Here is a 72,089-nt window from a genome sequence, read left to right on the forward strand (position 1 = left end):
GTTACACAGCTGTGACCAAGCTGTGTCTGAAATGTCACCCTACATCCTATAAGTGCAGTTTTGGTCAGATTGGAGCTATAGTATGAGTGCAGTACCTTTGGTCAGAACAGAGCTATAAGTGCAGTACTTTTGGTCAGAACAGAGCTATAAGTTCAGTACTTTTGGTCAGAACAGAGCTATAAGTGCAGTACTTTTGGTCAGATCAGAGCTATAAGTTCAGTACTTTTGGTCAGAACAGAGCTATAAGTGCAGTACTTTTGGTCAGAACAGAGCTATAAGTGCAGTACTTTTGGTCAAAACAGAGCTATAAGGGCAGTACTTTTGGTCAGAACAGAGCCATAAGTGCAGTACTTTTGGTTAGAACAGAGCTATAAGTGCAGTACTTTTGGTCAGAACAGAGCTATAAGTGCAGTACTTTTGGTTAGAACAGAGCTATATGTGCAGTACTTTTGGTCAGATCAGAGCTATAAGTGCAGTACTTTTGGTGAGATCTTTGGTGAGATCAGAGCTACAAGTGAGACCAGAGCTAAAAGTGCTGTCAGATCAGAGAAACAGTTTAGTTATTCAACACTATTAAAACTTTTTTTAACATTAGATATGTGTTAAGTATGTTTTTAAGTATTCTGTGTCCATTAGTATGAATACATTCATCCGTTACCTGTGGTACATCATTTTAGTGGTCTCACAGTCAGGGTCAACAGGGTCCTCGTATCCAATCTCTTCACTCTGCTACATGTAGGCTCCATGCACAAGCCCTCCGTCTCGACAACTCAACATGTTATTGGTAATGTTATTATAGGCCTCCTACAATAGAAGAGAGAGGAGAGGATGACAACTCAACATCTATGGTCACAATATTGAAGGCCTCCTACAATGGAAAGGAGGGGATGACAACTCAACATCTATGGTCATGTTATTACAGGCCTCCTACAATGGAAAGGAGTGGGTGACAACTCAACATACATTGTCATGTTATTACAGGCCTCCCACAATGGAAAGGAGAGGGTAACAACTCAACATCCATTGTCATGTTATTACAGGCCTCCCACAATGGAAAGGAGTGGATGACAACTCAACATCGATGGTCATGTTATTACAGGCCTCCCACAATGGAAAGGAGTGGATGACAACTCAACATCCATTGTCATGTTATTATAGGCCTCCCACAATGGAAGAGAGAGGAGAGGATGACATCTCAACATCTATGGTGATGTTATTATAGGCCTCCTACAATGCAAAGGAGGGGATGACAACACAACATCCATCGTCATGTAATTAAAGGCCTCCTACATTGGAAGAGAGAGAAGAGGATGACAACTCAACATCTATGGTCATGTTATTATAGGCCTCCTACAATGGAAGAGAGAGGAGAGGATGACAATTCAACATATATAGTCATGTTATTATAGGCCTCCTACAATGGAAGAGAGAGGGGAGGATGACAACTCAACATCTATGGTCACATAATTATAGGCCTCCTACAATGGAAAGGAGGGGATGACAATTCAACATCTATGGTCATGTTATCATAGGCCTCCCACAATGGAAGAGAGAGGAGAGGATGACAACTCAACATCTATGGTCATGTTATTATAGGCCTCCTACAATGGAAGAGAGAGGGGAGGATAACAATTCAACATCTATGGTCACATAATTATAGGCCTCCTACAATGGAAAGGAGAGGATGACAACTCAACATGTATGGTAATGTTATTATAGGCCTCCTACATTGGAAGAGAGAGGAGAGGATGACAATTCAACATCTATGGTCATGTTATTATAGGCCTCCTACAATGGAAGAGAGAGGAGAGGATGACAACTCAACATCCATGGCAATATTATTATAGGCCTCCTACAATGGAAGAGAGAGGAGAGGATGACAACTCAACATCTATGGTCATGTTATTATAGGCCTCCTACATTGGAAGAGAGAGGAGAGGATGACAATTCAACATCTATGGTCATGTTATTATAGGCCTCCTACAATGGAAGAGAGAGGGGAGGATGACAACTCAACATCTATGGTCATGTTATTATAGGCCTCCTACATTGGAAGAGAGAGGAGAGGATGACAATTCAACATCTATGGTCATGTTATTATAGGCCTCCCACAATGGAAGAGAGAGGAGAGGATGACAACTCAACATCTATGGTCATGTTATTATAGGCCTCCTACAATGGAAAGAAGTGGATGACAACTCAACATCCAATGACATGTTATTATAGTCCTCCTACAATGGAAGAGAGAGGAGAGGATGACAACTCAACATCTATGGTCATGTTATTATAGGCCACCTACAATGGAAGAGAGAGGGGAGGATAACAATTCAACATCTATGGTCACATAATTATAGGCCTCCTACAATGGAAAGGAGAGGATGACAACTCAACATCTATGGTCATGTTATTATAGGCCTCCTACATTGGAAGAGAGAGGAGAGGATGACAACTCAACATCCATGGTAATGTTATTATAGGCCTCCTACAATGGAAGAGAGAGGAGAGGATGACAACTCAACATCTATGGTCATGTTATTATAGGCCTCCTACAATGGAAGAGAGAGGAGAGGATGACAACTCAACATCCAATGACATGTTATTATTGACCTCCAACAATGGAAGAGAGAGGAGAGGATGACAACTCAACATCCATGGTCATGTTATTACAGGCCTCCTACAATGGAATGGAGAGGAGAAGATGACAACTCAACATCCATGTTCATGTTATTATAGGTCTCCTACAATGGAAGAGAGAGGAGAAGATGACAACTCAACATCTATGGTTGTCACGTCCTGACCCTAGTAAGATGTCATTTTCTATAGTAGAGTAGGTCAGGGCGTGACAGGGGGTGTTTTGTGTTTTTCTATGTTTTGTATTTCTATGTTTATGTTCTAGGTTTCTATTTCTATGTTGTTTTTTTGGGGATTGATCTCCAATTGGATGCAGCTGGTCCTCGTTGTCTCTAATTGGAGATCATTTTTAAGTCGGGGTTTTTCTTCCTGGGTTTTTGTGGGTTATTATATTTTGAGTAGTGTTTGTTTCTCTCTGTCACGGTTTGTTGTTTTGTAATTTCAGTTATTTATGTTTTGCAAAGTTTCACGGATTTAATAAATTGTGGAACTACAACCATGCTGCACTTTGGTCCGCTCCTTTCGACAGCCGTGACAATGGTCATGTTATTATAGGCCTCCTACATTGGAAAGGAGGGGATGACAACTCAACATCTATGGTCACATTATTATAGGCCTCCCACAATGGAAAGGAGGGGATGTAGTATGCTTTAAATGCCAGCATGTCATACCCATTTTGACTTTTCATGTAGTAAAATTCGTTGCACACTATTGAGGAAGGGAATCATTTGTTTGACAACAGAAGGTTATCAAAGAAGGTAACGCACTGTACCAAAATTAACAAATGGCGGGAATCAATGCAATTCTGCATTAAATGTTGAAATTAGTTGCTTACTGCATTAGTTTTTAATAATACAGCATATAGTATGATTAGTACACAGTATGTAGTTTTAGTAAGTAGCAGGCAAGACTGACTTCGGCCAATAACTTTACATAGCCCTTTAACATGTTTACCTTGGCCAGGTCAACCTCTGCAGCATTCTGTTAATCTGTTTCTCCCCCCTCCTCAGTGAACTGACTGAGCAGCGGTTCCAGCTGACCTGTCTAAGCAAACACAATATGTTTACCTGTCTGTGGCACAGCGAATCACGCTGTCTCAGCAAACACAGGAGACAGGGCCTTCTCAACCATTAAATCTTGCTAAGTCTGGCACTGGAGATACTGTGTCACACAGCCAGAGAGGACAAGAAAGACTTTATCTGAGGTCCACTGAGACACTTTCCAACTGGTGCAACTCCTTTTTTAATTATTTTTATTTATTTCACCTTTATTTAACCAGGTAGGCTAGTTGAGAACAAGTTCTCATTTACAACTGCGACCTGGCCAAGATAAAGCATAGCAATTCGACACATACCACAACACAGAGTTACACATGGAATAAACAAAACATACAGTCAATAATACAGTAGAACAAAAGAAAACAAAGAGTCTATTTACAGTGAGTGCAAATGAGATAAGTTAAGGCAATAAATAGGCCATGGTGGCAAAGTAATTACAATATAGTTATTAAACACTGGAATGGTACATGTGCAGAAGATGAATGTGCAAGTAGAGATACTGGGGGGCAAAGGAGCAAGATAAAAAAATAAATACAGTATGGGGATGAGGTAGGTAGGTCAAGCACCCCTTATTTTCTAAATTCTGGGATCAACTCGAAAGTGTCAATCTTACCAATTTAATAGCGCAAACAATTGAACAAGTCAATTGAAACATACCGCAGGGTTTGGCAGTGTTTACAGAATGACTTGAGTATGATACAAATCCATATTGTGTCTGTCTAGGCTTATCTCCTACAGTATTTCCATTGGCTTGCATTGCTTACCTCTAAGTTTGGGACAACGGCTATTCAAATCCAGCATGTCAATGGTTCTGGAGGGGCAGAGAGAGAGAGAGTACAGCCTTTAGCCAGGAAAATATAAAGTATGAAGTGATATTTATGACAGTATTGAATACTACAAATCAGTCTATGCAAATCCCTGACTGTCACTCAGAAACTTATTCCAGTGTCACTTATTCCAGTGTCTGCCTGCCAGTGTGTGTGTAAACTCCCCTCCCCCTCTGAAGCATAGTCTACTGCAGCTGCTGATGTAACAAGCATGATTCAGAAATTAGGAAGAGAATGGATTCACTTTTTCAAAGCTAGTAAATGATACTATAGATATCACGTTTCACATTGGATTTATTAACTACAAAATAGGTAAAACGTGTTTTTTTATTTTAATTCTGGTGCTGCTCTGTACACACAAGCTTGTTAGTCAGCAAGCTAGCTCTGGTTTAGCTCTCAAACGCTTGGTGGCATTATGTGTGATGTAATGGAACTGAGAGTCATGATCAAGGCGCTATCTCTGGTCCAACGTTAGTTAAGCCAACTCTGAAATTCAAAAACATTCAAAGTTCCTTCATAGAAGCCACTCCTCCGTAAGTATAATTCTGTCAGCCTTATTTAGTGGGGTGGCAGGTAGCCTAGTGGTTAGAGTGTTGGCCCAATAACCAAAAGGTTGCTAGATCGAATCCCCGAGCGGACAAGGTAAAACTGTCATTCTGCCCCTGAACAAGGCAGTTAACACACTGTTCCTAGGCCATCATTGTAAATTAGAATTTGTTCTTAACTGACTTGCCTAGTTAAATTTCCAAAAATCACATGTCATAGCAACAAGAGACCCACTGCTCTCCTCACCTGCATAATTTCAGTAGCATCCTACACTTGTCTGTCTAATGCATGTTCAGAAGTTTGGGGTCACTTAGGAATGTCCTTGTTCTTGAAAGAAAAGCACATTTTCTAGCATCAAATTCATCAGAAACACAGTGTAGACATTGTTAATGTTGTAAATGACTATTGTAGCTGGAAACGGCGGATTTTTAATGGAATATCTACATAGGTGTACAGAGGCCCAGTAACAGCAACCATCACTCCTGTGTTCCATGGCACATTGTGTTAGCTAATCCAAGTTTATCATTTTAAAAGGCTAATTGATCATTAGAAAACCCTTTTGTAATTATGTTAGCACAGCTGAAAACTGTTGTGCTAATTAAAGAAGCAACAAAACTGGCCTTCTATAGACTAGTTAAGTAACTGGAGCATCAAGTGAACATGATTGGAGCATCCAAGTGAACATGATTATATTATGCTACAGTGTATGTTGTATATACCTGTAGAAGATCCAGCTATAGCCTTCTCTCTGATGCCTCCTTGCCCTCCTTCCCCTGCTGTGCCACCAGGAAGCTGAAGAAACACCTCTATTTCATCAGCACCTCAGAGAACTGGAGCTATAGAGAGAGAGGTAGAGAGTAATAACAAGAACTATAGCACTTTACGAGAGAGTCAAACCCCTCAGCTCAGTGGGTGCTACATGTGGTGGTGGATAAGATGAGTTTCCCCCTTAATAGGTAAAGCACTTTGATAATCTTTAAAAAGCTTTATATAAATCCAATCAACTATTATAAATTGATATTCTGATCCCTTCCTAACCCAACCTACCAGGAACTGAGGTCGGTCCAGTGCAGTCATCTTGATAGCAGAGAAGCCATCCATTGAGCTCCCACCAAGAGAGGTCAAATGTGCTTAGTGTGTAAGCCACAGTAATATCAATCCAAAATGTATTACAAATATAAACATTTCACTCAGTGCTCTTTCCATGACATAGATTGACCAGGTGAATTCATGTGAAAGCTATGATTCCTTATTGATGTCTCCTGTTAAAACCTCTTACATCTACACGTTCCGCTAGCGGAACGTCTGCTCCAATATCCAATGATGGGCGGGGCGCGAAATTCAAACTCCTCTAAATCCGAAAACGTACACTTTTCAAACATATGACTATTTTACAGCTATTTAAAGACAAGACTCTCCTTTATCTAACCAAACTGTCCGATTTCAAAAAGGCTTTACAGCGAAAGCAAAACATTAGATTATGTCAGCAGAGTACCCAGCCAGGAATAATCACACAGCCATTTTTCAAGCTAGCATATCATGTCACATAAACCCAAACCATATCTAAATGCAGCACTAACCTTTGATGATCTTCATCAGATGACACACCTAGGACATTGTGTTATACAATACATGCATGTCTGTTCAATCAAGTTCATATTTATATCAAAAACCAGCTTTTTACATTAGCATGTGACGTTCAGAACTAGCATTCCCACCGAACACTTCCGGTGATTTTACTAAATTACTCACGATAAACGTTCACAAAAAGCATAACAATTATTTTAAGAATTATAGATACAGAACTCCTCTATGCACTCGATATGTCCGATTTTAAAATAGCTTTTCGGATGAAGCACATTTTGCAATAATGTAAGTACATAGCCCGGCGTTACAGGGCTAGCTATTTAGACACCCTGCAAGTTTAGCCTTCACCAAAATCACATTTCCTATAAGAAAAATGTTCTTACCTTGCTTGTTCTTCATCAGAATACACTGCCAGGACTTCTACTTCAATAACAAATGTAGGTTTGGTCCCAAATAATCCATCGTTATATCCAAACAGCGACGTTTTGTTCGTGCGTTCTAGACACTATCCCAACGCTAAATCTCGGCCACGAGCATGACGCAAAATATGACAAAAAATTTCTAAATATTCCATTACCGTACTTCGAAGCATGTCAACCGCTGTTTAAAACCAATATTTATGCAATTTATCTCGTAGAGAAGCGATAATATTCCGACCGGGAATCTGCCTGTCTGTAAACTGAGGAAAAAACCGAAAGCCGGGGGCGGGGCGTGTCACGCGCCTAAGGCTTAGTCCATTGACTGACCACTCAGCTTTTGCTCTCGTGTGCTTCAGCCAGGGCTTTGAATTACATCATTCCTGTTTTTCCCGGGCTGTGAGACTCCATTGTTGACGTGAGAAGTGTCACGTAAGAGCAGAGATCCTTTGTAAACGATAGAGATAATCAAGAAGGGCAAGAAATGTTCAGACAGGGTACTTCCTGAACAGAAGCATCTCAGGTTTTTGCCTGCCATAGGAGTTCTGTTATACTCACAGACACCATTCAAACAGTTTCAGAAACTTTGGAGTGTTTTCTCTCCAAAGCTAATAATTATATGCATATTCCAGTTTCTGGGCAGGACTAATAATCAGATTAAATCGGGTACGTTTTTTATCCAGCCGTGAAATTACTGCCCCCTAGATGTAAGAGGTTAAATCCATTTCAATCAGAGTAGATGAATGGGAGGAGACAGGTTAAAGAAGGATTTTTAAGCCTAGACACAATTGAGACATGGATTGTGTATGTGTGCCATTCAGAGGGTGAATGGGCAAGAAAAACAGATTTAAGTGCCTTTGAACAAGGTATGGTAGTAGGTGCCAGGCGCACCGGTTTGAGTGTGTCAAGAACTGCAACGCTGCTGGGTTTTTCACGCTCAACCGTTTCCCGTGTGTATTAAGAATGGTCCACAACCCAGAGGACATCCAGCCAACTTAGGAAGTATTGGAGGCAACATGGGCCAGCATCTCTGTTTCAAGCTTTCGACACCTTGTAGAGACCATGCCCTGGCGAATTGAGGCGAAAGGGCGTACAAACCTATTCCCCCTCAGGAAACTGAAAAGATTTGGCTTGGGTCCTCAGATCCTCAAAAGGTTTTACAGCTGCACCATCGAGAGCATCCTGACGGGTTGCATCACTGCCTGGTATGGCAACTGCTCGGCCTCCGACTGCAAGGCACTACAGAGGGTATTGAATGCTTTCGCAAGCCACTGTATACACTACCAGTCAAAAGTTTTAGAACACCGACTCATTCAAGGGTTCTTCTTCATTTTTACTATTTTCTACATTGTAGAATAATAGCGAAGACATCAAAGCTATGAAATAACCCATATGGAATCATATAGTAACCAAAAGTGTTAAACAAATCAAAATAAATGTTATATTTGAGATTCTTCAAATAGCCACCCTTTGCCTTGATGACAGCTTTGCAAACTCTTGGCATTCTCTCAACCAGCTTCATGAGGCAGTCACCTGGAATGCATTTCAGTTACCAGGTGTGCCTTCTTAAAAGTTAATTTGTGGAATTTCTTTCCTTCTTAATGCATTTGAGCCAATCAGTTGTGTTGTGATAAGGTAGGGGGTACACAGAAGATAGCCCTATTTGGTAAAAGACCAAGTCCATGTTATGGCAAGAACAGCTCAAATAAACAAAGTGAAATTACATTCTATCATTCAAGTGTAGTCGCAAAACTCATCCGGCGCCATGATGAAACTGGCTGTCATGAGGACCGCCAAAGGAATGTAAGACCCAGAGTTACCTCTGCTGCAGAAGATATGTTCATTAGAGTTACCAGACTCAGAAATTGCAGCCCAAATAAATGCTTCACAGAGTTCAAGTAACAGACACATCTCAACATGAACTGTTGTTACGGATACAAGTGTGTATCCTGTGTTTTTTTTCTCTCCTTCTCCTCCTCACAGGTGACAATCATCACTCCCCAATCAGTCATCAACCAGTCCCCAATCAGAAGACACCTGCTCCCCTTTCCTCACCCAATCACAGCCCCTTTCCCTTGGTTTAAAAACCCAGTCAGTTGTTTTCTCCCCAGCTCATTATCACTCTGTGCTCATTCTCACTTTGAGATCAATCTTTGTGTTCATTCTCTCTCTCTCTCTCTCTCTCTCTCTCTCTCTCTCTCTCTCTCTCTCTCTCTCTCTCTCTCTCTCTCTCTCTCTCTCTCTCTCTCTCTCTCTCTCTCTCTCTCTCTCTCTCTCTCTCTCTCTCTCTGTGTGTCCATCTCTGTATTGATCTCTTTTGTTTTTGCAACTTCATGTCACATTTGTCCGGTAATCCTGTGAGTGTTGTTTGACTGTTTGTTTGTTTGGTGGGAAAAGGGGGTACCAAGACAAGTCGCCCATGGGCATACATTACCCGTAGGAATACTTTGTCTAAGTACCCTAGTTAGAACTGGGCGGACCACCCACTGTATTTTTGGTTAGTTAGCTAGCTGTTATTGAGGTAGGCTAGTCTAGCTTAGGGGTGTTTTTGGATTATTGTTTCTTTGCTTGGGTCCAGCTCAGCCCCTTTTCTCACACCCCATTACCGTGTGTTTATAAATAAACCATTAGAGTTTGACGGTAGATTGTAGTTGTCTGTGGTTATTGATTCTCACTGTTTCTTATCACTGTTATAATTTGCATGATTTATGTTACGGTCTCGTTGCCATCCCCCCTAGACTGCAGGGCCAAAGGGATTCGTAACAACTGTTCAGAGGAGAATGTGTGAATCGGGCCTTCATGGTCAAATTGCTGCAAAGAAACCACTACTAAAGGACACCAATAATAAGAAGAGAATTGCTTGGGCCAAGAAACACGAACAATGGACATTAGACCAGTAGAAATGTGTAATTTGGTCTGGAGTCCAAACTGGAGATTTTTGGTTCCAACCACCGTGTCTTTGTGAGATGCGGTGTGGGTGAACGGATAATCTCTGCATTTGTATTTCCCACCGTAAAGCATGGAGGAGGAGGTGTTATGGTGTGGGGGTGCTTTGCTGGTGACACTGTCTATAATTTATTTCGAATTCAAGGCACACTTCACCAGCATGGCTACCACAGCATTCTGCAGCGATACACCATCCCATCTGGTTTGGGCTTGGTGGGACTATCATTTGTTTTTCAACAGGACAATGACCCAACACACCTCCAGGCTGTGTAAGGGCTATTTTACCAAGAAGGAGAGTGATGGAGCGCTGCATCAGGTGACCTAGCCTCCACAATCCTCCGACCACAATTAAATTGAGATGGTTTGGGATGAGTCGGACCACGGAGTGAAGGAAAAGCAGCCAACAATTGCTCAGCATATGTGAGAACTCCTTCAAGACTGTTGGAGAAGTATTCCAGGTGAAGCTGGTTGAGAGAATGCCAAGAGTGTGCAAAGCTGTCATCAAGGCAAAGGTTGGATAATTTGAAGAATCTCAAATATAAAATGTATTTTGATTTGTTAAACACTTTTGGTTACTACATGATTCCATATGTGTTATTTCATAGTTTTGATGTCTTCACTATTATTCTACAATGTCGAAAATAGTAAAAATAAAGAAAAACCCTTGAATGAGTAGGTGTTCTAAAACTTTTGACTGGTAGTGTATACAGTGGCTTGCTAAAGTATTCACCACCCTTGGCATTTTTCCTATTTTGTTGCCTTACAACCTGGAATTAAAATCGATTTTGGGGGGGTTTGTATCATTTGATTTACACAACACAAAATATTTGTTCTAATGAAACAAACAAGAAATAAGACAAGAAAAAACTGAAAACTTGAACACAGCATAACTATTCACCCACAAAGTCAATACTTTGTAGAGCCACCTTTTGCAGCAATTACAGCTGCAAGTCTCTTGGGGTATGTCTCTATAAACTTGGCACATCTAGCCACTGTGATTTTTGCCCAATCTTCAAGGCAAAACTGCTCCAGCTCCTTCAAGTTGGATGTGTTCTGCTGGTGTACAGCAATCTTTTTTTAAGGGGTGGATCAGCTTAATATTGTGGAAAGATTTTTGCTTCCATCAATGTAATTTTATTTATTTATTTTTTATTTCAGCTTTATTTAACCATGTAGGCTAGTTGAGAACAAGTTCTCATTTACAACTGCGACCTGGCCAAGATAAAGCAAAGCAGTGTGACACAAACAACACAGAGTTACACATGGAATAAACAATAAACAAGCCAATAACACAATAAACAAGTCAATGACATTGTAGAAAAAAAAGTCTATATACAGTGTGTGCAAATGGCGTGAGGAGGTGGGCAATAAATAGGCCATAGTAGCGAAGAATTACAATGTAGCAGATTAACACTGGAGTGATAAATGAGCAGATGATGATGTGCAAGTAGAGATACTGGTGTGCAAAAGAGCAGAAAAGTATATAAAAACAGTATGGGGATGAGGTAGGTAGATTGGGTGGGCTATTTACAGATGGACTTTGTACAGCTGCAGCGATCGGTTAGCTGCTCAGATAGCTGATGTTTAAAGTTGGTGAGGGAAATATAAGTCTCCAGCTTCAGCGATTTTTGCAATTCGTTCCAGTCACTGGCAGCAGAGAACTGTAAGGAAAGGCGGCCAAATGAGGTGTTGGCTTTGGGGATGATCAGTGAGATATACCTGCAGGAATGTGTGCTACGGGTGGGTGTTGTTATCGTGACCAGTGAACTGAGATAAGGCGGAGCTTTACCTAGCATAGACTTATAGATGACCTTATAGATGAATTGTCTGCATCATTTCCAATCCCCCATATATTTTTAGGGTAAATATATATATCCATATACATACACGTATGCATACATATACAAATATATACATACACATACCTATATAGACATACATACTTTTTTAAGAATATACCTTTATTATTCCCCGCAAACCCTACCACCCTTCCCCCAACTGGAGTAAACTAATAAACACTTAGGCTACTACCTTCAGTTTATACATCTTATACACATTTTACAGACACAATCTGTTTTACAATAGTTATATTTTCTTTTTAGTCCTTCCTCTATTACTGATGTCCATCCAGTTTGATTTCTATTTGAAACTATGCTATTTCACATAATTTCTGAACCTATATACATTTTACAGACCCCGTATGTTTTACATTGGTTATCTTGTTATTAGTCCCACCCTTCAGCTCCATTCAACCCCTCCCATCTATCTCTCAACACCATCCATTTTGGATTTCTATTTGCCATATATTTTTCAACTGTGCTGTGATGCTTCACAAAAGGACTGAACCTTTCTATTCTCATAGCTTCAACAGATTGTAAATTAAAAATTAACATTTTTGCTAAAATAATAATTGTATTATTGATTGATTGACTATGGCTTTTCAAATCACTGTCACGTCCTGACCATAGTAAGATGTGATTTTCTATGGTAGAGTAGGTCAGGGCGTGACAGGGGGTGTTTTGTGTTTTTCTATGTTTTCTATCTCTATGTTTAAGTTCTAGTTTTTCTATTTCTATATTGTTTTTTTGGGGGTTGATCTCCAATTGGAGGCAGCTGGTCCTCGTTACCTCTGATTGGAGATCATATTTAAGAAGGGGTTTTTCTTCCTGGGTTTTGTGGGTGATTATCTTTTGAGTAGTGTTTATTTCTCTCTGCGTCACGGTTTGTTGTTTTTGTTATTCTAGTTATTTGTGTATCGCAACGTTTCACGGAATAAATAAATATGTGGAACTACAACCATGCTGCATTTTGGTCTGATCCTTTTGACAGCCGTGACAATCACCCAGTATTGCTATCTGCAGCGTTAGTTCTAGGCAAATGTTGCAATTCTTCAGCCATTCCTGGACCTGTGACCAAAAACGAGCTACATATGGACAATACCAAAATAAATGATTTAATGACTCTGCCTCCTCACAGCAGAATCTGCAGAGCTGAGAAGATTGTATCCCCCATATATATAACATTCTATTGGTTGCAATAATTTTGTATAGTAATTTAAATTGAAAAATGTGAAGTTTTGAATCCGATTCATAAACCATGTGCTATGGAATGAGTACAGCAAAAATCTCTTCCCAACTATTTTGCAATTTATATGGCAAAGCTGTCAGTTTTTTGGTCCTTAAATGAAATTGGTATGTTTTTATTTATCACACTTTTCTTTAACCATTTATGTTCTTTAATACAGGGCCGACATACAAGTTCTTTACTTTTTTCCCCTTCTACTTGCCTCTTCCATTTTTGTGGTAACGCTGCAATTAATTGGTTGTAATGTTGGGTAGAGCAGGCATTTCCATATGACTGTGTTAGCTGTATGTGTGACATAACTCCACCAGTCCTATTTACGATATCATTCACTAAAATTATACCTTTTTTAAACATTTCTTTGAAAAATACGTTTTTTTAATCAATTAGTATATTTGAGTTTAACCACAATATTTGCTCTATTATTTGTTCTGTCTTTTCAGGTGGATTAAACTGAAATTGCAACCAACTTTCTATTGCTTGTCTAAAAAATAACGATATTTTGGAGATTATTTCCTTTTCAAACAACCGAAAGTGAGCAGGTGTAATCTGAATAAAAGGAAAAAGGCCCTTCTTGAACATAGGATGAGACATTCTTACCAAATTACAAGAGAACCAGTTTGGATTTAAGTGTAACTTTTGTATGACTGATGCCTTTAGTGAGAGGTCTAATGCTTTAATATTTAATCATTTCTGCCGTTCGAATTCATATTTGTTAAATAAATAGGCCCTCTTAATTTTGTCTGGCTTGCCGTTCCAAATAAAATTTAATATTTTTTGTTCATATAATTTAAAAAGCAGGTCACTAGGTGTAGGCAAAACCATAAGCAAATAGGTAAACTGTGATATGACTAAAAAGTTAATCAGGGCAATTTTTCCACAAATAGACAGGTATTTTCCTTTCCATGGTAACAAGATCTTATCTATTTTTGCTAACTTTCTATAAAAATGTATTGGAATGAGATTTCTTTCTTTTGGAATTTGTATACTGAGTATGTACACATCTCCGTCAGACCATTTTATTGGTAAACTACACAATAATGTAAAAGTTGCATTTTTAGTGATCCAATACGTAATATAGCATAGTAATACACTTATCATAATTTGGTTTTAATCCAGAGAGGATAGCAAAAGTATCTAGATCCTCTATGAGTCAGTGAAGAGATTGTAATTGTGGTTTAAGAAGAAAACATGAATCATCAGCGTACAATGACACCTTCGTTTTTAAGCCACGGATTTCTTATTCCTTAATATTATTATTTGATCTAATAATAAATAGATATGCCGACAGTGGACAACCTTGTTTTACTCCTCTAGACAGTTAAAAAATTTCTGAGGTGTAGCCATTATTTACTATTTCACACTTAGGGTTCCTATACAGAATTTTAACACATTTTTTAAGAGATTCCCCAAAATTGAAATATTCTAGGCATTTATATATAAACTCTAGTCGTACTTTATCAAAAGCCTTTTCAAAATCAGCTATGAAAACCAGGCCTGGTGTCCCCGATATTTCATAGTCTTCTATTGTTTCCAGTACTTGTCTTATATTATCTCCAATGTATCGTCCATGTAAAAAACCTGTCTGATTAGGATGAATAATATCTGACAATACATTTTTAATTCTATGCGCCAAGAATTTTGCTAGGATTTTTGCATCACAACACAGAAGTGTAAGAGGGCACCACATTTTCAAATAGACTGGATCTTTATACACTGCTCAAAAAATGAAGGGAACACTAAAATAACACATCCTAGATCTGAATGAATGAAATAATCTTATTAAAAACGTTTTTCTTTACATAGTTGAATGTGCTGACAACAAAATCACACAAAAATAATGAATGGAAATCCAATTTATCAACCCATGGAGGTCTGGATTTGGAGTCACACTCAAAATTAAAGTGGAAAACCACACTACAGGCTGATCCAACTTTGATGTAATGCCCTTAAAACAAGTCAAAATGAGGCTCAGTAGTGTGTGTGGCCTCCACGTGCCTGTATGACCTCCCTACAACGCCTGGGCATGCTCCTGATGAGGTGGCGGATGGTCTCCTGAGGGATCTCCTCCCAGACCTGCCTTCCCTGTAGCTCAGTTGGTAGAGCATGGTGTTTGCAACACCAGGGTTGTGGGTTTGATTCCCACGGGGGGCCAGCACAGGAAAAAAAAAAAATGTATGAAATGTATGCATTCACTACTGTAAGTCGCTCTGGATAAGAGCGTCTGCCAAATGACTAAAATGTCAAATGTAATGTAAAGCATCCGCCAACTCCTGGACAGTCTGTGGTGCAAAGTGGCATTGGTGGATGGAGCGAGACATGATGTCCCAGATGTGCTCAATTGGATTCAGGTCTGGGGAACGGGCAGGCCAGTCCATAGCATCAATGCCTTCCTCTTGCAGGAACTGCTGACACACTCCAGCCACATGAGGTCTAGCATTGTCTTGCATTAGGAGGAACCCAGGGCCAACCGCACCAGCATATGGTCTCACAAGGGGTCTGAGGATCTCATCTCGGTACCTAATGGCAGTCAGGCTACCTCTGGCGAGCACATGGAGGGCTGTGCGGCCCCCCAAAGAAGTGCCACCCCACACCATGACTGACCCACCGCCAAACCGGTCATGCTGGAGGATGTTGCAGGCAGCAGAACATTCTCCCCGGCGTCTCCAGACTCTGTCACGTTTGTCACATGTGCTCAACGTGAACCTGCTTTCATCTGTGAAGAGCACAGGGCGCCAGTGGCGAATTTGCCAATCTTGGTCTTCTCTGGCAAATGCCAAACGTCCTGCACGGTGTTGGCCTGTAAGCACAACCCCCACCTGTGGACGTCGGGCCCTCATACCACCCTCATGGAGTCTGTTTCTGACTGTTTGAGCAGACACATGCACATTTGTGGCTTGCTGGAGGTCATTTTGCAGGGCTCTGGCAGTGCTCCTCCTGCTCCTCCTTGCACAAAGGCAGAGGTAGCGGTCCTGCTGCTGGGTTGTTGCCCTCCTACGGCCTCCTCCACGTCTCCTGATGTACTGGCCTGTCTCCTGGTAGCGCCTCCATGCTCTGGACACTACGCTGACAGACACAGCAAACCTTCTTGCCACAGCTCGCATTGATGTGCCATCCTGGATGAGCTGCACTACCTGAGCCACTTGTGTGGGTTGTAGACTCCGTCTCATGCTACCACTAGAGTGAAAGCACCACCAGCATTCAAAATTGACCAAAACATCAGCCAGGAAGCATAGGAACTGAGAAGTGGTCTGTGGTCACCACCTGCAGAACCACTCCTTTATTGGGGGTGTCTTGCTAATTGCCTATAATTTCCACCTGTTGTCTATTCCATTTGCACAACAGCATGTGAAATTTATTGTCAATCAGTGTTGCTTCCTAAGTGGACAGTTTGTTTTCACAGAAGTGTGATTGACTTGGAGTTACATTGTGTTGTTTAAGTGTTCCCTTTATTTTTTGAGCAGTGTATATACCATTTGGTTCTGTTTCAGAAATAATGATATCAGACCTTTTTGTTGCGTGTCTGATAATTTACCATTTATATTGGAGTGGTTAAAACATGCTAATGGTCCTCTGAGAATATCAATAAAAGTTGTGTATACTTCCACTGGTATGCCATCCAGCCAAGAAGTTCCTCCTCTGTAATTTGGCCTTCACATGAGTCTTTCTGTTCAGATGTTAATTTTACATTATTATTAGGAATAAAATCCATACAATTAGTTTCAGTTAGTGGAGATGGAGGAGACTGAAATGAAAACATATTCTTAAAGTACTTTACTTCCTCTTCCAAAATATCATTCGGTGAATCATGTGTGACTGCATCATTTGTAACACGTTTTAATACTATTTTTTGGTAGCATTTCTATATTTAAGATTGAAAAAGAATTTGGTGCATTTTTCCCCATATTCCATCCAGTTCGCTTTATTTTTAGAATATATTACACAGAATCTTTCTTGAATACGTTCCTCACATTTCTTTTTGTTTTTCCTCTAACTTATTCTGTGCCTCTATGGTATAGTTTTTATTGCTGTCTAACTGTACTATTAGTCTTTCAATTTCCTTTGTTAATAATGACTCTTTTGATTTATATTGCTTTTGTTTTATAGATGAGTACTGAATTGCATGGCCTCTAAAGGCACATTTAAAAGTGTCCCATACAATAAGGGGATCTGCTGTACCTATGTTATGTCTGAAAAAGTCAGTTATAAATTCTTCTGTCCTAGTTATAAACAATTTATAATCTAGTAGGCTTTGATTACATTTCCAATATCCTCGCCCATGTGGAAATTCTGTAAGGTAAATATATATGCCAATTATGTGATGATCTGACCGCATTCTGTCCCCTATCAACACTTCTTTAACTTTTGGTACCAGAGAGAATGGCATAAGAAAGTAGTCAAGACAACTAGCTTGATTAAGCCTCCACCATGTATATCTCACTAGTTCAGGGTATTTAAGTCTCCATATATCAACTAATTCCAATATATCCATGACATTCATGATTTCCTTAAGTGCCTGAGGGTGATAGTTTGTAGTGTGATTTCCTTTCCGGAACATAGAGGTATTTAAGACCGTATTAAAATCTCCCACCATAATAATAGAGTCTAGTGTTGCTTGTATAGTTGATAAATTCTTATATATATTTTCAAAGAAGCTTGGATCATCATTATTTGGACCGTATAGGTTAATAAGCCATATCTGTTTATTGTCCAATAACATATTTAAAATAATCCATCTACCTTGATGATCTGTTTGGACAATTTGCACATTTGGATCAAAATGACTGTTAATTAAAACCATCACCCATTTTGAATTTATTTGCCCATGGGAGAAATATATTTCACCCCCCCCCCCCCCTGCAAGTCCTTTTTCTACAAAACTTAATCTAAAATTGTTGAATGGGTTTCCTGTAAACAATAGGTATTATATTCCTTCTCTTTTAGCCAGGTAAATACTGATCGTCTTTTCTTATTATCTGCTAGGCCATTAGAATTGTAACTGGCTATACTTATTTCACCACTTACCATAATGAGACACAACTTTCAATTCCATTTATCAAAATATATGTTTGGAAACGTACCATTAAAAAGTAACATGATGATTGAGTGTCTATATAGCTGTACCATGATATTTGCATTGCTACTAAGTAAACCTAAAATTGGTCCCCACTATTTCACCCTCTAAAAGCCCTCCTCATCCCTAGTTGGGTGGTCATCCCAATGCCCGGCAGACCACCCCCGACCCCTCGTATCCCATAGCCCTGAAAAGACTGGGATCCATCCTTCGAAAAGAGCACACAGTGCCATTTACAGAACAGAAGTAGATCAACCTCCAAATGCATTTCCATCGCCCTCACCTCCATTTGTATTATATATAGCCATCAAAAAAAATATATATATATAAGACTCCTATTAATATTAATATTTGTAGTAATGTAGGCAATTTATGAAAAGGATTTTACCTCTCACCAGTCTCGCCATTATCAAAATTACATTATTACAAGCAATTATTATTTTAGCAAACAATTGTTGTGAATCATCATTTACTCCTTCGGAACAGTTGTGGGATACACACATACACCCACACACTCATACACACTCACCCCTTTCCCCCCACACAACCATAGGCTCACATTCTCAACAGTTGCACCATCCCTGAGCCCAACTCAAGAAAGGTCTTGATTTACAAATGCATTTACAGTTGCAGCTGTATGAGAAGGCCTGCAAGACCGTGCAAAAAAAATGGGCAGAAATGGAGAGATTTTATTAACCATTGTCACGTCCTAGATGATGGAGGTCAAATGTACACCTTTTCCCTGAAACACCCACAACACGGTCCCCCATATTGACCATATTCCCAAGCATCTCCATGCAGTCAGACTTTTGATTTTGTGCCACCAGGGCCACAATAATATACCCCCTCTCTGAATGTCTGCGTGTGACCCCCTCCCTATGCGTTACCGTAGCAAGTGTTGCCAGCACTGCCACTGCCTGGGTGGGGGCACCCCACCGGAATCCCCACCGGCTAGGTACAAGGTCATCAAATCAAATCAAATTTATTTATATAGCCCTTCTTACATCAGCTGATATCACAAAGTGCTGTACAGAAACCCAGCCTAAAACCCCAAACAGCAAGCAATGCAGGTGTAGAAGCACGGTGGCTAGGAAAAACTCCCTAGAAAGGCCAAGGCTATGAGGGGTGGCCAGTCCTTTTCTGGCTGTGCCGGGTGGAGATTATAACAGCACATGGCCTAGATGTTCAAATGTTCATAAAGGACCAGCATTGTCAAATAATAATAATCATAGTAGTTGTCGAGGGTGCAACAAGTCAGTAACACAAGAGTAAGTGTCAGTTGGCTTCTCATTAGCAGCTTTGAGAATTTCCTTGTATAGTATGCTCTCCCTTTAGGGGGCTTTGGCTTTGCAGGACCAACCCTGCCAAGCAGTCTTTTACCCAGGCTTTTAATCATTATTTTATCTATAAAGGAAGAAAATTTGGCAACGATTTAGCGTTCATACCTTTGCCCTCTCTGTCCGAAGTGGTGTACACTTTCGAGTTGGATTTTGTCGATAGCTTCGCGTGGAATCTGAAGTGCTGTAAGGAGGAACTCTCTAACTACAGATTAAGGAACTTCTTCTTTCTCTTGGATACCTGTAAGTACCAGATTCTCTCATGGATCTGGTCTGTATGTCAAGTAAGGCTTCTCTCAGAACAGTGTTCTCCTTTTTAAGTTAATTCACTTCGGTTTCAATCTTATTGACTGTCCCTTTTAGCTTGTGTTTTTCCTTCTCCAGTGTCGCAGCTTTTTCAATCACTCAACTCTTTTATATCCTTACTGACTAATTCAAGTATACCCAGTTTGTCATTTATTGATTTTAACAGATCGGTTTTGACCTTCACCATTCCCGGTGGTGAAAATATTAAATTGTCTGTGTCTGTAGAACAATCACGTTTTCGTTTAGAAATCGGTTCCCCTGTCTTACTCTCCGTCATGTTTGGGTGTTGCTTGTTTTTGTAATATTTGTCAATAAATGTCTTTAATCTTAAGATTTGTTTTGTGTTATTATCCAGATTGAAAGTTACCACCCACCAGATTGTGTAGTGCTAATATTTAGTCTAACTTGCCGATATTGAATGTTACGTTTTTATCTTGAGGTGCTCTACATAACTTTGTTTAGTCTGCCATTACCTGTCTCAGTCCCGCCTCCTGCCTTGTGTACAGCAATCTTTAAGTCATACCACAGATTCTCAATTGGATTGAGGTCTGGGCTTTAATTAGGCCATTCCAATACCTTTAAAATGTTTCCCCTTAAACCACCTGAGTGTTGCTTTAGCAGTATGCTTAGGGTTATTGTCCTGCTGGAAGGTAAACCTCCGTCCCAGTCTCAAATCTCTGGAAGACTGAAACAGGTTTCCCTCAAGAATTTCCTTGTATTTAGCGCCATCCATCATTCCTTCAATTCTGACCCGTTTCCCAGTTCCTGCCGGTGAAAAACATCCCGACAGCATGATGCTGCCACCACCATGCTTCACTGTGGGGATTGTATTCTCGGGGTGAGGCGAGGAGTTGGGTTTGCGCCAGACATAGCATTTTCCTTGATGACCAAAAAGCTTGATTTTAGTCTCATCTGACCAGAGTACCTTCTTCCATATGTTTGAGGAGTCTCCCACATGCCTTTCGGTGAACACCAAACATGTTTGCTTATTTTTTTCTTTAAGCAATGGATTTTTTCTGGCCACTCTTCCGTAAAGCCCAGCTCTGTGGAGTGTATGGCTTAAAATAGTCCTATGGACAGATACTCCAATCTCCACTGTGGAGCTTTGCAGCTCCTTCAGGGTTATCTTTGGTCTCTTTGTTGCCTCTCTGATTAATGCCCTTCTTGCCTGGTCCATGAGATTTGGTGGGCGGCCCTCTCTTGGCAGGTTTGTTGTGGTGCCATATTATTTCCATGTTTTAATAATTGATTTAATGGTGCTCCGTGGGATGTTCAAAGTTTGTGATATTTTTTTATAACCCAACCCTGATCTGTACTTCTCCACAACTTTGTCCCTGACCTGTTTGGAGAGCTCCTTGGTCTTCATGGTGCCGTTTGCTTGGTGGTGCCGTTTGCTTAGTGGTGTTGCAGACTCTGGGGCCATTCAGAACAGGTGTTTATATACTGGGATCATGTGACAGATCATGAGACACTTAAATAAAGTCCACCTGTGTGCAATCTAACTAATTCTGTAACTTCTGAAGGTAATTGGTTGCACCAGATCTTATTTAGGGGCTTCATAGCAAAGGGGGTGAATGCATATGCACGCACCACTTTTCTGTTTTACTTTTTATTTTTTATTTATTGAAACAAGTAATTTTTTTCATGTCCATTACTTGAAATCCAAATAAAAATCATTTTAAATTACAGGTTGTAATGCAACAAAATGGGAAAAACGCCAGGGGGATGAATAATTTTGCAAGGCACTGTAGTTAGTGGCTCAAATGTAAGCCTAACACCCCAACAGATGGACTTGCCTAAGCTTTCTTTCTCTGTAGCGGACACACGTGATCTGTCAACAAAAAAGGAGCGAAAAAGAAAGCTGAATGATCCACTCATTATGGATGTGAACAGTATTATAGTGTTCATTATGTTGGAGCTCGCCACAGTCCACACACACAAACATTGACATTAAATTCCTTGGTGAACATGAGCCTGGCACATCAAATCCCATTCCATTTGTTTAAATAAACACAATTCCATGAATTGTATTGCCCTTGAGGCACCAGCCGGTGGATATAGGACACATCTCCCCACAGGTGGGGCCCAGATAGACTGATTTAGCTGTCCCTGCCCATGTTTAAATTGGACCTTCACAAAGGGCACTCAGACACACTATACAGCTGGACCTATGTCCATACCATTACAGATCACAGAAATGAGGTCTGACTCATATCACATGTGATATGACTACTCAGGGGCCGGTAAGCTTGATGACTATTCAGCCTGGTCACACCAGATCTAATGCAGTATTCGACATTCATCCAGGTCCACAGAACGGCGGGAGATGCCTTCAATACCGGGCCACTAGGGGCAACGGTGAGCACTATTACCATCAAGTGGGCGTTGTGGATGGGGATGGGCATAAGCCATGAGCTCCGGCTCCGAAGATTGCGGGTTCAATCCCAGTGCTAGGCACTCTTTTCTTCTTTTTTATTATTCCCAAACCTTAACCAATCGGAATCAATGCCTAAACTTAACCGTCAAACTCTTTAGTTTATCTCCCCTTTGGACCATGGTCGAATATCGTGTTAGACTGTGTCAGTCCGTGAGATCTTGTTGGGGTATTTGGACATAAGAAAGTTTGGTAACAGGGGGTAGATGGTATGATGGCATGTCTGGACTGTAAGTGGAATACCTTCATCAGACATGAGATGGAAATGGAAATATCTAGGGGGTGGGTTGTTGGTTGGTTATTTGTGTGTAAATGTACAAGTTTGTTGTGAAATTTATTTTTTTCTTCTTCTCGGGGACAATTCTATTCTATTATTTTATATTCCATTCTATGGAAGACCAAGCATACCCTCTTGTCTGTCTCACTCACATGCTGCTGAGATGCTGCCTGGTGCAAGCGTCTTTGATAAGTCGCATGAGTACATGTCAAGCACAATTGTATCAGAAAGTGGTCTTGCGTCAAAGTGGACTAGCTAACTCTCCCTGGCTTATGCCTTGCAAGTCTGTTTTTTTACCAACACAAAGGTCTGACGGTCTTCTGATGGTAGACAAAGTCCAGAATAAGCCGAAAACTTAACAGAGCAGAAATGACTGGGTGTCCTGTCCTAATATTTTTTTCATGGTAGAGTTAGATTTTTCAAACAGGGCAGGGAGTGAGTAAAGGCCACACTGTCTTACACCTGTTTTTGCATATTAAACAAGATCTCAGGCAGCCATTGATCTGAGTCAACAGAGCTGATCGCCTGCTGATTCTGAGATGTACCTGACCAGAGTGACCTCTTTCAGAGAGAGACAGATACAGAGAAACACTCAGTCCTTTGGCATTATGTCCCTATCTCTCTCTCTCACACTGGATGCAATTCAGACCAATTTACTTATTTTTTAGGCATGTATCTCACAGTTATCCTCCAAAGAGGGGAAATGAAGGTGAGTTCAGAAGAAAAACTTAGCATAACTCAGTGTGACTACACTCCTCAGAGAGAACAGTGTGTAAGTTTTTCCTGGCCTGTCATACAGTTTTATATCAGAGCAGGGATCAGACTGTCTCTACTGACTCTCTGTCTTGTGCTGCTGCAGCTTGCCTCATGTGACAGAATTCCTGAAGAGTGAGAGTTCCGAGAGGATAGCCAATCAGACGAGGGCCTTGACCAAACCAACCAATGGGGTCTGGACAGAGTAGTGTTTACATCCTGAGAGGGATATCAAATTATAGCCTGTCCCTGGCTTCAAACAGGGGAAAATCATACTGTGGTCATTCACCCTGGCTAGATCTGAATTCCTTTCATTCAGAATAAGGAAATAACATTCGTTTGCGGAAACACTTTTGATGTGTGAAAAATAAAAACTGGTTTGCTTAACAAGATGTCTGTGTGCTCTCAGAAGTATATAGTACTTCGAATTCATACACAATCACCTATTTTCATTCTGATAAAGGGACACAGCTGTTTTCTTATAAGCCAACATTAACATGTGATGTTCTACTAACGATGGCTGCTGGGACCCCACCAGAACATACAGTATAACCTGAAGTTCTAGCAACATTCCATTTTTTGGTCTATGAAATAGGTTAGGAAGAGCATTTAGAGTAATAAGCAAATCTCTAGTCACTGCCTCCTGTTTGAGATCCTCCTTTACACTGTAGTCCAGGATGGAGCCCACTCCAAAAGCCCTGTTCTTCTGAATCAGGGGCTTGATGGACTTGTGATCCTCTCCCACCACAGACTGACCATAGAACATCTTCATAAACTGCTCAATGGCCTTCTTCCCCAGCAGTCTTACTGATATCCATCAACTAGGAAAAAGAGGGAAATGCAATTACATTTCAAGCATTACTATGTAACATTGTGTTTTACACTCTTGTGGCTTTGAGTCTCTAGTGACTCTTGTCATGGAGTGAAATTGTAAATCATTACATAACACTGTTATAGCATTAGCCATGAACACCATGTTCTGCAGTGTTTATAAATGTTGCTGTAAAAAAAGGGACAGGATAACAGGCCGGCTCATAGCCTGTGGCAAAAAAATGAGGGGACATGAACAGGTATGGGCCAATCAAAAGGTTCTTTATTATAAACCAAAAAACTATTAACTTTAAACAAAGAAAAGGAATGAGGTGTGGAAATGTCATAATCTAGGGTGTATGTAAGGTGCATGGATGCATGAATCTGTGTGTGGGAACATGACTGAGTGGAAACTAAGTAAACCTACAAAAGAAACAAGCAAAACAGGATCATACCTGGAGGAGCAGAGAGACAGAGAGACAGAGAGAGAGAGAGACAGATTAGTGAAGCAGTTTTAAATACCCTGAGCCCAGGTGGCTCCAATCACACCAGCTCCAATCACTAACGACCCTCCTCTGCCTGCAGGAGGAACCGCCCCTGCACTGCAGAGGGGCCGTGACACCCCCCCCTCCCACAACCCAAATTACAACCCAACATATTCAAAACAATCCAAAATTCCCCCCCAAAAACCAAAACAGATACCAGTCCCGGCTCCTAGCAGTAGCCCTTAGCTGACTGTCCGTCCTCAAACTCAGCAGCCCTCGTACCTGGGGAGCAATTTAAGAGAAAAGAGGCGCAGACAGCCCGCAGGGGTCAACAGAGAGAAAATACAAACTAGGCTAAAGGAGCACGAGGCAAAGCATCAGCAATGATATTATCCTTACCACTAATGTGTCTAATATCGAGGTTGAATGGTTGCAAGAACAAAGCCCAACGCATCAGGCGCTGGTTGGGATTTTGCAGGGACTTCAGAAAAGGGGGTTGTGATCAGTGAACACAGTTAAAGGGGTTAAACCAGAACCAACATAGACCTCGAAGTGCTGTAAAGCCCAAATGAGACCTAAAGCCTCCTTTTCAATTACAGAACAGTTTTGCTGATACTTATTACATTTCCGGGAAAAGAAACTGACTGGACACTCAACATTGTCATCATTTTCCTGGAGAAGCACAGCCCCAGCACCGATTTGACTGGCGTCTACCTGCAATTTGAAAGGTTTCTCAAAATGTGGTGCTGCCAACACAGGTGCCAAACACAAAAGAGCCTTAACTGCATCAATTGCCTCTTGACACTGGGTGGACCAGAAACTCAGCCTTGGCCTTCAACAGATTGTCAGGGGGGACACTACTACCGAAAAGTTTACAGAAAGCACGGTAGTACCCCGCCATTCCCAGGAAGCGCATCAGTTCTTTCTTTGTGGAGGGCTGTGGGAACTGCTTCACAGCCTGAACCTTGGCTTCCACGGGACAGACAACACCCTGACCAACAACCTTGCCTAGGTATGTGACTGTAGCTTTGGCAAACTCACTTTTCCAAATTGACAGTCAACCTGGCCCACACCAGTCTTTCGAACAAGGCTTGCACTCTCCAGACATACTCCTCCCAGGAGTCTGAGTAGACAACCACGTCATCCAATTGCAGTCTCTTCTCAGATACACAATAAAATCTGTTTGATAGGCTTAGCATCTCCGATGTCTATGTCATGCTCAATTAAGTGGGTTTGCGATAGAGTGTCAGAAAACAAAACAGGGTAGTTTCTATTAAGAGCTACCAATTCATCACATTTCTCAGAGTCTAAATGATCTACCAAAACCAAGGTTTTGCAAAGTCTGGGAGTTTTTCAACCAACCTTGTAAGAGCTCATCCGAAACCCTAACTCCCTCCTCTTCTCCCCCCTCCAAAGTTAAAGCCACAAGATGCAGTGACTGGAGCAGCAGTCAACGCTGACCTCACCGCTGGAATGCCTTCCACTTTGCTTAGATCACAGGAGTGATAACATTTTAACAGGTTCACATGGGATAATTTAGAGGACTTCCTATGACCAGGGGTTTCAAAACGATAGTTCAAATCTGACACTTTGCCTAACACAGTGAAAGGACCACAGTATTTTTCCTGAAAAAGTGAACGTACAAAAGGCAGAAGAGCAAGCACAGGATCACCGAGGCTAAACTCACGCAGCTCAGCCTGTCTGTCATATTTCAGTTTCATTTTCTGTTGAGAACATTTTAGTTTCTTTCGCCAGTTCACCAGCCCTATACAACTTCAGCCTAAAACCATTTACATAGTCAATAAGGTTCCGAGGTGGTTCCTCAGGCAAACAACCATCCTGCAGCACTGCTAAAGGCCCACTCACCTTATGACCGAACACTAAGTAATTTGGGCTAAACCCTGTGCTTTCCTGCACTTCTTCACGAGCAGCTAGTAACAGCCAAGGTAACCCCTCCTCCCAATCTGCAGACAGTTCTGTACAGTGTGCACGAAGCAAGGATTTTAAAGTTTGATGAAAACGTTCCAGAGCTCCCTGACTCTGGGCATGGAACACAGTAGACTTGTGTTTAACTTTAAGCTGTTTAAGAACCTGAGCAAATAAATGGGAGGTAAAGTTAGACCCTGATTTACTGATTTTGAAGTTGTGGTACTTAAGGAAAAAGCTGCTGGATATCTAGTTTCTTGACATGACAGTTAATAAGTAGCTATGACCTGACTTGGACCGTGGTAAAGGCCCAACACAATCGATAATAAGATGCTCAAAAGGTTGCCCTATGGCTGGTATTGGATACAAAGGTGCTGGCTTTACAACCTGGTTTGGCTTGCTTGTGCACTGAGACGTATCACAAGTTTTAATAAACTGAGCTACATCCCGCTTTAAACGTGGCCAGAAGAAAATTACGGAGTATGCGATCATAAGTTTTACGAACACCCATATGACCTGCCACATCACCATGTGATGTTTGCAACACCTTATTTCACAAAGTAGTAGGTACAACTATTTGAAGGACTGGTTCTCCTAGACCCTGATCATAGTGTGGAACCCATTTCCTAACCAACAGCCCATCAAGAAGACACACTGAGCACTATTCCTCACCACTGAATCAGGAACAACTTTAAACAGATCAGCCAAGGTAGTATCGGCCTTTTGCTCAGCTATCAATGAATCGCTAGAACTAGTCAACTGTTCTGTCTGGAGTTTGACTGGCAATTAAAGACTTTCTGGCTTACTCTCAACCTTATTACGAGAGGTAGCGCAGGTAACAGCACAAACTGGAAATACCTCAGGAGACACAGTTGCGATCTGAAGATACCCTTGCTGAGGACACTGAAGGTTGCTTCATAAAGATGTTTAGTTTGCCATCTGCCCACACACCTTTCTACCTGCCAAGTCATTCCCCAAAATCATGTGGACTCCCTCTACTGGCAACTGGGGTCTAACCCCAACATCTACATCACCCTCCACCAGACCAAATTTGAGGGTAACTTCATGTAAAGGAGAAGATAATGGAACTAAACCCATACCACGTACCATTACACAACTGCCAGTACCAGACTCCTTAGAGAACAGCAAAACAGATTCCAGAATAAAAGAATCTAAAGCTCCAGTGTCTCCTAACATCTTGATTGAAACATTTTGCTTGCCATTTACCAGGGACACTACACCATCTGAAATAAAGGCTGAAAAATCACAGTGGGAAGACTGAGAATCAAACTCAACTAGTGGCTGAAAAAGCTCACCCTGGTGGTCAGAGGCTGAAACAGGAGCTGCCATCACAGTAGGTTTAACTTGACCTGACTTTTTTGATTTAAGTAGAGGGCAATCTTTCTTCCAATGTCCTTCAACTAAACAGTAGTGAAAGGTATTAGCATTAACCGGTGCTTTAAGTCCTCCAAACCCAAACTTCTGCTGAGGCCTTTGGAAAGAAGCTCCAAGAAAAGGTGACCTACTATTCCTAGAAGTAAAGTTATTTCTATGGTACATGTCACTGTTTGACTCAAAACGGGTTTTATGTGTTAGCCTGTACTCACCTGCAAGGACTGCTGCATCACTTGGAGACTTAACTTTACGTTCATTCATGTATGTTGCAACCTGGTCAGACAGAATTTTTGAACTGTTCTAACAATCAAATTAGACAGATCTTCAAAAGTGCTAACTTCAGAAGCTGTACACCAATGATTAAATGCAGAACTCAAATTACGAACAAACTCAGAATAGGTTTGTGAATCTAACTTTTTCCTGTAACCAAAACGTTGATGATATGCCTCTGACACAAGCTCGTAGACCTTCAGAACTGCTTATTTAACTTCAGCTTACACTTTACTGTCAGCTACACTCAGTGCTGCAAAAGCCTCACGTGCTTTACCTGTAAGTACACATTGCAACAACAGTCATGTCCAAATCTGACCAAGCTCTAGCTTCCGCAATACGCTCAAATACTGCAAAGTATGTGTCTGGATCTGACTCATCAAATTTAGGCAACAAAGATTCTTAAACATCAAACTGTGGTAGTCCTTCTGGTCTATTAGCGCGATTGAGAAATGCTATCTCCAACTGCATTTGCAACAGCTCCCGCTGCTGCTCAAAAGTTAATGAAGGGCTAGACTAAAAACTTGTACCTTCACTACTAGCAGACTGACCCCAAAAAAACACCTATTTCCTTAAGACCCTGCTTTAATTTAGTTTTAACAGTCTAATTTTTTTAGCAACAATCTGATAATTTTCAGCAATTTCAATTAACTGCTCCTTAGTACACAACTCAAGCCACCTCTGGAGCTTGAACAAAATTACTCAGAATGGAAGACATTTTCTTCAACCAATACAACCATTACAAATGCTAAAAAAACAACTCACCTGCTGTCAGTCTGGGTTCAAGAACAGGAGCCACACCCCACTATACTCCAAAAACAACTAACTGGCCCTGGTCTTCGTGCAGTCACATGTGGTGGGGTTTTATGCACACAAAACCAGTGGAGTGGAAAAGACAACCAGAAACTGGCGGCCCCCCATAACCACGGAGGTGCTCCCGAGCCGATGTAGGGGAAAAGGAAAGCTCTACCCACATTCACTGCCACCTAAAACACCACGAGCCTCCTATTGACACTCGCTGATAAGCCTGAAGAGGAGAGGACTCCCACTTGAACAAAAACCCAGAAAAACCCGGAGTGAATTGCTTACCAAATTTAGCTACCAAGCTAACTGAACCAAAATAACACAAGGCTCTCACTCTCTCCAACAATATTGGCCCAACCAAAACATCCCCTCAAACAAAAAAATTTGGCAAACTATAAAACAAGTCAAATAAGCCAAATTACAAATAAACGTATCAATAATAAAGCAAAGACAATCTATACAAAACCTTAAAATAAATTAAAATACTAAAGTAAGACTAAAGTACAATTAACTTACGGACGAGCCCCCACTTGTCACAGGCCGGCTCATAGCCTGTGGCAAAAATGAGGGGACATGAACAACAGGTATAGGCCAATCAAAAGGTTCTTTATTATAAACCAAAAAACTATTAACTTTAAACAAAGAAAAAGGAATGAGGTGTGGAAATGTCATAATGTAGGGTGCATGTAAGGTGCATGGATGCATGAATCTGTGTGTGTGTGAACATGACTGAGTGGAAAGAGAGAGAGAGAAAGTGAGAGTGGTTAGTGAAGCAGTTTAAATACCCTGAGCCCAGGTGGCTCCAATCACACCAGCTCCAATCACTAACGACCCTCCTCTGCCAGCAGGAGGAACCGCCCCTGCACTGCAGAGGGGCCGTGTCACGGGACATAATAGATTCCCTGCTCTGCTGCATCTTTAGGTTAACTGAATGTTGAAAACTGTGGTTAGGTTTTTTGAACCACTCCAAAGAAGAAGTTCCCTCAATGAAGAAAAAAAATATATAAATGCAACATGTAAAGTGTTGGTCCCATGTTTCATGAGCTGAAATAAAGCATACCAGAAAATGTCCATACACACAAAAACATATTTCTCTCAAATGTTGTGCAAAGATTTGTTTACATTACTGTAAGTGAGCATTTCTCCTTTCCCAATATAATCCATCCACCTACCAGGTGTGGCATATCAAGAAGCTGACTAAATGGCACAATCATTGCACAGGTGCACCTTATACTGGGAACAATAAAGTAAAGTAAAATAAGTCTTGTCACACAACACAATGTCACAGATGTCTCAAGTTTTGAGGGAGCATGCTGACTGCTAGAACTGTTGCCAGATCATTGAATGTTAATTTCTCTACCATAAGCTGCCCCCAACGTTGTTTTAGAGAATTTGGCAATACGTCCAACTGGCCTCACAACCGCAGACCATGCGAGCAGTATTTCTGTCTGTAATAAAGCCCTTTTGTGGTTGGCATGGCTCCACAGTGGGTGGGCGTGGCTGCCAAGTGGGTGGACCTATGCCTTCCGAGTCCCACCCATGGCTTCACCCCTGCCCAGTCATGTGAAATCCATAGATTGGGGCCTAATGAATTTATTTCAACTGACTGATTTCCTTACATGAACGGTAACTTAGTAAAATCTTTAAAAGTGTTGCATGTTTCATTTATATTTTAAGTCAGCATGCAGGACAGATCAGAAAGTGAAACCACAGAAAGAAACCTTTAATGTAAACAGACAGAGAAGATAGCGTGCAATGATGTGCCTCTAATTTTGCTTTATATGTACTTCGCCAGTTTGAGCTTTACAACAGGAAAAAAAAAAAAAAGCTTGATTACTATAGGCCTACCAAACCTTATCAATCAAAAGGTCATAAGAGCATAGTGTGAAAACCACCAAACTTCTGAGCAGTTCTAAATTGTCTTTACTCTTGTATGCTTCCTGTGTATGCTCAAAGTCAATAGAGATCTTTGGAGAGGGGGAAGCATTTCTGCTTTTCGGTGGAGTCCAACTGTGTGCCCGCGTCCTACTCCGCTTAGAAAGTACATTGTCTTCTGAAGTTTATATCCGCGCCTGCCCGAGCAAGGGCGGATACAGTTTTGACGTAAAACACGTGTGTATTCCTCCTTGGTAAAGACTTTCAGGTGGATTCCAGCTCTAAAATCGAAAACACCTGTCCCAATAAATATCCCATCAAACAGGAAATCGTCGTTTTTATTTTCCAAATTAATGTAACGAGTTGATGAAAATAACTATTGTATTAATCGCACAGTAAAGTATCGAAAACTACGGTGAAATGGTAATAATCCAGTAATGTCATGCGGTTATTTTGTCAGTTCATTCAATGAAACAGACGGGGGAGCCATTGCCTTGCGAAAGTTAACTGTAGGAAGGGTGCTGCCAAGAGCTTTTTCTTTCTGTTAAATTTCGATCCAATGAAGTTGGCCTTGAATAATGATTGATTGGGACTAACATTAATGTTACAAACATTTGAAAAAATAAATAAAGTTTGGCTACTTCATTGCCTAAATTGAATTACTGCTATTATTTTACTATAAATAAAACCCCTTTTTTTAACAAAATGATTATTATTATTAAAGTATTCTCTTATATTTTGAGGAAATGTGAACATTGAAGAACCAGACATAGGCCTATATCATAATATTGTCTATTTGTCCACTTGTGGCACACCCACTTTTTTTAGTTGCTTATGGCTTCTTTTCTCAGAACAAGAAATCAACTGTGGCGCACGAAAAGTAAATCCACTTGACTCAGTGTAACGACAGCGAAGGATAGACTAGGCTAAACACGTGAGAGCCCAAGAAAGAGAAGACAATAACGGAATAAAACTTTATTAATCTTTGATTTAAAGAAAATTAGACATTTTGACTCGGCCTGTTGAAATATTTCGTTTTCTAATCGTTTTCTGTTAGTTTAGTTTTCCGCTGGGCACAAAACAAGATTTGTGACCAAATTATGGTTGGTGGCAATAAACGCCTGCTTATATTGTCGAAGGAGGATGCCTGTTGTTGGCTTCCGCTACTTTCCTGATGCCTCTTTCCTGCTTGTTTATTCTTTTGAAAATGTATGAAATAACGAATAGTTCTGTTACAAATCTGCAATGAACGAAAGTCATCATTCGAGGAGATCGAATTGCGTGCTGATCTTTGGGTTTTCTCATTTATTTGGAACAGTACTCTGTGTGGTTTGGTGTCGCTACACTTTCTTTCAACTCTGGGTACGTCGGTGGCGTAGATAGCGCAGTGGTCAACTTTTTCTCCTCAACTGGAACCTGTATTATACCATACTTGGATAAAGTTTCTGACGTTCCGACAATAACAAATAAACACCTTTTACCGCCGTGGATTATACATACAGAAACCCTGGATAACACAATAGTAGGAGAAAGTGTTGTTTTCTGGAGAGCAGGAACGCGGAGTGTAAGAGGCGTCTAGAAGGATGCTGTTTCTTGTACAATGGAATTGAATACTTTTTTTGCAATTGTTGTGGTTGTTTGTTCAATTTTTTCGAGTTTCAGCCAAGAACTCAATCCCAAAGGCAGGAATGTATGCAAACTACCAGGGTAAGTAAAATAACGGTTCTGTCGATTAAAAAAGGAGTTGCCTGCCTCTATCGCTCTCGATATCGTGCAGCTAGCCTACTTCTTGATGCATTGTGCTTTTATTTATTGATTGCTCACATTGCAAAAAAAAAAAATTTTACGTCGTCTTTCCCTCCACTAACATTTTACATCTTTGATATTGCGTACTAGTTGGTCGTATTTCTTTTCATATGTACAACATCTCCTTACACAAGAAGGAGTCCATCTGAACAGCCATCCCATCCAGATGCGATATGCATCTGAAACCGTGGATAATGTTCCATATTTTCTTATAGGGGGCGCTATATATTGAGTGACACTGGCCTGAAGTCGTGGCATCAGATAGTTGTGTTTCCCAACTCCAGTCCTTGAGTACCCCAACAGCACAGATTTTTGTTGTTGTTGCCCGGACAAGCACATCTGATTCAACTTGTCAACTAATCATCAAGCCCTGAATGAGTTGAATCAGGGGAGTTTGTCCGGGGCTACAACAAAAATGTATTCTGTTGGAGGTACTGAAGGACTGGAGCTGGGAAACATTGAGCTAAATGACTGAAAATAACCACACAAAATGTTATGGCTTCAGCTGCCAGACACAAAGGAACGTAAACAGCTCAGTCTCCCAATGTTTTCATTCGATTCTGAACACCCATGAAGTAAGTGTGTGTGTGTGTGTGTGCGTGCGTGTGTGCGTGAGTGCACAGCAATGACAATCTATTAGCTGAAGCATTAATTTCTTACTCTCCAGTAAGCACCTTTATTATGCAAGCATGTCAAAGGAGGGTCAGGTGCAAGAGAAGAGTGTATGGGATCCAAAGTAGAGGTCATAGCCCGTCTGTGGTCTGCCCTTCAACACACTCTGACATTAGAAAGGAGACCCCAGGGCCCAGCCTGCTTCTATCCTTACCTTTCCTGTTAGAATGTCTCCTGACAATACACCTCCAATAGCCAATGGTGAGCGTTTACAGCACCTCATGTAGTCTGTATAAAACACATTTCTTTATTGTCATAGTTGTTGCCCAGGTCTATATAGTTGGTTTGATGGTCAATACTTTGACTTTTAGCATCCCCACGGAGTGTTTTTGTTTAGGGTACAGTAAACTCTCCATTCTTCATCCTCACCAGATACACATTTGGCATTGGCCCAAATCTCAATTGCAATCATATCCTTAGTTTTTTTTAAAAGCTTGAGTGCTTGCTTTATGGCAGTGCACCATCCCTATCATTTTCTTTCATTTGTTCCTTTTGTTTTATAATTTTACTGGGTTCAGTCACAGGATGAATTGAGGGAAGTTATTTTTAATTTATCATTGCTGCCCAGCATTTCTTATGTGTGTCCTCATGTTATTAATCAGCTCTACTGTAGCTGGGTGTTACTAAATCAGCTCTACTGTAGCTGGGTATGACTAAATGAGCTCTACTGTAGCTGGGTGTTACTAAATCAGCTCTACTGTAGCTGGGTGTTACTAAATCAGCTCTACTGTAGCTGGGTGTTACTAAATCAGCTCTACTGTAGCTGGGTGTTACTAAATCAGCTCTACTGTAGCTGGGTGGTACTACATCAGCTCTACTGTAGCTGGGTGTCACTAAATAATATCTACTGTAGCTGGGTGTTACTAAATCAGCTCTACTGTAACTGGGTGTTACTAAATCAGCTGTACTGTAGCTGGGTGTGACTAAATAATATCTACTGTAGCTGGGTGTTACTAAATCAGCTCTACTGTAGCTGAATGTTACTAAATCAGCTCTACTGTAGCTGGGTGTTACTAAATCAGCTCTACTGTAGCTGGGTGTTACTAAATCAGCTCTACTGTAGCTGGGTGTTACTAAATCAGCTCTACTGTAGCTGAACTTTACTAAATCAGCTCCCTGACTGTAAATTGGCCATTGACAACATCAACAATGCCGGTACACACGTCATCGTTTGTCAGTATTCAGTGCATCATAAAGTACCATGGGAAAGTGAGAAATGCAAAGCAAACCCATAAAAAAGTGGGAAAGCTGCTATCTGATTTTGTCAGTCTCAAGAAACAAATGTAATGTTGAATGAGGAATTCAGTACTAGACGCCCTTCGAAGTGACAAATCACTAATATAGGAGTTACAAAATACAAATGTGGGTCCATCTTTGTTTCGAAACCACATCTTTCACACAAAGAAAAAATTATGTCTTCTCCAGAGCTGTGATGGATTGAACTGTGTGCCAAAGGTCAGATGGGTTCAACCCCATACATGAACAATGTGATTTATCTACATTACACAGATACCATTGACCACCTTGGAAACACCTCACTGAGAGTGGATCTGGTTCATAGTTTACAAAGGTTCATGGCAGCTTTTGATCCATGTTTGCATACCTTTAATCCAGAATTGTAAAGAATCTCTCAAACTCAGCCTACCTCCGTGTCACAGAAGTAGCTTTGAGACATAACAGAGGAGATAAGCTGGCGTAGTTTTAGAGTAAAAAAGTGTGTCTCTCTATCGGTGAGTGTGTGTGTATGCGGGCACTCCCTGTGTCTGACTGAAGGCAGAATGCCATCCCCAACACTTCAGAGGAAGGAAAAGTGTGGCTGGGTCCTCTGGGAGGTCAGTGGTGTGGAAGCAAAAGGAGAGATCCGATCAGTGCAGTGCACGGTGTTTCTGCCACCGACTAGACCGCCATGCCTCTCTAAACTCACACACCCCACTACTTTCTGGCTAGACGTGGGGTCATCTTAAAACAGTATTTGTTTTCTTTAAGATATTTTAGCTGTAGCTTGCCTGGTGCAATGGAACCAATAGATTAGTCCCAAAAGTGCAAACCCCTGCCCTGTCCATCTGACACTCCAGGCTCAATGAAACACTGAAAGTTTAAAAGAAAACAAATACTATTAGAAAGAGGAGGAAGGGAAGCGCTACTAAGGTACACAATAGTAAATGTTGGTAGACAGAAGGTGCTCTTTGGTAAAAGGGTTGAGTTGGTCTTCAAAAAGAAAGGAGGACCAAGGCACTCCTCATATAATTGATTAAAATGCCTTTATTAGTATGGCATGTTCAATAGAAACAATGTTTTTAAAAAACCAACGCGTTTCGGCTGCATGGCCTTCATCAGGGTGTACAAAAGTTTTGTACACCCTGATGAAGGCCATGCAGCCGAAACGCGTCGTTTTTTTAAAACCATTGTTTCTATTGAACATGCCATACTAATAAAGGCATTTTAATCAATTATATGAGGAGTGCCTTGGTCCTCCTTTCTTTTTGAAAACAAATACTATTTTGAGGTGGTGGGGATAGTGATGGTGTTGGTGGTGTGGTGGTAGTAGTTGTGGGGGTGGTGGTAGTAGTGGTGGTGGGGTTGGTAGTTGATGCTGGTGGGGATGATAGTGGTGGTAGTAGTTGTCGTGGTGGTGATAGTGCTGGTAGTAGTTGTGGTGGTAGTCATGGTGCTGGTGGTGATAGTGTTGGTAGTTGTTGTGGTAGTGATGGTTGTGATAGTGTTGGTAGTACATTTACATTTACGTCATTTAGCAGACGCTCTTATCCAGAGCGACTTACAAATTGGTGCATTCACCTTATGATATCCAGTGGAACAACCACTTTACAATAGTACATCTATATCTTTTTTGTTGGGGGGGGTTAGAAGGATTACTTTATCCTATCCCAGGTATTCCTTAAAGAGGTGGGGTTTCAGGTGTCTCCGGAAGGTGGTGATTGACTCCGCTGTCCTGGCGTCGTGAGGGAGCTTGTTCCACCATTGGGGTGCCAGAGCAGCGAACAGTTTTGACTGGGCTGAGCGGGAACTGTGCTTCCGCAGAGGTAGGGAGGCGAGCAGGCCAGAGGTGGATGAATGCAGTGCCCTTCTTTGGGTGTAGGGACTGATCAGAGCCTGAAGGTACGGAGGTGCCGTTCCCCTCACAGCTCCGTAGGCAAGCACCATGGTCTTGTAGCAGATGCGAGCTTCAGCTGGAAGCCAGTGGAGTGTGCGGAGGAGCGGGGTGACGTGAGAAAACTTGGGAAGGTTGAACACCAGACGGGCTGCGGCGTTCTGGATGAGTTGTAGGGGTTTAATGGCACAGGCAGGGAGCCCCGCCAGCAGCGAGTTGCAGTAATCCAGACGGGAGATGACAAGTGCCTGGATTAGGACCTGCGCCTCTTCCTGTGTGAGGCAGGGTCGTACTCTGCGAATGTTGTAGAGCATGAACCTACAGGATCGGGTCACCGCCTTGATGTTAGCGGAGAACGACAGGGTGTTGTCCAGGGTCACGCCAAGGCTCTTAGCACTCTGGGAGGAGGACACAATGGAGTTGTCAACCGTGATGGCGAGATCATGAAACGGGCAGTCCTTCCCCGGGAGGAAGAGCAGCTCCGTCTTGCCGAGGTTCAGCTTGAGGTGGTGATCCGTCATCCACACTGATATGTCTGCCAGACATGCAGAGATGCGATTCGCCACCTGGTTATCAGAAGGGGGAAAGGAGAAGATTAATTGTGTGTCGTCTGCGTAGCAATGATAGGAGAGACCATGTGAGGATATGACAGAACCAAGTGACTTGGTGTATAGCGGGAATATGAGAGGGCCTTTAACTGAGCCCTGGGGGACACCACTGGTGAGAGCACGTGGTGCGGAGACGGATTCTCACCACGCCACCTGGTAGGAGCAACCTGTCAGGTAGGACGCAATCCAAGAGTGAGCCACGCCGGAGATGCCCAACTCGGAGAGGGTGGAGAGGAGGATCTGATGGTTCACAGTATCAAAGGCAGCAGATAGGTCTAGAAGGATGAGAGGAGAGAGAGTTAGCTTTAGCAGTGCGGAGAGCCTCCGTGACACAGAGAAGAGCCGTCTCAGTTGAATGACCAGTCTTGAAACCTGACTGATTTGGATCAAGAAAGTCATAGTAGTTGTGGTGGTGATAGTGTTGGTAGTAGTTGTGGTGGTAGTGATGGTTGTGGTGGTGCTGGTGGTGATAGTGTTGGAGATGGTGTTGGTGGTGGTTCAGGGCTGTGGCGTGTTGTTGTGCTACACTGAGTGTTTCCTGTCTTATCTTGTTCCTCTCTGACACGCTCCTTTTACTTCCCCTCTGTTTCAGGTCACCAGGCTTGATATGCTGCAGCGGGTGGGGGCAGCTAGGCGATGAATGTTTGACACGTATGTATACATATCAACATCAAAACACAGTATTTCCATACCTCTTCATATTCACATTTGTAATGTATCAGTAACATCACAACATGGTAGGTTTTCATGTTGTGGATATTGCTAATAATAATTCAATATTCACCTCCTCCCACCAGCTCTTTGTGTAGGGAACTTTACCTGTAAGGAGAATGAGGTGTGCGTCAGGCCCAATGAATGTCGCTGTCGCCATGGATATTTCGGAGCCAGTTGTGATACAAGTAAGCAACTTGCTTTTGTGATACTATATTTCAAACGTATATATTGAAATCACTTTCATGGCCATGACTTGTACTTTCATTGTCAAGGGAACCATTATGTTACAGTTAATTGTTGAAATGAAACTGAACTGTCAGCTCTGAATGAACGGTGTTGAATATGCTGTCCTAAACCAACAGGAGGGAAATGTTGAAACCATTCTATATTATATTCCTTGACTTGTGAAGTTCCGGTGATCATCTAAAAGGTCTCTATCCTTCTTCCCCAGAGTGCCCAACCCAATTCTGGGGCCCGGACTGCAAGGGCAAGTGCCAGTGCTTCCCCAACGGCCACTGTGACGACGTGACGGGCAAGTGCACATGCAACCCCAACCGCTGGGGGCCCAACTGCGAGAAGCCCTGCCTCTGCCAGAAGGGCAAGTGTGACCAGGACACGGGCTCGTGCACATGCCACCATGGCTTCTGGGGCCCTCAGTGTGCTAACAATTGCTACTGCAGTCTCAACTCTGTTTGTGACCAGAACACAGGAAGGTGTAACTGTAGTCTAGGTTGGTCGGGGAGGAACTGTGCCATCCAGTGTAACTGCAATAACTCACCATGCGAGCAGTTTACGGGTCGGTGCCAGTGCCAGAAGAGACTTTGGGGCCCGCGGTGCGAGAGGTATTGTCAGTGTATTCATGGGAAGTGCAACCAGGCGGACGGCTCGTGTACCTGTACGCCGGGGTACCGAGGGAAGTTCTGCAGGGAACCGTGTCCCGCTGGATTCTATGGACAGAACTGCAGGAACAGGTGAGGAACCAAAACACTGGAGGGAAACATTCGAGTTCACTGGATAGGGAGTATTATTCTAACAGAATAGGGAACATAACATTTTTCATGAAAATGTAACAGATGTGAAACATTAAAAGCCAATGATCCTAAAGCATAAGTTTTTCTCTTTATTTTTGCTAAGGATCTTAACGTTCAAATCCATATTATATTGTATCTATATTGTACAGTGTTTTTTGAAAATATGAATTGACATAAGCTCCAGCTGATAACTCCTAACATAATCTTCAACATGTTAGGTCATGGAGAAACAGTTTAATAGGGAGATACTGGGGAATTGGTGTTCACATTATCTCAAAATAATCATCCAATATGCTGAAGCCATTCAGTTGAAGTGGATAACCTTGTTCAGGGTCTGCAGAACTGGTGTTATACAGTCGTGGCCAAAAATATTGGCACCTTTGCACTTTTTTCAAGTAACTCACAATTTTCCCTAAAAATAAGTTTAAATTGCACTGCATCGCAGTGCTAGCTGCGCCACTAGAGATTCTGGGTTCGAATCCAGGCTCTGTCGCAACCGGCCGCGACCGGGAGACCCATGGGGCGGCGCACAATTGGCCCAGGGTCGTCCGGGTTAGGTGAGGGTTTGACCGGCAGTGATGTCCTTGTCCCATCACGCGCTAGCGACTCCTGTGGCGGACCGGTCGCAGTGCATACTGACACATTTGCCAGGTGTACGGTGTTTCCTCCGACACATTGGTGCGGCTGGCTTCCGGGTTAAGTGGGCATTGTGTCAAGAAGCAGTGCGGCTTGGTTGGGTTGTGTTTCAGAGGACGCACGGCTCTCGACCTTCGCCTCTCCCGAGTCCGTACGGGAGTTGCAGTGATGAGACAAGACTGTAACTACCAATTGGATACCATGAAATTGGGGAGAAAAAATAAGTTGAAATTGACAAGTATTTGGTCTCCACAATTCTTTATTTCATTGTTAATATTACAGAACCTTTGTTTTGATTCAGAACTTAATATATCCATTTAAATCAGAAAAGAAACAGAAATTGCACATTTTTTACACCCTAGACTTAATATCTGGTAGCACAGCCTTTGATAAAAAAAGAACTGCAATCAAGCGTTTTCTACAGCCATTGAAGAGCTTCCTACACCTCTGTACTGGCAGTTTGGCCCACTGTTCTTGTGCAAACTGCTCCAGTTTTCCCAAATTTGAAGGGTGCATTTTCCCAACTGCCTTTTCAGATCCCTCCACAAGTTTTCAATGGGATTTAGATCTGGACTCATTGCTGGTCACTTCAGAACAGTCCAGCGTTTGCCTTGAACCATTCCTGAGTGCTTTTTGAAGTGTGTTTTGGGTCATTGTCCAGCTGGAAAACCATGACCTTCGACAGAGACCCAGCTTTCTGACACATGGTCCGACATTGCGCTCAAAAATGCCTTGGTATTTTCCTGATTTCATGATGCCATGAACATGTTCAAGACACCCAGTGCCAGAGTCAGCAAAGCAACCCCAAATCATCACTGAACCTCCTCCATGTTTGACTGTAGGGAAGGTGTTCTTTTTTTGAAGGCTTCATTTTGTTTTCTGTAAACGTAAAGATGATGTCCTTTACCAAAAAGCTCTAATTTGGTCTCATCTGTCCACAGGACATTCTCCCAGAAGGATTTTGGCATGTTCAGGTGTGTTTTGGAAAATTGAATTCAGGCTTTCTTATGTCTTTCTCACAGCAGTGGGGTCCTCCTGGCTCTCCTACCATATAACCCCCTTGTATTGAGTTGGCGACGGATGGTGTGAGTTGAAACTGTCCTACCTTGTGTCTGAAGGTCAGCTTGAATCTGTGGCACAGTTGACCGAGGTGCTTTCTCCACCATTTGAACAATCCTTCACTGCAATCTTCCATCAAGTTTTCTCTTGCGGCCACATCCAGGGAGGTTGGCTACAGTGGCATGGGCCTTAAACTTCTTGATAACATTGCATACAGTGGAAAAAGTAACTTCAAGGTCTCTGGAGATGGACTTGTAGCCTTCAGATTGTCCATGCTTGACTACAATCTTGTGTCTGACCTCTTTTAATGATTTTTATATTGCAGGTACCTGCAACTCACCACAGGTGAGCTCATTTCCAAAGTAAAGGAGAATCACATGCTTGAAATGTAATTATTTCTAACTACTTCTAGAAGGTTTGAATAATATTGTCCGGGATATTTTAGGATTTCTTTGTGGAATAAGCTTACTAAATTATTCAGTTTTTTTTTTTTTAAATGCACACCAAACACATGCATACAGTATGTGGATATCAAAATATGTTTTAATTTCAACGGTTCTCTGGAAGAAATTGTGTATTATTTTACTAAAGTACAAAGGTGCCAACATTTATGGCCACGACTGTACAACCCCAATGTAGCAACTTACCCACACTTCTCTAACCTTAGTGTTGTAGATATTCTAAGGATAGGTACAGGTGTAGAATCTTAATTTGAGCCAGTTTGCTGCAACAGGACATGTGAATTATTATGTGGATTATAATTAATGGACAATTTTGGAGGAGTTGATACATTTTTCATTAGCGAAAATCAAGTCTAAAATGTAAAAGTGGAAATTACAAACTTCAGAAGCCTTTTTAAAACCTCAAATACATTAAAAGTTCTGCAACAGGGTGATCAAATTAAGATCCTACATCTGCACTACACACATTGAAAATGTATACAGGTCCCAAATGTAGCAAATCCTCAAGTGTTATCTTACACATAAGGCATTGTTTTGACAGCACCAAAACTATGAGATATTACCAAAACTGACCAAAATGTCATCCAATAGTCATGCTGCTCCCAAATTGTGATGACAGACTCGGCTTCGTCCAAAAAGCTCCCTATTTCTATATAGTGCAATACTTTCTCTCTGCACGACATAAGGAATATGGTGCCATTTTTCACACAACCAATGTTTCCACTTCCATTCTAATGTCTCCCCCTCTTTCAGCCTCTCTCCCCCCAGTTGTTGGCATGTCTCCCCCTCTTTCAGCCTCTCTTCCCCCAGGTGTTCTAATGTCTCCCCCTCTTTCGGTCTCTCTCCCCCCAGGTGTTCTAATGTCTCCCCCTCTTTTGGCCTCTTTTCCCCCAGGTGTTCTAATGTCTCCCCCTCTCCCCTCTCTCTCCCCCTAGGTGTTCTAATGTCTCCCCCTCTTTCAGCCTCTCTTCTCCGAGGTGTTCTAATGTCTCCCCCTTTTTCGGTCTTTCTTCCCCCAGGTGTTGAAATGTCTCCCCCTCTTTCGGTCTCTCTCCCCCCAGGTGTTCTAATGTCTCCCCCTCTTTTGGCCTCTCTTCCCCCAGGTGTTCTAATGTCTCCCCCTCTCCCCTCTCTCTCCCCCTAGGTGCCCTAATGTCTCCCCCTCTCCCCTCTCTCTCCCCCTAGGTGTTCTAATGTCTCCCCCTCTTTTGGCCTCTCTTCCCCCAGGTGTTCTAATGTCTCTCTCTCTCTCCCCCCAGGTGTGGGCACTGTAAGGGGCAGCAGCCCTGTAAGATAACCGAGGGCAGGTGTGTAACCTGTGAGAGGGGCTGGAACGGGACCAAGTGTGACCAGATGTGCCTGTCAGGCTTCTTCGGAGAGAACTGCCTGGATGTGTGTCCTCCGTGTAAAGACGGCCACTTCTGCAACCGCATCGACGGAAAGTGCTCCCACTGCAACCCCGGCTGGATCGGGGACAGGTGAGAGAGAGGCCTCACGCATACACCTGGACCCACGGACAGGGGTAGACAAACGTGTGTACACACAGACACAGACACACACACACACACAGACACAAACACACACACAGACACAAACACACACACAGACACAAACACACACACAGACACAAACACACACACAAACACACACACATACACATACACACACAGACACACTCATACACACACACATACACACAGACAAACACAGACAGACACACACACACACACACACAGACACATACACACAGACACATACACACACACACACACACAGACACATACACACACACATGTTCACATTCCATTAGGGTTCATTGTAGTTGTTTAGTAGGAGAGTAAATATTTATTGCCCTAATGGGTATTTAACTTTCAACATAACATTTCATATCGACAGATGATGTGGAAAAACACATTATCTTTATTGTTTAGTGCAGTCATGTTGTCCACTTGTTCTCATGCCAACATATCATTCACAGACTTTTTGTATTTCCATTTCAAGCACTTGAAAGAATCATTTCAAAGATTCGAACTTGTACTAACCAATGCAATCGTGCTGTGCTAATGTTCTGAGTGTGTACACATTTTTACAGTACTTTTCAGTATGTGATTTACGTAGATACTGTCTTATAGTTACTACATCAGAGGATTGAACTTGTGCTTGCATGCGTTGCTAATGGCTCTGAGACGTGACTCAGTATTTTCTTTGTTATTTTTTTATCATTACAATGACTATAATCAATATTGCTTCACGTTGTGTCCCATCCTGTCCTCTAGGTGTGAGGTGCGTTGTCCCAACGGAACTTATGGGGATAACTGTGAGAATGACTGCAGCCACTGTTTTAACGGCGTCTGTCACGTTGCCACCGGAGAGTGCCTGTGTGACCCAGGATTTTACGGGACATAGTAAGTCACGAGAATGAAACCCGCATCAAAACATCCTGTATGCGCCTCCCCTCATGTCTACAATACTCAGACAGAATGTTCAACAATTTAAAAAAAAATTGTACGCACTCATGCTTCACGCCTAGAGGTTTCCTGATTACATGGCCAAACCAGGAAACCCTTTAGAACCTAGCATATTTCTAGTGCCCAGGTCACTAGTGGTTGGGAAAAACTCCTGGTTGTACGTACAGATATAGGATCTTAATTTGACCCCTTTTGTCACAGCAAAATAATCCTGCAGCACAGGGTTTGAACGTTTAGTCCATAATGTTGCTTGATCGGTGGTTAGGCTATTTGGCCAAGTAGGCTACATTACATTTTTAATATAACCTTGTTAGTGTGGGTTTTCCGTGAATCTGCATTTCAGAAAAATTCTTAGCAACAAAAGAGTGATCAAATGAAGATCCTATATCTGTAAGCATTATTCAGTCAATGCCAGTAGTCAGTCAGTCAGTGAAGAGGGAGCTTCATATAGTCATTGTAGTACATTACTAGTTTATTCCCCGTCTATTTCAATGCATCTGTCTCAGTCACTAAGATGTTGTATGTGTCTGTCTTCTAGCTGCAACATGACGTGTCAGATGGGTCAGTATGGAGTGAACTGTGCCCAGACCTGCACCTGTAACGACAACAACTGTAACCCAGTGTCTGGGGCCTGCAACCTACGTAAGGAAACCACTCTCTGTATTTCCTCATTCACTTTTCCAGATCTGGGAGAATGTTAGCATGTCTGTCTGTGAGTTGGACGGAGACAGCGAGCACTAACACACGTTTATTCAGGTTACTGTAGTAGAGTTGACATGGAGGAACCCTGATTGCCTTTCCAGAATGCCTGGTATCATTTTTTACTACTGTGTTTGTTGGCCTTGTTCCTATCCAGCCGGAGAGAGAGAGAGAGAGACAGGGGGTGGGTGGGTGGGTGGGTGGTAGGAGGGATGAAGGTGAGAGAGAAGGAAAGTAAGGGGAAAAGAAAGAAAGAGAGAGGGAGAAAGAGAGAAAAAAGATAAATAGAGTGAGGGAGGATGGGAGAGAAAGAGGGCGAGAGAGTGAGGGAGGATGGTAGAGAGAGAAAGAGGGAGAGAATGAGGGAGGATGGTGGAGAGAAAAATAGGGAGAGAGTTAGGGAGGATGGTAAAGAGAGAGAGAGAAAGAAGGAGAGTGAGGGAGGGGGGATGGTAGAGAAAGGGATGATGGTAGAGCGGGTGAGGGAGGATGGTAGCTAGATAATGTGAGGGAGGATGGGAGAGAGAGTGGGAGGATGGTAGAGGGAGAAAAAAATGGACAGTGAGGGAGGATGGTAGAGAGAATAAAGCAAAGAGAGCGATAAAGAATGAATAGAGAGTAAGAGAGAGAGAGAACTGGAGGAGGAAAAGAGATGGGATAGCGGGAGGAGAGGAAACGAGGTCACCAGAGGTTTTTTGCAAATGGGCATGTTGGGAAGCGGCGATGATGTCACTGGGTCAGGCCATTCAGCTGTGCCAGGCCAGTCCCTTCCTTTATCCAGCTGTGAACATAGAGGCCCAACACGCCACACCAAGGACACACAACCATTCTTCCACAGCCTCTATGACAGCAGAGGGACATAGAGGGCCAGGGGCCACCAGTATTTATCTAACTGCTAGGTTATCTCAGTGACTGTGCCATCTGGCTGCAGTGTGTCTGTGGTGATTAAGGCTGCGTCTGAAATTGCTCTCCTTTTACAGTGCACCACTTTTGATCAGGGCTCCATAGGCCTAGAGATGCTTATCAATGAAATGTATTTATAAATCCCTTCTTACATCAGCTGATGTCACAAAGTGCTGTACAGAAACCCAGCCTAAAACCCCAAACAGCAAGTAATGCAGGTGTAGAAGCATGGTGGCTAGGAAAAACTGCCTAGAAAGGCCAGGACCTAGGAAGAAACCTAGAGAGGAACCAGGCTATGAGGGGTGGCCAGTCCTCTTCTGGCTGTGCCGGGTGGAGATTATAACAGAACATGGCCAAGATGTTCAAATATTCATAGATGACCAGCAGGGTCAAATAATAATAATAATAATCACTGTGGTTGTCGAGGGTGCAACAGGTCAGCACCTCAGGAGCAAATGTCAGTTGGCTTTTCATAGCCGATCATTCAGAGTATCTCTACCGCTCCTGCTGTCTCTAGAGAGTTGAAAGCACCATGTCTGGGGACAGGTAGCACGTCCGGTGAACAGGTCAGGGTTCCATAGCCATAGGTAGAACAGTTGAAACTGGAGCAGCAGCATGGCCAGGTGGACTGGGAACAGCAAGGAGTCATCAGGCCAGGTAGTCCTGAGGGGAGGGAGGGAGGGGGAGAGAAAACACACACTTAACTTCAATTCACACAGGACACCTGATAAGACAGGAGAAATACTCTAGATATAACAGACTGACCCTAGCTCCCCCGACACATAAACTACTGCAGCATTGAGACTGGAGGGGTTGGGAGACACTGAGTTGTATGTGTAACCAGCCTAGAAAGGGAGGGTGCTTCTAAATCATGAAGGAATTATGGGGGTAAAGGGAATCGTAATAGAGTGAGTGAAGGATAGGGTTCAGTGGATGCTTCTAGAAGTCAGTTAAGTGGATCCACAACAGGAGATGGATAAAGAGACTGGTGAATTTAACATCTATTACTTATCTCTATTGGATATCTCTTCAATGCCCACTTCATGGTACAGACGATATGTCGACAGTACTTACATGGTGCAGAAAGGCTCGAGTTTCAGCTCCAGAGTCTTGGTTCTGGGAGTTCAGGGAGTTCTGACAGAGAATGTCAGTTGGTACCAGATATATACAGATGGCTCTGGTTGGCACTGGCAATCTGTACCAGTGTGGCACACCCATAAACCCCTGCTTGTGTCTGTCTGTCTGCTGTTTTAGAGCCTAACCAGCGGATGGGTGTGATCGCGGCGGGAACCCTGGTCTTCTTTCTGCTCATTGTCCTCCTCTCACTCCTCTGCTGCTGCTGCCTCTGCAGAAATAAACACCACCACAAGTGAGTGACAGACACAGGCCTGGTGTAGGGTAAGGGCGGGTGATGGGATGGAGGGTTAGAGAAGATTGGGCCATTCCTTTTTAAAATAGCAGAGGGCTACATCCTTTAAAGAGTTTTTACCCTTTTATCTTGTATCGTCACTGTCGGAAAAAAGTAGGCACAAATGGAGTTACAATATTTTTCTTTTGACAGCAATAATATATAGTATTACAGTATATACAGTATAGTTAGGGCCATGAGTTTTTTGATATATAGTATTACAGTATAGTTAGGGCTATGGGTTTTTTGATATATAGTATTACAGTACATACAGTATAGTTAGGGCTATGGGTTTTTCCTGGTCGTGATACCTGATCAGGAAATACTGTGGGTCCTTGTTATAGGTTACAACCGAGTTTAAACGTCCTGCACAGTATATCTTATGTTGCCAAATCCAAAATGGGTCAGTATGATAATGTGTGTGGTCTTTTTCTTCAAGTGGCCCATGGCATGTAGCTCGTACTGCAAGCGTGTCAGTGTAGATGAACCTCACCCACATTTGAATCGGTTTGTATGGTTTAGTAATTTAGTATGTTTTCCATGGCGTCACCCCTCCCTCTTTCCCTCAGTCCTGACCAAGACAACTCTACCAACAGTAAAAAAGCCAGGCGGATCCTGTGTGGACGATTCAGCCGAATCAGCACCAAACTCCCCCGGATCCCACTGAGACGGCAGAAGCTGCCTAAAGTAGTCGGTAAGCCCTAATCCCTCCTCCCTGATAGGCTACTGCCTTCACCATGCCAAGACAGAGGCTGCTTCTGTGTCCCAAATGGCACCCTATTTCTTAAGGGCTCTGGTGAAAAGAAGTGCCATTTTGGACACTCTAACCAAGCCACTGTTGCTGTCCTCAAACCTCCTTTGTTCATGTCTCTTGATGTCCTAATAGTTTCTGTGTCTCTAGTCATTACAAACCTCTAACTCTTCAGCAAAAGAGAGAGAGCATTTTCATTTTCCCTTTGCTCTGTGACCTGTCTCTGTGACTATGTTGAGTGGTTTTCAGACAATGAATAGGGTTGAAAAGTGTACTGCAGCTGCCAAATGGGTTTGGGGTTTCATCTGAGAGGAATGCAATGGTTGCGGGCCTTATTATTCTTGGCACCTCTTAAATACCATGTGTTCATATTATTACAACCCCTCACTTCCTCTCTCCTGAGCTCCTCTTCTAGTGGGATGAAGGCTGTGTTAGTAAGAGAGACAGAAAGGGTCAGTGTAGTGATGTGGTGCTCAGGTACGTCTGATTGGTGTTGAGTGATACCTTATCAAAGGCTGCTGTGTTATTAGTAATGTGGAGAGTAGCTCCTGTCTGTCTGTCTGTGTGGAGGGAGGGAGGTTTGGATTGTCTGTCTGTCAGGACCCATCTCAGGTCAGCTTTAAGGACATTACACATAGCTTACATACTGAATAACTCTCCTCTTTCTACCCAGATGCCTTCTGGAATCTTTAGACATTCCAGACACAGCCATGTTCTGAATCGGCGTTGGCCAGGATGCATTGGCTCTGCTATGTAGGAGATCAATTGAATCATGGACATCTGCTTCTGAATGCATGGATGGTCTGAGTATAGTATATTTTGAAGGGCCGGAGTAGTGCCCTATTTGTGGACATCATTGTAGTCACTCTACAGAGTAATATTACACCTTTTTAAAGCGGTCGTTAAAAAACAAGTGGCGATGAAAGAGTTAAACAGCAGTGACCTCGTTTCACTTCTCCTCTCTTTCACAATGAGTAGCATGTGCTTCTCTTCTTCAGCTGACTAGTTCAGCTAACAGCTGTCTTCATCACGCCTGCATAGAAACACACACTGGAACAGTATTGTCTTTGTCAGAGACTTGTCTTGTGTCATGGCACATTAACAGCATTTTCTAAAAACACCCTCAAAGTTTACTGTAACATATAAACAATCGGCCAGAGGCTTTAGAAATTGCATTTTGTTAAAAGTCAGAGCGTCCGACCTCCTTTCAAACAAACAAGCCCTTTCATTCTTGTATACACAAAGCATATGCCATGCCTGGGTTGCAATCAACTAGAACAAACTACCACTTTGGGAATTTCAGAGAGTAGAATAGAGTTTTTGGTCCAAGCCAAAACCAATTTTCTCTTAAGTTTTCCTCCCTCACATTCAAGAATACATGACAACCCAATTAATTTTACTGTCCTTCTCCCACTGAAGCTTATAGATCCTCCTCTTGTTCATAAGGGGAGATAAACTGGTCAGCCTTTCCCTCCCTCCCCAGAGCCAGGCCACTCTGCTCTGCTCTGCTTTCCTCGTTGCCTGCCTACAGAAGCGTGGCCTGCCTGCCAGCGTTTTGAAACTCTACCCTCCCTGGGGCTCCTTCAGTCCCTGCAACATTCCGCAGGAGGCCCACTGGACTAAAAACAGGAAGTGGCCAAATTTACCCCAACCTGTGTCAGACCTATGATTTATCCACACTGGAGTCAACACACTACAACAGATGTGGCAAAGGAAAGAGGGACAGGGGAGAAATGGGAAGAAATCATGTGTGCTGTTTTTGCATAGGTCATTTAGCTCCTTCATACACAAACTCTCACCCATCTCAAGATAAAGGAAAGAGAAACAGAGGGAGGAGGACAAGGAAGAAAACGTTTGCTCTGTCTTGCATAGCTCATAGCTCCTCCGCTTCTCAATACGTAAACGTTCCCCCATCCCCCTCCTCTACTTATTAAACCTCCAAACTGCTTCGACTTTGTCATTCCATGCCCTATACTATAGCTAGCTATCTGACGCTCGGCTGGCTGGCTTCCCCCATTCCCATTCCGTGGCACTCTGTGTGTCTGCGTGGGCTCTGGTCAAAAGTAGTGTACTATATAGGGGATAGGGTGCCATTTGGAATGCAATTACATGTCCGAATGCTTCCCTGTGAAAAGTGATGTAGAGTGGGACCACCTGCTCCAGTGTTGTTGGCCTCACAGGCAGCTATTATAGGACTGTGCAGCTGGGGCACGGTTGTCCAACGTTGGCCTCTGTGTAGGCAGGGCTTTCAGTGGCGTCCTGTCTCTCTCTTAAGATGAATGTGGCTCCGGACATTTAGTCTGGTGTGAACATCCAAGGACAGCAGTTGTTGGTTTACTGTTGCGTTAAGATAACGGAGGCTTAGTTACTTTACAATAGACCCTAGACTCGTAGAAAGTTAAATATAACCTAAAACGGTTCTTCTGCTGTCCCCATAGGAGAACCCTTTGAAGAACCTTGTATTATTTCTACAGAGGGTTCTACAAGGAACCCAAAAGTGTTCTACTCGGAGCCAAAAAGTGTTCTACTTATCGGTTCATAGGTTATCCTATGGGGACAGCCGAAGAACCCGTTTGGAACCCTTTTTTCTAAGAGTGTATACCAGGGGTCGGCAACAGGCGGCCCGCGGGCCCCCCAAATTTTTAGTAAAACTATGATTTTAGTTTTTGGTTAAAAAAAAAAATCACCAGGAATTCAGATAAAAATGTGTTTAATTTAGAAAAGTATTCCCGATAATAAAAAATAAAAAAAGAGACATATGTGATCATGTCTCAATGTAACCAGGGTAGGAAATGACTCTTATTTTCAAATACAACCTCCTTTTGGGCTTAGTTGGGGTCAATTTGCAGTGTATGAATTATTCTAATTATGTTCCAGCCCCCCGACCACCTAGTTGCCTACCCCCGCCCTGTACTATACCAATTGGCCACTTCACCAGTACTGTTTGTCTGCACAGTCTAGTACAGCATTTGGTTAGTTAGTCAATGAGCTTAGGACCACTCTGCTACTTACATTGCATCTGTTCTCTTCAGTCTATCACAGAAGGGCTGCTACAATAGAGAAAGTGCAAACCACCCATAAAGACATTTAGATGTATGTATGTATGTATGTATGTATGTATGTATGTATGTATGTATGTATGTATGTATGTATGTATGTATGTATGTATGTATGTATGTATGTATGTATGTATGTATGTATGTATGTATGTATGTATCGCCTTCATTGAATTTGAGCAAAATATTTTTTTTCTTGAAGAAAAGCAGCTATGAAGTTATTTTCCTGGATAAATATCTGGTGGGTATTGTTTACAGTATATTTTTTCTAACCTACTGCCATTGCTACAATCCAACAAATGTAATCTACATCAAGTCAAGTTCCTTAATATAATCATCCAGTCACCATTGTACTGTAGTATTGCAATTTTTCCAGGAACAATATCCGAATTATTCATTCCGAGACTGTGCAGTCTGCTGGATATCCTTATAATAAGCTCAGCTGTCAGTGGAAATTCCCACCAACAAAGTCCCCTGATTTCACTAGCGTTGTGAGACTAATAGAATTCTGCTGCCCTTGTGTTGACACATCTCCTGGTAGTCATTTAGTTGTAGCTGTACTACACCTGGCCATGCTGTTGGTACTAGAGGTCAGTTGTTTTACAGTTTGGAAGATGACGTCCATGCCACAACCATATCTTATACCACAATAAGGACCAAAATGGAAATATGTTGTAAAACTTAATTGGTTCTTCCTCGATGATTTTACATGCAATAAATCTGCTTGTGTGGCGGATTGTGTTTCAAACTGTCAAATAAATCAAATCCAATACATAGAGACTCAGGGTAGTTAGAGGGGATCTTTCAGCCGAAACACGGTTTAGGGTTAGCTTAGTGTCAGCGGAGAACAAACGGATGGGCTCATGTGTCATCGGGTGGAGGGGCGATGTACGTAGACGAATCTGATGTGGTCAGTGTCCAGTTAACGCCCAGTCACACACAGTCAGTTAGTCCACTGCCAGATGGGGAAAGGAGAGCAACCACAGGCGTCCCAAACAGAACACAGCTGTCCTCAGACTGAAGGGTCAGCAGAATACACCAACATGGAGGCAGGGAGGGAGGGAGGCAGGGAGGGAGGGAGGGAGGATCTACATTTAGGAAAAATAGCATTCGCTAGCTAATTTCTCAGTAAATACTTTTGTTCAAAGAATAGATAGACCAGATATTAAAATGTCCAATGCACACCCACAAATCAAGGACTTGATCATATACGTCATCACAGAAAAGTTGTATATCTTTTCAAACATAACTTTGTCTCAAGCTACCCTTTATCTTTCATTACAACCCCAACACACTCACATCTCCATTTGTTGTTCTTGTTAGGTAGTCCCATTCCCTTCCCCCCCTTCTCTGACCCTGTTTCTCTGTGCCCTAACCCCTCCAGTAGCCCACCACCCTGAGAACACATTCAACTGCAGCTTCATCGAGCCCCCCTCTGTAGCTGAGCTGCCCAGCCCCTCCTCCTGGTCCTCCCAGGAGTCCTTCGATTCCTTCGAAGAGGAACCCAGTGATGATGGCCCTGTGTACTGTGTTCCCCATGAAGGTGAGTAATTACGCACGCACAAGCAAACACACCATCACAAGCACGGACGCATGCACACACACACAGTGAAGGCGGCCCCGTCTAAACAATGTGAAACCCCATGAAGTCGTCAGGAAAGAAAAACAAACACTGTGATTTGATTTGACACGGCAACTTCACAAATAAACACATGTTGGCCCGAACGGATGCATGCACACTCACACGTACTCACACTCTTGGAGTGGGATTTGTTTGTCACAAGGGCACTGTGAGTCACACACCTCTGGAAAGCTAATTAGATTAATAGGATAGTAAGTTCTCCTTATCGTGTGCCATTGAGCCCAGTTCCTTCCCCCATGTGCAATTTTTTTAATAAAAAATAAAGTTCAAATTATTACCTGTGGTTTGATCAACCTGCAATAGAGCATGCTTGAAAATATGACGATTGGCATGGTTTTGAGTGGTTTTGAGCAAACATACATTTGTAAATTTACTCAACAAGCTTGTTCAAATTCAGCTCACCTCGGGTAGTATGTGTTGCTTTAATGTACAATTGTAAGGCAACCAGCTGCAATAGGATTGTGAGTTTGCTCAACATTTGAGTGTATCCTTCCAAAGGGAAACATATACATTTGTTTTTATTCTTATATTTCTTATACATTTATACATGTGAGCAAATTTGTTGACTGAACAAACGTTCATACATTAGCTCAATTTCTTTTCCTGACAGAATAATGCTCATCAAGCAATTAGTTTCATTTGCTTTTTACAGTGTGGCTGCAAAAGCATGAACAGGAAATGTAATGGTAAATTTAGAAAATGGCACATGTTCAATTCATGACTCACTCCTTGCAGTTTGTTGGAAAATATCCATGCCCACCAGTTTTTTGTATCGTGTGGGGAAGTTAGATTTCCCAGAAACAATGTTAAAGACCAGTACTTTGGCGACCAAGTAAGTATTTTTGTAAACATGCCTCACATCTACATCCTTTATCCCTGATGATGCAGTCATACTGTATTTCCTGATCACCTATGTATGACCACCATTACCATCCAATCTAAACCTGACTCTCATCCATGTTCTCTCTTCCTGTCCTATAGAGTCGCTGAATGAGAATAAGGTGAAGGGCAGTTCCCCTGTGGCTGAGATGCCAGCAGCAGCCTTCCACGGTGAGGATGATACAGGTGGGTATACCTCCCTAAAAGACACCAGCGCCACCACCTACAAACCCCAGGATGGGAGTGAAGCGCCCCTCAAATCCTCAGACAGCGAGGGCTCCACCAGCAGTTCTGAGTCAGCCATTGGGGCCCTTTATGCTCGCATTGCACACCTCTCCAAGAATTCCAAGGAGGAAGAAGATGGGGGTGACAGCATGGTCACCATCGAGGTCAAGGGTAACAGGAAATCACCGTCCTCGGGGGGAAAGACCAGGACTAAACCACGCCCGCCAGACCCCTCCACAAAACCCAAGGTGTCGTGGATCCATGGGAACAACGGGGGTACCACTCTCCAGGTGGAGAAGCCGAACCAGGGGGGCAAGGGGCTAACATTTCCCAAGGTGAAGACAACCAGGAGCTCCAGCAACAGCTCAGCCAAGAGCGAAGAGAGGCAGAGGCTGAAGGAGAATTCCAAGGAGAAGAGCAACCGAGAGGAAAAGGGGACAGAGGTCAACGGCTCCCCCAACAAGGCCCACTGGGTGGGGAGGTCCGGGGAGAACATGAACCACATGGAGCACATCAACGGGGTGGTGCAGAACGCTCTCAAGAAGATCGGCAACTTCCACAACTCCGACAAGAAGGCAGCCGCTGTGGAGATCCCCAAGGAGGCGCCCAAGAGCCCCAAAGTGATCCACCCACACATGAACTCAGAGGCCGCCACACTCCTGGCCGCCCAGCTCAAGGAGAAGACGCAGAGCATCACCCGGAACGAGGGCACAGGCCTGGTAAAGACTAACGGCCTGTCCACCCCGATCCTCCGGGGCCGAGGAGAACGGGAAAAGCCCACCCCTCCGCAGAAGGCCAAACGGACCACCGCTCCCACACCAGGCCACCAGGGCTCCAACAAGCCTCTGCTGCCTACCACCACCAGCCTCCAGAAGATGGTGGGGGTCCCCAAAACGGACCCAGCTACCCCCGAGGTCGCCCCCAAGAGCCCGGAGAAGCAGGACTTGAACGGCTCTAGAGTGGGAGAGGGTTGTTGTGGTGCGGGGGACCCCACTCCAAAGAAGACCCCCATCCAAAAGCCTCCCCGAAAGAAAGGCAAGGATGGGACATTGGATACTACTCTGGAAACTAAGACACCAACAAAGACAGCGATTATGCCACCGCAGATAGTCAAATAGACAGTTTTTTTAATTATTGTTTCTCACAGACAGGACAATGGTGACAATGGTGAATTAATTACTTTTCTTCCAACGGAGACATGCAAAAGGACTTGGTGGTTGTTCATCAAAGGAATTTATTATTTTTGCACGTGTGTGCTGTGTGTCCAGAACCAGTGGAAAGTAAGTAGAACTTGTTTTTAAACTGTGGTTCTTCTCATTGGTGTGGGAGTGGGTTTGTAATATATTGAACTGTATACCATACTAGTATTACATGGACTGAAATTGAAAGTAATTTCATGGACTCTTTTCATAAACCTGCGATGTATCTGTTTTCTACTACAACGCCAAACATAACTGGGGGAGAGTGCTGACAGTGCCAAGCAATCGTATTTAATTTCCTCCATATTTCTCCAATGCTCACAACTAAGTATTCATGTAAGAATCTCATCATTGTATCATTATAATTTAAAAACTTTTTTCCTCAATATTCTATGCGATGCAATCAAATCTATGCAATGTAAGTGAGGTGAAGTAAGGCTAAGTTGAACCATGGTACTGAGAATACAAGTACAATATTTTTTCAGTTTGATTTAAATTAGCCAGTTACACTCCATAAAGGAGATTGTTGACGTCTTTTTTTGTTGTCCTTTTTTGTTGTTAATATGTTGCGTAATACAGAATACAAACCATTTTAACTTCAGTACAGTATCTAGCTCGTCCTGAGTTGCCCTGTTCTTCAAATCAAGATTCTCTCCTTTGGCATTGGATTTTATTGTCTTTAGAGAGTACATTCTTTCACAATTTTGTCAGTCATGGTTTGTTGGCAAACAAATTCGCTTTTTGAACTCAAGCAAACTGTTAAGGAAGCATTGCGTTGTCATTCTGCTCCTAACAGAGCTATGGCCTCATGAGACTCGGCAATACATTTTTGTCCTCTCTAATTGTTATTCGTTTTTGTTCCGTATCTCTAAGGCCTGTGTTAGGTCCTGTTGTCCCTTTTGAGAGGACATTCTGGGATTTTCAATGATATAACATGTGTAGTGTGTCATCTTCATAAAAAAACTAATCTGGTTCAAAATGTCTCTATTACAATTTCCATCACAATTAACACATTTTATTGTGTTATTATCATTTTTGTGAGTTTGATATTCAAATTGTTTCTAATAAGTAAATATCTCAGGAATAGTTTGGTAAGTTTTCAGAGCAGTGTAATACATTTTCCACCTAAAATAAGAGTAACTTTTAGATATGCTCTCGTTTTACAAGTAAAACCAGCAAAAGAAATGCTAAGCTATCTTTTAATTGTGCTTATCGAATAGCTAGCTAGTGTAAATGCCATACTTTTAGGTTCTTTCCAAATCCTTACTTCAATCTCACCCACGTACGGGTAAGCAACGCTCCGTATCAAGAAGTAATAAAGAACATCCTTGCATAATGTTTCTATGCATTGTTGTTTCTGTAACCATTGTTTCATAAAGGGCATGAAACAATGGCTACAGTGCTAGAGGCGTGACTACAGGCTGTATCACAACCGGCCGTGATTGGGTGTCCCATAGGGCTGTGCACAATTGGCCCAGCGTTGTCCGGGTTTGGCCGGGGTAGGCCGTCATTGTAAATAAGAATTTGTTCTTAACTGACTTGCCTAGTTAAATAAAACATTTAAAAAATGTAATGATGGATTAGTCATCTGGTCTTATCACAATGTTGTCTATTAGGTTGAAGGCATTGCGGAAGTTTCCCTATAAAAAGGCAGTGATCATTGTCCTAATGGATGGAGTCAGTCTGGTCAAACAAACAACTTTTGGTTGTGAACTGATATCTCCCTTCTCTGCTGCTCAGATACATTAGTGCATTTGTTACGTACCTCCTAGTAGGAGGGAGGTGCATGGAATCATGAGCAGGAGAGCAAGGAAGTCCCAGTGGCACAATCGTTTATTAAAGGCGTCCCAAACAAACAACAACATGAGAGAAAACACGCTAAAACGAAGTCGCCACACACAGGGAAGAAACGCAACACACGGAGGAGAAACCTCTACTCCTAGAAATAAATAAATAAATCAAAACGGTAACATTACCGTGAGCAAAAAACCCCGTGGTGCATACACGCACCCCTAACAACGTAACTCTGAACAATCCCGCACAAAGACTAGCAGGCAGCGGGGTGTAAATAAACCCATCGAAATCAACTAAATGAACACAGGTGTGAAAAAACAGACAGACACAAACGAAAAGGAAAAATGGATCGGTGGCAGCTAGTAGGCCGGCGACGACGACCGCCGCCCGAACAGGGAGAGGAGCCACCTTCGGTGGAAGTCGTGACAGCATTATTATTCTGTGGAAGGCCCTAAGTAGCTACATCTTCTCTGATTCATAAAGGCATAGTATAGTGGAACACTCGCTATAGCAAGTATTTCAATTGCAATAATAAATAGAAAAGCACATCCTCATGATAATTTAATACTTTCAGAAAAATTACCATTATTTATCATTTCACATGCAAGGTTGTTGTGCATGACTTTTCTGCTGTTTTGCCAAGAGATTACACCACTAATGTCTGATGGTACCATTCATTGTTACTGGGAAATATTACGTAGCAGAAGAAATACAACACAAACTGTTTGATACTTCAGTCATTAACTTCCTGTGGTTTAATTCACTATTGCATGACTTAGTCTAGACATGTTATATTGTTTTGATGCCAAGTTTACTTTGTCCCAACTTGAATTACGAAGTGTGGTAAATTAGTTTATCAAAGCCAGCTAATTGGGGCGGCAGGTACCCTGGTAGTTAGAGCGTGGGGCCAGTAACCGAAAGGTTGCTGGATCATATCCCTGAGCTGACAAGGGAAAAATCTGTTGTTCTGCCCCTGAACAAGGCAGTTAACCCACTGACTTGCCTAGTTAAATAAAGGTTAAAAAAAATATAAAAAAATAAGCTAATTAGCTAATTATCACCCTATCCTAGACCCAAAGGAATGTATTGTGTCTATTACTGTAATCAGTGTAAGACATGGGAAATATGATGGGTGTGGTTTTGAGCAAACGTAAATTTACTCAACAAGCTTGTTCAAATTGGGCTCACGAGTAGAATGTACAGTTGTAAGGCGACTAGCTGCAATAGGATAAGTTGACATGGAATTGTTTTAATGGTCATAATGGTGTTTGATAAAATATAGAATTTGGCCTTTAGTACCAAATCCCATAGAAACGCATTGAATAACACATTCATAAAGGGAATAAGGTTTTATAGTGTCTGTCCTATATCTTTGAGATATAAGAAAGCTCAGGAAATATACAAAATATATATTTTTTACACATATTTAACCCCTTTTTTTTGGGTAGGCACACAAATACCTCCATACTTCCATTAATTTTTTCAAAACCGGTACCGTTTACATTCAGATGAGTCTCGTGGGGCTTGTGGGGGTCATAGAGCAAAACGGAGACCCTCATCGTGTTCGTGGGAGTCGCATCTATCCATAGAGTGGACTCTACAGCAGTTTTCATGAGAAGTCTGATTTTCGGGATGTCTCGTGGTCTGACAAACACCACTATAGCTCAGCCACCTCTTCCACCACAGATGAGGAAGGCCGTCATAGGCGGATGTGGTGATATCGCTAGCTTAAACTGATGGATTTTGATGGGATTTGTTTTATTATGTTAATTAGATTGATGCACCGGTGCGTCAATAGACTCTAGGGGGCTACAGTAATATAGTTGTGTGTTTTTATGCATATGATAGTAACTACATTGCAAGAGGAAGCTCACAGAACTGGAGCGTATGGGATATGGACACAACATATTCATATAAAATTAAATGTGCATATTATAGTACATAAGTGACAGTGGTTTATGCTGTGGATTCAAACTTACATTTCACTTTCACAGTTTGAAAAGCTATTTGACAGTGCTTATGATTCCTACACATTTGTATTGCTGTTTTCATTTTTTTTAAATTTGGGTTTCAACGATACAGCCAGTCTCCTCTTTACCAGTTATTTTTTTCTACATGTGAAAGTATAATTGTTTATGTTTGTAAGCTGTGCTTATATAAATTGTTTTGCTACTTTACTCTGTATGTGTTAATGAACTGGCTTTCATGTTATGTTTGATTTCTTTGTGTCAGGTTCTCTGCAGCCACGGTATGAGTACTTACTTGGCTTGTAATTTCCCTTTTCTCTGTGGATGTTGTTAGTTTAACACTTAACTTTATAAAGCAGAGTGAAATTATATGGAAACCTATAGCCTTCTCTCTTTATCTTATCAACTTTTCTTAATCCTTTTGTCCATAGGAAATATCAAAACTTCAAAGTATTGTACAGGACATGTATTATTGTGTCACCACTGTTATTAAGTACATGTGACTGAAACCATACAAGTTGTGTGATTTATAAAGTGCCGATTTAAGCAAGCAGAAAACACATTTTTATATCTGACTGACTGGCCTCTGCCTGCTTTCACAGGCTACAGTACATATTTGTAAGCAGGGCCTCAAAACTCTGCAGAAACATTATCAGCGATACGGTTGTAACTCGTCATTCTGTTTGTCTGATTAGATTTTCAGTTGTTTGTCTTTTTCAAATTATAAAAAAAAAAAAATCATTTACTTTGAAATAAAAGCGATACATGTAGTGGCTATGTGGAAATTCTCACATTAATCTGTGAACATATACCTCAGTCAACCTTTTGCGTGTGAAAAGAGTATCACTTTTAATTCCCATGACACAAACATCTCACAGCGGCCCTGATGTAATGATTTCAGAACCAGCGATATAGCCCCCCCCCTCCCCCATCTGTAGCCTAGAAACCATCCATCCCTGCAGCAATAAAGGATATTTTACAGTTTCCGGTGACTCCTGGCCATCTCTCTCCTGGAGACGAAGAGGATCCAGAGGCTTTTTCACACTGGATCATTAAAGAGCCAAAATGGCCAGGGGACCCACTGCTGCACTCCTCCTGAGGGGGGACAAGAGCCTCTTTCATGGGTAAAACAGTGGGAACTCTGTGTTTAGGGCCTAGAGTTAATGAATCACACGTTCCATATTTGTATTCTTTTGGAGGAAAGAGGGATTTTGCTAGGAGCGAGGCAGAAGGCTGTGGAGAGGAGTGTATGGATGGATCATGTGGTCGTGTAATTGAATCCAGAAGACCGGGCCGTTTGCTTGGGCCTGACATGGTGCTTCATTTACATGTTTTTTAACGTGTGTGTGTGTGTGTGTGTGTGAGTAACAGACTAAACAAAGCCCCCCCCAAAGCTCAGCTAGACTGCGAACTAGGGCATGGTCAAGACATGACACAGAGGTTGACCGCAGCTTCAGACCACACTGTGACTACAAAGAGAGAGTCTGAGCCAATCATATCCCAGACGTAACCGAAAAAAACAGCCGTTTAATTTGTCTTGACTGACACATGGATTTTCTACACAGTTTTTTTAATGTAATGACCTTTCTAGAATAGGCCCTCCCTCCACTACCTACCACATACAAACCCTGTTTATACCTGCCGCTAACATGCGTCCTTCATCCTGATCTTATCCTAATCTTAACCTAATCCGATCTTGTCTGTTTACACTTATAATATCTGATCACAATGTGTATTTTAATCCTCTAATGGGGCACAATAAGAATGTGGACAAGATCAGGACAAAGGCTGCAAGTTAGAACCAGGTATAAACAGGGCTAAAGTCTGTCATACTAACTCACCACATCCCAAAGAGTTAACTCTCAACTGTCCCTCCACTCACAAGCACACAGTTGTGAAGAAGGCACGACAGCGTATCTTCCCTCTCAGGAGTTGAAAAGATTTTCCTCAAATAGTTCTACAGCTTCACCATTGGCATCTTGACTGTCTGCATTACTGCTTGATAATGGCAACTTCATCGCCCTCAATCGAATGGTGCAATAGAGGGTGATGCAGACAGTCCAGTACATCAGGGCCGAGCTCCCTGCCATTCAAGACCTCTACAGTATATCAGGCGGTGTGAAAGGAAGGCCCAGCCACCCATATTTTTTGCACTTACTCTATGCACACTCAGTCACTCACAAAGAAACTGAAACACACACACACACAAACACACTTCATTTGCTCACACACACACATAAGACGCACACACATTTATACTGACTCTACACACACACACACATGTAATCATCATATACATTATATACAGTGCCTTGCTAAAGTATTCATCCCCCTTGGTGTTTTTCCTATTTTGTTGATGTTCTAACCGATTTGCCAAAACTATAGTTTGTTAACAAGTAAGTTGTGGAGTGGTTGAAAAATTAGTTTTAATGACGCCAACCTAAGTGTAAACTGTTCAACTGTATATTAAGGAGTTTGGTGTACAGTGCCTTGCAAAAGTATTCATCAACCTTTGTGTTTTTTCTATTTTGTTGCATTACAACCTGTAATTTAAAAGGATTTTTATTTGGATTTCCTGTAATGGACATGGACACAAAATTCAAAATTCTCCAAATTGGTGAAGTGAAATGAAAAAATGTCTTGTTTCAAAAAATTCTCAAAAACTGAAAAGTGGTGTGTACATATGTATTCACCCCATTTGCTATGAAGCCCTAAATAAGATCTGGTGCAACCAATTACCTTCAGAAGTCACTTAAATAAACTCCACCTGTGTGCAATCTAAGTGTCACATGATCTCAGTATATATACACCTGTTCTGAAAGGCCCCAGTCTGCAACACCTCTAAGCAAGGGGCACCACCAAGCAAGCGGCACCATGAAGACCAAGGAGCTCTTCAAACAGGTCAGAGACAATGTTGTGGAGAAGTAACGATCAGGGTTGAGTTATAAAACATTTCTGAAACTTTGAACATCCCACGGAGCACCATTAAATCCATTATTAATAAATGGAAAGAATATGGCACCAAAACAAACCTGCCAAGAGAGGGCCGCCCACCAAAACTCATGGACCAGGCAAGGAGAGCATAAAGGACATTAATCAGAGAGGCAACAAAGAGAACAAAGATAACCCTGAAGGAGCTGCAAAGCTCCACAGTGGAGATTGGAGTATCTGTCCATAGGACCACTTTAAGACATACACTCCACAGAGCTGGGTTTTATGGAAGAGTGGCCAGAAAAAAAGCCATTGCTCAAAGAAAAAAATAAGCAAACACTTTTGGTGTTCGCCAAAAGGCATGTGGGAGACTCCCCAAACATTTGGATGAAGGTACTCTGGTCAGATGAGACTAAAATTGAGCTTTTTGGCAATCAAGGAAAACTGTCTGGTGCAACCCCAACACCTCTCATCCCCCCCGAGTATACCATCCCCACAGTGAAGCATGGTGGTGGCAGCATCATGCTGTGGGGATGTTTGGGAAACTAGTCAGAATTGAAAGAATGATGGATGGCACTAAATACAGGGAAATTCTTGAGGGAAACCTGTTTCAGTCTTCCAGAGATTTGAGACAGGATGGAGGTTCACCTTCCAACAGGACAATGACCCTATGCATACTATTAAAGCAACACTCAAGTGGTTTAAGGGGAAACATTTAAATATCTTGGAATGGCCTAGTCAAAGCCCAGACCTCAATCCAATTGAGAATCTGTGGTATGACTTAAAGATTGCTGTAAACCAGCTGAACCCATCCAACTTGAAGGAGCTGGAGCAGTTTTGCCTTGAAGAATGGGCAAAAATTCCAGTGGCTATATGTGCCAAGCTTATAAAGACATACCCCAAGAGACTAGCAGCTGTAATTGCTGCAAAAAAAGGTGGCTCTGCAAAGTATTGTCTTTGGGGGGGTGAATAGTTATGCATGCTCAAGTTTTCTGTTTTTATGTCTTATTTCTTGTTTGTTTCACAATTACAAATATTTTGCATCTTCAAAGTGGTAGGCATGTTGTGTAAATCAAAGGATACAATCCCCCATAAAATCTATTTTAATTCCAGGTTGTAAGGCAACAAAATAGGAAAAATGCCAAGGGGGTGAATACTTTCGCAAGCCACTGTATACAGCAGTATGTGAACATCCCTTCAAATTAGTGGATTCGGCTATTTCAGCCACACCAGTTGCTGACAGGTGTATAAAATTGAGCACACAGCCATGTATTCTCCATGCACAAACATTGGCGGTAGAATGGCCGTACTGAAAAGCTCAGTGACTTTCAACGTGGCACTCTCATGGGATGCCACCTTTCCAACAAGTCAGTTCGTCAAATTTCTTCCCTGCTTGAACTGTCCCGGTCAACTGTAAGTGCTGTTATTGTGAAGTGGAAACATCTTGGAGCAACAACGGCTCAGCCGCTAAGTGGTAGGCCACACAAGCTCACAGAATAGGACCATTGCGTGCTGAAGCACCTAGCCCATAAAACCGTCTGTCCTCGGTTGCAACACTCACTACTGAGTTCCAAATTGCCTCTGGAAGCAACGTCAGCACAAGAATTGAGCTTCATGAAATAGGTTTCCATGGCCAGGCATTGGCTAGAATGGTGTAAAGCTCACCACCTTTGGACTCTGGAGCAGTGGAAAAGCGTTTTCTGGAGGGATGAATCACGTTTCACCATTTGGCAGTCCGACGGACAGTTTGGCGGATGCTTGGAGAATGCTACCTGCCCCAATGCATAGTGCCAACTGTAAAGTTTGGTGGAGGAGGAATAATGGTCTGGGGCTGTTGTTCATGGATCGGCCTTGTCCCCTTAGATCCAGTGAAGGAAAATCTTAACACTACAGCATACAAAGACATTCTAGACGATTCTGTGCTTCCAACTTTGTGTCAACAGTTTGGGGAAAGCCCTTTCCTTTTTCAAATCAAATTTATATAGCCCTTCTTACATCAGCTGATATATCAAAGTGCTGTACAGAAACCCAGCCTAAAACCCCAAACAGCAAGCAATGCAGGTGTAGAAGCACGGTGGCTAGGAAAAACTCCCTAGAAAGGCCAAAACCTAGGAAGAAACCTAGAGAGGAACCAGGCTATGAGGGGTGGCCAGTCCTCTTCTGGCTGTGCCGGGTGGAGATTATATCAGAACATGGCCAAGGTGTTCACATTTTCTGGTTCTAGTCAGGATTCTAGCAGCTGTATTTAGCACTAACTGAAGTTTATTTAGTGCTTTATCCGGGTATCCGGAAAGTAGAGCATTGCAGTAGTCTAACCTAGAAGTAACAAAAGCATGGATACATTTTTCCGCATTTTTGGACAGAAAGTTCCTGATTTTTTTTTTTTTGCAATGTTATGTAGATGGAAAAAAGCTGTCCTTGAAACAGTCATGATATGTTCATCAAAAGAGAGATCAGGGTCCAGAGTAACGCCGAGGTCCTTCACAGTTTTATTTGAGACGACTGTACAACCATCAAGATTAATTGTCAGATTCAACAGAAGATCTCTTTGTTTCTTGGGACCTAGAACAAGTATCTCTGTTTTGTCCGAGTTTAAAAGTAGAAAGTTGGCAGCCATCCACTTCCTTATGTCTGAAACACAGGCTTCTAGCAAGGGCAATTTTGTGGCTTCACCATGTTTCATTGAAATGTACAGCTGTGTGTCATCCGCATAGCAGTGAAAGTTAACATTATGTTTTCGAATGACATCCCCAAGAGGTAAAATATATAGTGAAAACAATTTTGGCCCTAAAACGGAACCTTGAGGAACACCGAAATTTACAGTTGATTTGTCAGAGGACAAACCATTCACAGAGACAAACTGATACAGTGAGGGGAAAAAAGTATTTGATCTCCTGCTGACTTTGTACATTTGCCCACTGACAAAGAAATGATCAGTCTATAATTTTAATGGTAGGTTTATTTGAACAGTGAGAGACAGAATAAGAACAAATAAATCCAGAAAAATCCATCTCAAAAATGTTATAAATTGATTTTCATTTTAATGAGGGAAATAAGTATTTGACCCCCTCTCAATCAGAAAGATGTCTGGCTCCTAACGATTGCGTCTGAAGCTGGGCTTGCAGCACAGCTATCCTCGCCGTAAGGCGATCGTTCTCCTGTATATTATGAGTACAACGACTGCAATTAGAAGGCATCATGTTAATGTTACTACTTAGCTTCGACTGTTGGAGGTCCTGACAATTGCCCACACACAAAGTGGTTTGTCGAGATCAGTGTGGAAGAACTTGACTGGCCTGCACAGAGCCCTGACTTTAACCCCATCGAACTTTGGGAGGAATTGGGATGAATTGGAACACCGACTGCGAGCCAGGCCTTGTCGCCCAACATCAGTGCCCAACCTCACTAATTCTCTTATGGCTGAATGGAAGCATGTCCCCGCAGCAATGTTCCAACATCTAGTTGAATGCCTTCGCAGAAGAGTGGAGGCTGTTATAGCAGCAAAGGGGGGACCAACTCTATATTAATGCCCATGATTTTTGAATGATCGAGCAGGTGTCCACATACTTGCAGTGTATATACTACTACTCCTGATGCTACTCCTGATGTCTAGTCACGTTAACTCTATACATATATACCCCTACAACTCCAGTATCCCTGCACATTGTAAATATGTTAATGGAATTGACCCTGTACATTGATGCCATACTTTGTCATGTTTTTCTTATTTTGATTTGTGTTTTTGTTCTACTTTATCTTAGAATACTATATGTTGACATTGATTACTGCATTGTTGGGAAAAGAGCTTATAAGAAAGGCATTTCACTTTACCTGTCCATGTGGCAAAAAAACTTGAAACTACAGTATTTAATGTCTGGCCATGGAACTGAAGGAGTAGAATGTTATAGAACGGGCAAAGTAGAATGTTATAGAACTGAGACTAAACTGTTATAGAACTGAGACTAAACTGTTATAGAACTGACAGAGTAGAATGTTATAGAACTTACTGAGTAGAATGTTATAGAACTTACTGAGTTGAATGTTATAGAACTGACAGTGTAGAATGTTATAGAACTGGCACAGTAGAACGTTATAGAACTGACATAGTAGAATGTTAACGAACTGACAAAGAAGAATGTTATCAAACTGACCGAGTAGGATGTTATAGAACTCACAGCGTAGAATGTTATAGAACTGGCCGAATAGAATGTTATCAAACTGACAGAGTAGGATGTTATCTAGAACTGGCAGAGTGGAATGTTATACAACTTACTGAACGTTAGAATGTTATAGAACTGACAAAGTAGAATGTTATACAACTTACTGAACGTTAGAAAACTTACTGAATGTTGAAATGTTATACAATTGACTGAATGTTAGGTTATATAACTTACTGAATGTTGAAATGTTATACAATTGACTGAATGTTAGGCTATATAACTTACTGAATGTTAGGTTATAGAACTGACTGAGTAGAATGTTATCTAGAACTTACTTAGTGTTAGAATGTTATAGAACTTACTGAACATTAGTATAACAACACAGGACGAGACCCAAATGCAGACACAGGAGGCAGATGGTTAGAGTCTCTGATAATTATTAATAGACAAGGGGCAGGTCAAGGACAGGCAGAAGTTTGTAAACCAGGTCAGAGTCAGATAGGTGCAGGACAGCAGGCAGGCTCGAGGTCAGGGCAGGCAAAATGGTATGGCAGGTAGGGTTAGGGCAAGCAGAAAAGGTCGGAACCGGGAGGACTAGACAAACAGGAGTATGAAAAAACATGCTGGTAGGCCTAACAAGACGAACTGGCAACAGACAAACAGAAACCACCGGTATAAATACACGGGATAATGGGAACAATTGGGAGACACCTGGAGGGGGGTGGAGACAAGCACAAGACAGGTGAAACAGATCAGGGTGTGACAGTTAGAGCATTATAAAACTTACTGAATGTTAGAATGTGATAGAACTTACTGAATATTAGAATGTTATAGAACTTACTGAATATTAGAATGTTATAGAACTTACTGAATGTTAGAATGTTATAAAACTTACTGAATGTTAGAATGTTATAGAACTTACTGAATATTAGAATGTTATAGAACTTACTGAATGTTAGAATGTTATAAAACTTACTGAATGTTAGAATGTTATAGAACTTACTGAATATTAGAATGTTATAGAACTTACTGAATGTTAGAATGTTTTAGAACTTACTGAATGTTAGAATGTTATAGAACTTACTGAATATTAGAATGTTATAGAACTTACTGAATGTTAGAATGTTATAAAACTTACTGAATATTAGAATGTTTTAGAACTTACTGAATATTAGAATGTTTTAGAACTTACTGAATGTTAGAATGTTATAGAACTTACTGAATGTTAGAATGTTATAGAACTTACTGAATATTAGAATGTTATAGAACTTACTGAATGTTAGAATGTTATAGAACTTACTGAATGTTAGAATGTTATAGAACTTACTGAATATTAGAATGTTATAGAACTTACTGAATGTTAGAATGTTTTAGAACTTACTGAATGTTAGAATGTTAGAACTTACAGAACGTTGGAATGTTTATAGAATTGACAGAGTAAAATGTTATCTAGAACTTACTGAATGTTAGAATGTTATAGAACTTACTGAACGTTAAAATGTTATAGAACTTACTGAATGTTAGAATGTTATAGAACTTACTGAATGTTAGAATGTTATAGAACTTACTGAATGTTAGAATGTTATAGAACTTACTGAATGTTAGAATGTTATAGAACTTACAGAACGTTGGAATGTTTATAGAATTGACAGAGAAATGTTATCTAGAACTTACTGAACGTTAAAATGTTATAGAACTTAATGAACGTTAGAATGTTATAGCTGAATGTTAGAATGTTATTGAACTTACTGTCAGAGTAGAAACAGAGCCATGTAGTTACATGTAAATACATGGCCCTGAGTAGAACTTACTGTCGTGTAACTTGCAGATGGTGGAGGTTCTCAGCCTAGCATTGCAACATCTGTCGCGCAGTTGCTCTCCCTCAACATGCCCTATGAGACAGAAAGGAATGAGAAGGCATATTGGCATGTTGTCAGTGGCTTTGAGAATGACATGTGCAATCTAACTTTCAACCACAATGTTTTTGTACTAGTAAATGTGCAGATAGTGTTTTAAGTCTTTTCTTCCAACTCAGCCAGTTAAAATACTATTCTTTAGTTGAAATTAGACAATGCCTTTTTTTCTACGTACTGAAACATTCCTGTGTAAATTGTTGTGGTTTTGGACTTAATTGTGATTCCATCCAAAGTGAAACATTGTTTAGAGAAATATGAAAATATTTGTTCTCTCTTTATTCAGATTATCAAAGCTTATTTTGCAAATTGTAAGCCACAGCATTAAGAAAAACAAAAGAACCATGCAGAATATATTCTAGGTATGGCAATTTAAATGTTTGGGGGCGAATAAAATACGTGGGAACTACAACGACAAGTTTACTGCCCGTCTAAACAGAACTTGGATCTTTGCCCATACTAGTCTTACAAAAAATTATTCCAAAGGTGTTCTTCAGCTGTCCTCAAAGGATAACAGTTTTTGGTTCCGGGTAGAATATTCTGTGGAAATGGTTCTAACTGGACCCAAAAGGGTTAAACATGTAACCAAAAGAGTTCTACCTGGAACCAAAAAGGGTTATCCTATGGGGACAGCCGAATAACCGTTTTAGGTTCTAGATAGCACCTTTTTTTCTAAGAGTGTTTATTGTACCAGGTCTATAGAAACAGCAACTAGGCCTTAAAAAATAGAGCTCCAGTGAGTCAGCCAAGCTAACAGCCCTAGAACCTGGATGTCTTATTCAGAAGCCTGCGTTTCCATGGTAACAGGAACAGATTGCTTCCACATTTGGTAGCCATTTCAGTCTTGGCTGCAAAAAAAGTGGAAGAAATACATTTATGGGTGAGGGAAAAAAATACAAATATTTTCTGCAATGCAAAGCAGAAATGAAACTGGGGTAAGGTTACACTTGAAAGGAGTTGAAAATATAAATGTTTCTGGCGGCTAGAATGCATGTAGAACATGTTTTATATCTCCCCATAAGTTATCGGTATTAGAGTGAGCTCCACTGTTTGACATGTACTACTTGTAGGCTGACATATTGGACGAAGCAGAGTATTTCAACATTGAGGGGGCACTACAGGTTAAGATATACACAAGGCCTCTAGCCTAAGGGGATACAAAGAAAGTCACACTTCTAGAAAAAAAGGGTTTGTCCCCATAGCAGAACTATTTTTGGTTCCCTATAGAAACCTTTGGTGTTGAAAAAGGTTCTATTCAAAACATTGTATTAATGAAAGGGTTCTCTTAATTTTCAGAAGTTTCTGCTATTGGGACAATTCAAGAACTCTTTAAGGGTCCAGGTGGAACCTTCTTTTGTAATAGTGTATCTTAAGAACAGCTAAATCATAAGAAGCATTTGTTGGATGCAATGGAAACAGTCTTTGACACTGAGTCATACTTCATATGCAGTATGATGGATGTTTGACTGCTCCACATGTGGTCCTTTTTGTTCTTTTATGATCAGATACTGTATTGCCCGAAGTAATTGTCTGGTAAGTTGTTTCAGTATAATTTACTTTAACATTATTTAAGCACTGCTTTGAAAAGGTTGTTACTGTCTGATGTTCATGGCAACATGTCTTACAGCAAGAGACATTGGGCGTTTTCGACTTTGCAGCCGACTTTAAAGACGAGGCGAGACTGACTAATCTACAAATCACCTTGCATCATAAATAACTACTCAATATAATTTGTAGATAATTCAGTCAGTCACATGATACATCCCAGTCTTGATGCTCTCGAACATGGCCAATACAGTGCTTAATACACTTGCAATGTCATTTATGATACATTTCAACATGTGGAGCTGCAGTAACTAAACTCAGCAAAAAAAGAAACGTCCCTTTTTCAGGACCCTGTCTTTCAAAGATAATTCGTAAAAATCCAAATAACTTCCCAGATCTTCATTGTAAAGGGTTTAAACACTGTTTCCTGTGCTTGTTCAATGAACCATAAACAATTAATGAACGGTCATTAAGACACTAACAGCTTACAGACGGTGGGCAATTAAGGCCACAGTTATGAAAACGTAGCATACTAAAGAGGCCTTTCTACTGACTCTGAAAAACACCAAAAGAAAGGTGCCTAGGGTCCCTGATCATCTGCGTGAACATGCCTTAGGCATGCTGCAAGGAGACAAGAGGAGTGCAGATGTGGCCAGGGCAATAAATTGCAATGTCCGTACTGTGAGACGCCTAAGACAGCGCTACAGAGAGACAGGACGGACAGCTGATCATCCTTGCAGTGGCAGACCACATGTAACAACACCTGCACAGGATCGGTACATCTGAACATCACACCTGCGGGACAGGACAGGATGGCAACAACTGCCCGAGTTACACCAGGAACGCACAATCCCTCCATCAGTGCTCAGACTGTCCGCAATAGGCTGAGAGAGGCTGGATTGAGGGCTTGTACGCCTGTTGTAAGGCAGGTCCTCACCAGACATCACCGGCAACAACGTTGCCTATGTGCACAAACCCACCGTCCCTGGACCAGACAGGACTGGCAAAAAGTGCTCTTCACTGACGAGTCGCGGTTATGTCACACCAGGGGTGATGCTTGGATTCGCGTTTATTGTCGAAGGAATAAGCGTTATACCGAGGCCTGTACTCTGGAGCGGGATCGATTTGGAGGTGGATGGTGCGTCATTGTCTGGGGCGGTGTGTCACAGCATCGTTGGACTGAGCTTGTTGTCATTGCAGGAAATCTCAACGCTGTGCGTTACAGGGAAGACATCCTCCTCCCACATGTGGTACCCTTCTTGCAGGCTCATCCTGACATGACCCTCCAGCATGACAATGCCACCAGCCATACTGCTCGTTCTGTGCGTGATTTCCTGCAAGACAGGAATGTCAGTGTTCTGCCATGGCCAGCGACGAGCCCGGATCTCAATCCCATTGATCACGTCTGGGACCTGTTCGATTGGAGGGTGAGGGCTAGGGCCATTTCCCCCCAGAAATGTCTAGGAACTTGCAGGTGCCTTGGTGGAAGAGTGGGGTAACATCTCACAGAAAGAACGGGAAAATTTGGTGCAGTCCATGAGGAGGAGATGCACTGCAGTACTTAATGCAGCTGGTGGCCACAGAAGATTCTGACTGTTACTTTTGATTCCACCCCCCCCCCCCTTGTTCAGGGACACATTTTTTTTTCTTCTGTGGAACTTGTTCAGTTTATGTCTGTTGTTGAATCTTGTTATGTTCATACAAATATTTACACATGTTAAGTTTTCTGAAAATAAACGCAGTTGACAGTGAGAGAGCGTTTCTTTTTTTGGAGAGTTTATGAGATTACCTTTACTGGAAATGGAACTGGCGTTTCCCCTCATCCTAAACCACAAACACATAAACACAGACACAAACACACACAAACACTAACCACCCCTTGCTGAGGTCAGGGTATCACCATAAGGAAGTAGCACTTGGATCCCATGTGTGTTTATATATTTCCAGTGCCATCTACTCACTTCGTGATTTATAACAGTATTTTAAAATTACCTCAAAAATCCCTTACAATGGCACCACACTTAAATAGAACATTCTGACATTCTGTAGCCATTGTTGGTTGACTACAACCAGATTGCATGACCTCCCAGATAGACATTCGACAACACTTTACTTTCGTTTTCTAAATCACTAATGTGCATTATGATGTAGCTATGCATCATAGAAAGACATAAAGGGATTAGGAGTGAATAATTAGTGTTTAAAATAAGTCTGTAATAACGTAATTAAGCTACATGTGAGCTTTGAAGTGTCAGCAGACATTGAAGTGGGCGGCAGGTAGCCTAGTGATTAGAGCGTTGGGCCAGTAACCAGAAACTTGCTGGATCGAGCTGACGAAGTAAAAATCTGTCATTCTGCTCCTGAGAAAGGCAGTTAACCCACTGTTCCCTGGGCGCTGTGGATGTCGAATAAGGCAGCACCTCTCTGATTCAGAGGGGTTGGGTTAAAAGCGGAAGACACATTTCAGTTGAATACATTCAGTTGGACAACTGATGAGATATTCCTCTTTCACTGAATCATCAGTATTGTGCCTTTTCTGCAAATGACAACTAAATTAGATCTGCTCTACTTAAACTACAAGGCATTTGTAGCGTAGGCTAGCTCTTCTGAAACTACAAGGCTTTTAAAGCGTGGGCTAGCTTTACTGAAACTACAAGGCATTTATAGCGTAGGCGAACAAAGTTGTGACATGCAAAGAGACAGTAAACTCAGCACACTATTAACATTCAACGACACCACTTCTGTAACACAGACACTTAGCTGGCAATTATGCTTGTATAATTCGTTAGTTTATCATCTCATCTTGATGTAAACATGGCATTACAGATGAATGTGAATAATTGAGGATACAATGAATCTATCTACAGTCCCTCTCCATCCAGAATGTTTTCTGGTGGAAAGAGAGGGGTGTGAAAACACTTGTCTGGAACATTAAATTGCTTAAATGTATTTTTCCCCTTTTGTCAGCATACTTCTGCTGAGAGTGTATTAAGGAGATCTGAGTCTTGTAGAAAACACGTCAGTTTCTTCCTTTTCCATCTCTCTCTCCCCCTTCTCTCTTTCTCACTGTTCCTTCCTTACCTTTCTCTCTCACTTACTTTCTCTCTCTCGCTTGCTTTATCTCTCTCTCTCTTTATCCTCACACCCTCTTTCCCTCTCTTTCCCTCATTCCATCTCTCTTCCCACACCCCCATCCACTATCTACTGTATGTAGAGGAGGCTGAACAGTGTGTCTCTAGCCATGTTTCAGTTTTCACATATTCCAGATTTAGGCCCAGAGCTTTTGAGTAAAGAACCTCACTATGCTCCAAAAGGATCACAAGATTCAGCTCTCTTCTATCCAAAACCGGGAAAAGGGAAACGATTCAGAGCAACAGAGTGTATATTTTTATTCACTGAAGCAATGGTCCTAGAGTAAATCTAATCAAAGCATTCTAATACTTACACTTAAGCCTGAAGCGGTTGAACACCTTGTGTACATTGTACATGTACGACATGCAATCGTTCTTTGAACTCTTTTCTGTGCCAAGAATTGTTACTAAAACGTATGTCAGGTTTTCCCCTCTCAGGCTGTCCCCTTCTCTAACTAGATCCATCTTACCTTATCATTCTCTC

At 41.9% G+C, this 72,089-nt stretch overlaps 1 protein-coding gene across 3 annotated transcripts; it reads left to right on the plus strand.

The window, feature by feature from the left end:
* The first annotated feature begins 31,675 nt into the window (after positions 1-31,675).
* LOC115200491 (scavenger receptor class F member 2) lies at positions 31,676-56,296 on the plus strand. Of its 3 annotated transcripts, none has more exons than XM_029763601.1 (11): positions 31,676-32,545; positions 37,626-37,684; positions 37,831-37,932; positions 38,199-38,718; positions 42,194-42,412; positions 43,211-43,339; positions 43,941-44,044; positions 46,259-46,373; positions 46,982-47,106; positions 51,604-51,762; positions 52,843-56,296. In XM_029763601.1, the coding sequence occupies exons 1-11, from the start codon at positions 32,439-32,441 to the stop codon at positions 54,081-54,083; spliced, it is 2,880 nt and encodes a 959-aa protein (XP_029619461.1). In that variant the 5' UTR covers positions 31,676-32,438; the 3' UTR covers positions 54,084-56,296. The 3 variants fall into 3 exon arrangements, with proteins under 3 accessions (XP_029619461.1, XP_029619462.1, XP_029619463.1); XM_029763602.1 differs by having other exon boundaries at positions 51,607-51,762; XM_029763603.1 differs by having other exon boundaries at positions 47,009-47,106.
* The last annotated feature ends 15,793 nt before the right edge of the window (positions 56,297-72,089 follow it).

The sequence above is a fragment of the Salmo trutta genome, chromosome 9, assembly GCF_901001165.1.
Source record: "Salmo trutta chromosome 9, fSalTru1.1, whole genome shotgun sequence".
In the NCBI taxonomy this organism is placed as follows: domain Eukaryota; kingdom Metazoa; phylum Chordata; class Actinopteri; order Salmoniformes; family Salmonidae; genus Salmo; species Salmo trutta.

Excerpts from the sequence above, each read along its gene's own strand:
- LOC115200491 (XM_029763601.1), top strand. The coding sequence starts at position 32,439 with ATGGAATTGAATACTTTTTTTGCAATTGTTGTGGTTGTTTGTTCAATT. Across the intron at positions 43,340-43,940 it reads CCAGGATTTTACGGGACATA|CTGCAACATGACGTGTCAGA; the intron begins GTAAGTCACGAG and ends TCTGTCTTCTAG. Across the intron at positions 46,374-46,981 it reads AGAAATAAACACCACCACAA|TCCTGACCAAGACAACTCTA; the intron begins GTGAGTGACAGA and ends TCTTTCCCTCAG.